This window comes from Cebidichthys violaceus, unplaced genomic scaffold, assembly GCF_023349555.1.
Source record: "Cebidichthys violaceus isolate CVI_PGR_0920_01 unplaced genomic scaffold, fCebVio1.0.p SCAF_7, whole genome shotgun sequence".
In the NCBI taxonomy this organism is placed as follows: domain Eukaryota; kingdom Metazoa; phylum Chordata; class Actinopteri; order Perciformes; family Stichaeidae; genus Cebidichthys; species Cebidichthys violaceus.
Window position 1 is genome coordinate 5,785,476 of NW_027176927.1, and position 60,948 is coordinate 5,846,423.

General features: G+C 40.4%; 7 protein-coding genes across 9 annotated transcripts in view; 6 read left to right on the forward strand and 1 right to left on the reverse strand.

The window, feature by feature from the left end:
• leng8 (leukocyte receptor cluster (LRC) member 8) overlaps window positions 1-1,759 on the forward strand; it is a 10,019-nt gene extending 8,260 nt beyond the window's left edge. The window contains exon 15 of the mRNA XM_068735194.1: window positions 1-1,759. This exon is cut by the window's left edge and continues 2,421 nt beyond it. The gene's annotated coding sequence lies outside the window, so the exon portion shown is untranslated.
• A 1,636-nt stretch (window positions 1,760-3,395) lies between these two features.
• rbfox1l (RNA binding fox-1 homolog 1, like) lies at window positions 3,396-16,213 on the reverse strand. Its single transcript, XM_068735067.1, has 12 exons — window positions 15,826-16,213; window positions 10,278-10,514; window positions 7,112-7,291; window positions 6,931-6,984; window positions 6,758-6,850; window positions 6,597-6,666; window positions 6,445-6,504; window positions 6,217-6,352; window positions 6,085-6,124; window positions 5,933-6,000; window positions 4,844-4,925; window positions 3,396-4,738 (listed from the first exon to the last, which is right to left on the reverse strand). Exons 1-12 carry the CDS (start codon window positions 15,910-15,912, stop codon window positions 4,694-4,696), a joined length of 1,152 nt encoding a protein of 383 aa, XP_068591168.1. The 5' UTR covers window positions 15,913-16,213; the 3' UTR covers window positions 3,396-4,693.
• Window positions 16,214-16,702: 489 nt separating this feature from the next.
• On the forward strand, window positions 16,703-19,010 carry rps9 (ribosomal protein S9). Its single transcript, XM_068735069.1, has 5 exons — window positions 16,703-16,752; window positions 17,547-17,659; window positions 17,767-17,889; window positions 18,071-18,257; window positions 18,753-19,010. The coding sequence occupies exons 2-5, from the start codon at window positions 17,563-17,565 to the stop codon at window positions 18,928-18,930; spliced, it is 585 nt and encodes a 194-aa protein (XP_068591170.1). The 5' UTR covers window positions 16,703-16,752; window positions 17,547-17,562; the 3' UTR covers window positions 18,931-19,010.
• Window positions 19,011-19,325: 315 nt separating this feature from the next.
• mboat7 (membrane bound O-acyltransferase domain containing 7) lies at window positions 19,326-26,865 on the forward strand. Its single transcript, XM_068735066.1, has 9 exons — window positions 19,326-19,442; window positions 20,712-20,791; window positions 21,288-21,417; window positions 21,602-21,728; window positions 21,821-21,977; window positions 22,404-22,599; window positions 23,207-23,359; window positions 23,540-23,716; window positions 24,553-26,865. The coding sequence occupies exons 2-9, from the start codon at window positions 20,716-20,718 to the stop codon at window positions 24,944-24,946; spliced, it is 1,410 nt and encodes a 469-aa protein (XP_068591167.1). The 5' UTR covers window positions 19,326-19,442; window positions 20,712-20,715; the 3' UTR covers window positions 24,947-26,865.
• Window positions 26,866-27,462: 597 nt separating this feature from the next.
• On the forward strand, window positions 27,463-35,845 carry tmc4 (transmembrane channel-like 4). The gene is made up of 17 exons (XM_068735065.1): window positions 27,463-27,539; window positions 27,625-27,661; window positions 27,855-28,041; window positions 29,314-29,462; window positions 29,573-29,722; window positions 30,440-30,525; window positions 31,307-31,455; window positions 31,647-31,794; window positions 31,930-32,088; window positions 32,180-32,337; window positions 32,979-33,105; window positions 33,710-33,807; window positions 34,290-34,473; window positions 34,609-34,739; window positions 34,851-35,006; window positions 35,153-35,231; window positions 35,379-35,845. Exons 1-17 carry the CDS (start codon window positions 27,495-27,497, stop codon window positions 35,469-35,471), a joined length of 2,136 nt encoding a protein of 711 aa, XP_068591166.1. The 5' UTR covers window positions 27,463-27,494; the 3' UTR covers window positions 35,472-35,845.
• Window positions 35,846-35,915: 70 nt separating this feature from the next.
• Window positions 35,916-39,579, forward strand: leng1 (leukocyte receptor cluster (LRC) member 1). The gene is made up of 4 exons (XM_068735068.1): window positions 35,916-36,486; window positions 36,734-36,928; window positions 37,880-38,187; window positions 38,645-39,579. The coding sequence occupies exons 1-4, from the start codon at window positions 36,355-36,357 to the stop codon at window positions 38,862-38,864; spliced, it is 855 nt and encodes a 284-aa protein (XP_068591169.1). The 5' UTR covers window positions 35,916-36,354; the 3' UTR covers window positions 38,865-39,579.
• A 992-nt stretch (window positions 39,580-40,571) lies between these two features.
• On the forward strand, window positions 40,572-60,215 carry lmtk3 (lemur tyrosine kinase 3). 3 transcript variants are annotated; one of them, XM_068735062.1, is made up of 16 exons: window positions 40,572-40,759; window positions 43,194-43,342; window positions 43,719-43,866; window positions 44,827-44,900; window positions 45,137-45,255; window positions 45,870-45,957; window positions 46,723-46,871; window positions 47,008-47,092; window positions 47,293-47,414; window positions 48,204-48,353; window positions 48,462-54,780; window positions 54,881-55,044; window positions 55,692-55,825; window positions 56,286-56,620; window positions 56,723-56,807; window positions 58,706-60,215. In XM_068735062.1, the coding sequence occupies exons 1-16, from the start codon at window positions 40,669-40,671 to the stop codon at window positions 58,837-58,839; spliced, it is 8,346 nt and encodes a 2,781-aa protein (XP_068591163.1). In that variant the 5' UTR covers window positions 40,572-40,668; the 3' UTR covers window positions 58,840-60,215. The 3 variants fall into 3 exon arrangements, with proteins under 3 accessions (XP_068591163.1, XP_068591164.1, XP_068591165.1); XM_068735063.1 differs by having other exon boundaries at window positions 43,194-43,327; XM_068735064.1 differs by lacking the exon at window positions 40,572-40,759 and adding an exon at window positions 40,975-40,993.
• Window positions 60,216-60,948: the final 733 nt, after the last annotated feature.

Genomic DNA, 60,948 nt, shown 5'->3' on the forward strand with positions numbered 1-60,948 from the left:
ACACAGGCGGGGATATCATGCTCAATTTCCAGCGATATAACAAATATGCTTGTTAAATTGTCCCTTCAGACAAAATGTGCCGATTGTCCAACGCAAAGCTGATCTATATACTGGGAGCACTATTGCCAAACATGTAATTTGAACACCTACCACAAAATGATAGCTTTACATCACTTTGACAAAATACCAGTAAACCTGAGTTGTTAATTTGTTGGTAGAACTGTTCCATTGTTGACCATTATTTCAGTAATGAATTACGTTAATTTTGTGCTGACAACGATCTCAACATGTTTTCTTTCTTTCCCCTTCATTTACCTGATCCCCTGTCCTCTTTACTTCCCCCCCCTCCCCCCAGTCCCAAAACCTTTCTCTCACACGCCACCAGACCTCTCATTCTTCAGCTCGTAGCACTGCTGCGTTGCAGGAGCACATGGAGTGATAAGTGGGCGAACCACCTCCAGACGCCAGCCGGAGAGAGTGGATTGTGAGCAATCCCAAGTCTTGGTTTGACTCACGTTGAAGCCTCACAGCTGATGAAATACATGGGAGCCTTTCACAATGAAATATGGAGAATGTTGATGTTGCTGCTAACTTGATTTGCTGCTAACCCAAATATTTGAAATGTTTTTCTGTGCAATGTGATACTTGTTTAGTTTTTAAATCCACATTTGAGGGTTGATGAAGTCTTCTTGTTTTCTGTTTGTTCAGATGCATTTATACTTTTTCGAATAATTTTCCCTTTTTTTTCTCACCCTATTTATTAATATTTGGGATTAATTTGGCTGGAGTTTTATTGGTGGACTGAACAGCTTGAGTTTGTTAGAGATGCAGTAGATCTTATATTTGACAGCGTGATCCTCGTCTAAAATGTGTCTGGACATACAGAATATGTTATCCTCAAAATTCACCAACATCTAGTATCATTAGAAAACAAAATTCCTTAGTATGCAGTCGTCTTTAGGCAAAGTTTCTTATTTGACAAGTGGTGGTGCGTGCTCCCATGCTAAGAAATTACCTTTTGGTTTCTTATGTGAATGAGCTTAATCGATGGTTGTTTGTTGCCTTTGGTTTACGTCATTGTAAGATTTGTTTACACATGGTTAAAGTGTGTACATTTGATGTCTCAGGTCTTCAGCATTGATACAGCCCAGGATGTTTGCTTTATTTTTATTTCTTTTGTTTTAGTAGAAAACTCACCCCAGACAACTAACAATACACATTTTCATTTTGGATGTTTGGTTTTTCTTCTCCGATGCCTGAGTCATGTTTTCAGTATTTTTTGCTCCCATGTTACTGTGTACCTCCCATCAGTCTTTGTAACTCCTTCCTTGATATTTGCTGGTAGAACTCCCCACGTCCCTCACCTCTGCTGTGTTCATCTCCTGTCATTTGAATTAGTCTTCTCTCTGTTCTCACTTTCTCTTATTTACCCTCCCTGCATGCTGTCCTCTCCTGCTCTCTCCTACAAATCTCTAACCAGCAATTCTTCTCTTCTCATTCTTCTCTTTTCCTTTTATGTTGAGTATGTTTGTGGCTGTTTGCCATGTGCAATTAGTCACTCTCTCTAGTAAGTATTATACGGCGTCTGAAATGCTTCAATAGTTTCTGTTGCGGCTCACTAACAACTGAAGCTGAAGGTTTATCTGCAATGCCTCCTCCCCATCTACAGATCTGACATGATAAACTGCCATTTTGTAAATACTGTGTATATATATATATATTTTTGAAAAAAAATCTAATAAACTTCAAGTATAAAGTGCATCAAGTGTCATTGTTTTTAAATCACACAAAGCATTCTGGCAGATTGCATTCACACATTTAGCTGAATGGATAAAACAAAAGCACAAGTTAAAGAAAAGAACTCAGCGGTGAAGTTCTGGACTTTTTATTAAGAAATGAAATAAATATTGAGTGAGAGGCTCCTAATCTAAGAAGAGTTTGGTTAACTTGGCACAATGAAGGTCTTTCTATGTTTACAGCATGATTGACATTTGTATCAAGGTATAAGACAACATCAAAGTGAACTGAATGTAGTTGGAAAAGAAAAGAGTTGGAGTTTCATGATAGGGGCTAAAAACATTTAAAGCGTTGAAATTACAGGAAAAGATAGATAATAGCAGTGATAAAGAATTAGTGTAAAAGAAATGTATACTATGTAAAACTACATGTAAATTGTTAAAAGGGAGGAAACCAGCAAAAGATTGATCTCATGCAATTAAATTTGAAAGGGAAAATTACACAAATGGGAAACAAGAACAGCAGGAAAAATAGTTTGAAAGTTGAGAACTTTAGAAATTGCATTGACAGGAAGACGTTTCTACATAAACCACCAATGAAAGCATGATTATATATTCCTCCAAATACTATAAAGTGTTTGTTTTTGTCTTGATACACTGTTACAAAATTTGTTGAAATACGCTTTTAGCCAACTGGCTGTCTAGATAGAGAAACCGTTTCAAAGAAAGAAAAATAATCTATTTAGAGAAATAAAACAACTGCTGATGAAAGTGAGAGGAGCAAAAGTATGGCAGCAAAACTAGCTAAGAATTGTAAACGTAAATGCAGAAGATAGAGAGAACTAAGCACTAACATGCAGAGAGAGAAAAGCTAATATAATGATAAGAAAATAAAGCCAGACCTACGTAGTATGCAGGAGTAGAAGAGAAAATGAGAAGAGAAGAATTATGAATCATGCAAGTGAGAAAGCTATAGGCAAAGATTACAGTCACTCAGGGAGAAAAGATGAAAGTTAAAAAGCAGAAATAAGATTGAAACATATATCAAGTAGACTGGTACAACTACACCTACTAAATAAAAGAATAAAACAATTAAATTTAGGTCATAAAATGCAGAGAATGGATAAAATAGAAGAGGCTAAGTTTCATGTATACATACGATACATATATATATATATATATATATATATATATATATATATATATAGAGAGAGAGAGAGAGAGAGAGAGAGAGAGAGAGAGAGAGAGAGAGAGAGAGAGAGAGAGAGATGTGTTTTCTATAGTGGTTCAGAGTAGGACAGAGGGAAGAAAATAATAAAAGCTAGAAAAAGAAGGAAGTGGATTCACATTGTAAGAATTGAAATTAGAAAATAAGTACAAGCAGGAAACAAGGTAAATACAAGAGCAAGAAATAGAAAAGAGGAAAGAGGCTGCTTCAGTTTCTGTGTAAGGCCTGATGGACATGATCCAGGCTTGTGATGTGATGAAGTCTTAAAAGCTCATTCAATTATCATTTACTTTAACATTGGAATTTCAATCAATCTCAAGTCAAGGCTTCTTTGGCATCAGAGCAGCAAAGAAACAAAACAACCCAAAGACATGGATGGAAAAAAAAAGATTGGAAAATGTTATGAATCAATAAAGGACAGAAGAGAAAAAGAGAGAAAACAGTTTTATTTAGGGGTAACCATCAAACAGCAGAAAAGACTGCAACAGAAACAAAGAGAAGAAGAAATGATCAATACAAGTCAAGAAGTCATTCAACAGCTCTCAGTGAGGAAAGACAGAGAAAAATACAGGAAAGAAAAAGATGACAGTAAAGAGTGAAATAAGGCAACAAGGGTTTGAATAGAGCAGAATAGGATACTTGAACTCTAACAGTGAGCAGTTATATCTGCAGCATTCAGATGAGAACAGCAGCCTCTGGCCTGAAACATTTAAATACTTCTGCCTTTAAACCTTAGTTTGCCTGGTAAAGCCGACGGCAAAAACGGCATCGTATTGTAATTCCCAGTTGTGCATGTGTATTACTGAATGACAGTGAAACAGAGATTAAAGCAGTTTAGAAAAATACAACTCCCCCGGGTGAGAAGAGGAGAAATAACTCTCGATAGGCATTCGGCTCATTGGGTCGTGAGGTACAGAGCCACGGAAACTAAAACGCTGTTGAATTAGCAGTAATGGACAGAGAATTGAAGAGAGAAGAAAAAGCTCTGCAGAATGACAAGCACAGAAAAACAATACAGAATTAATAATGACAGCTGTATTAAAAGTGAAATATGTTTGAGAGGTAGATTGTTAGAAATGCAAAAAAAAAAAGAAATGAAATTCCAACTACATCCAGACAAACATTAGTTCTGCTGTTTGTGAGACTGATACCAGTGTCACAGCTGTCTCTTGGTTGACCTGCAAACTGAACAATATTGATGTGTAACCTCACTCACATGCTCTCTCTCACACACACACGCACACACACACACACACACACACACACACACACACACACACAGTCAAACAGAGATTTTGTAAATAATCGTCACATAAGTCATTCAACATTGTACAAACTTTTTCTTATACAATTTGACCCGTGAAACTTGAAAAATTCCAGCTGCTGGCTCACAAAATTCATTCTCACAGTATTTATCTCCAACTTTCGTAGTGTTAGCCAACATCAGTACTCTTTAAAATCAGAAAACAATAATCCTTTAAAGGTTTTCAGCAAATGTCTATATATATTACATACACAGCATCCTCTTTCAGGTGCTAAGTATTCATCAGTAGAATGGACGATAGGTCCTACACTATTTACAACTTCAGTCTGTTTAGTCTCTCGAGGAGAGGTTGTGATGGAGGCAGGAAGTAAAATCATTTCCACATTTTCAATGATCTCACGATCGGTCCTGAAGTGTCCATGGATCAGTCAATCCCAGAGTTCAGAAGAGACGTCTTCCCTCTGGTCAGTACGGGGTGAAGCGGTTATATCCTCCTCTGTACAAACTGGCCTGTTGACAGAAGCAGTGTGCCAGGTGTGACCAGGGTCTGCTGTTAACCGCACATGTAACAAGATAGCTCTCAACAGAGGAAGCGTGTGTTTAGACTCAACTCACCATTGTACCAACTCCATATGTCGTCGTTGGTCCAACTGAGTGGTGATAGGGATCCGCAGCTGTCGTGTAAATGCGTCCGTATCTGGTCAAAGACATCAGAAGCAGATGTAAATGTCATATAGCTGTGATTCTAGAAAGGCTAAACCAGCCTCCTAGTTAACCTTCTTTATTTATCAATTTAGCTGCTCTGTTATTATTTGTTTTACTAGTTCTCCCTTCATCGTGGCCTTCTCCACTTGGATTTAATTTAGCCCGGCAAAGTGAAAGACATTTAGTCTAAAAGAAAATCTGAATTAGCCTTAACAAAATCTGACGTGTAGTTGGTGTGTACTAGATTGAAAGATACTTAACTCAAGTTGTACAGCCAGTAAAGAAAAAAGATTTTCAGTGTGAAAAGTTTTGGAAAGGTTTTTGATGTCATTCCAGTTTGTATCTGTTTGTTTTAACTGTATGAGTTGAGGTGTGTGTATCTTTTGTTGAGTATCTTTCTAGACACAAAACCAAGTACCTGACCTCTGAGCCTTGGATGATACGTTTACTGTTAATTTACTGATAAAGGAGAATTTAAAAAGTGTATGATTTATCTTTGTCAAGGAGGTTATGTTTTTGGTTTGGTTTGTTTGTTTGTTGGCACTATTACAGGTAAACTACTGGCCCGATTTTCATGAAACTCCGTAGAAGGGTGGCTCACGGGCCAAAGATGAACTATTATATTTATGGAGCAGATCTGAATCCGGATACACAAATTATTTTTCACTGATCGAGAGGCTCACTGCTTTCATAGTTTTAAGGATCCATAGAGTATACTGTAAGCACTTAAGATAAAGATGTGTTTGTAAATGTTTTAAGTGAGAATCTGCCTCAAAAGTCCAATTTCAGATTGGATGTTTGAGGCATACTTTCACATTCATACCGATATTTGATTGTTCAAAACACCAGATCCAGTTAAAAAATAAACTTGCACTCTGGTGTGCTACGGCTCAATCGTCTGGATCTAGAAAATAAATCCCACTATGTAGAAAAGACATAGACACACCAGCAGTAAAAGCTGATTTGTAATCGTGCTGTGAGTGGTGTTTATCTGCCTACCCATCACTGTAGGTTGCTGTGGCAGCAGATGCTGACTGAGCCATTCTATAAGCTGCAGGATAGCCACCCTGCACAGAAAGAAATAAAATAACATGAATAGAGCTACAGCACTTAAAAATGACTTTAAGGAGGTAACGAGTACAGCTACTTACATAGACTTCTGCTCCATACAGTCCATCCTGATATACCACCCTGATAAAAGTGATTAAAACAATATGAAGATGTTAGAGCAGTGAGTGAAGTGAATGTACACCAGGCTCTGGTACTTGGACACATGGTCTTACCCAGGGTAGCCGGGAACAGCAGCAGGTGTGGCCGCAGCAGAGCGAATCGTGTTGTAGACGGCCCGACCTCGGCCGCGCAGCGCAGAGCCCCGGTAGGCCAAGGTGGGAGCTGCTACGGGATACGGGAAACCGGCAACTAAAGAAAAAAATAAACAGTAGAAAAAGTGAATAGAACAATACTGGTGGTCTCATTACAATAACGGATCGGCCTTATGAAGAAGAAGTTACCTGTATAGAGTTCAGGTGCATACATCGCCCCCATGACAGGGTTGATCTTCCATCCAGAAGCTACCCAGAAAATGAGAATATGTTTAACAGGAGACTCCCAGAATCCATCAGCACACAAAGTGATATGTGTAAAAGTGACTGAGGTGTCTTACTTGAAATGTCACCATTCACAAGAGGCGTCTGGGGCTTTTTGGTAACTACTCTTGCTGTGGCGTTATTAACCTGGAGAGACAGAGAACGGAACAAAGGCAACGATTAAAGATGAGTATGCAGGATATTAACGTGGAAACCTAAATAGGAAATTCTCCCTCACCTCAATCTTTCTCCCCTCCACAATTGTTCCATTCAGCTTTTCTCTTGCTCGATCAGCCTCACCAGCACTCTCGAAGGTGACAAATCCAAAGCCCTGCAAGTCATATTGTTTGTTTAGATTTTGTTTTTGTTCATTAAAAATTAAGTTTCAGCTCTTATGACTGCGGTGCTCACCTTGGAACCCCTCTCGTTGAAGATTATTTCTACATCAAGGATCTTCCCAAATTGCTGAAAATGTCAGAATAAGTATTTTATGTGAATATAATAGAACAGATATAGAAAATGTAATTTATTTAGTATGTACAACAATGGTATGAATGCATTGTGACACTGCATGATATTGAGAAATTCATACCCCAAACATCTGGCGGAGGTCCGGGTCTCTGAAGCGGAACGGGATGTTGGAGACATGGAGGCGTTTCGGTTGGGCCTTATTTGAACCCTCCTCATCACTTCCACTTCCTGCTCCGCCCCCTGATGACACCGACACGCTCAGAGACTGCGGGTCCGAGGTCAAAGGGGCCAAAACGTCCTCCTGACAGTGAGAGTATGAAAATAGGAGGAGGAGGAGGAGAGAAAACGAGCACAGGGATAGATGAAGAATGGACGGTTAGGAAGAGGACGTGAAAGAATAAACAAAAACAGAAAGATGGAAAACAAAAGATGGAAAAAGAAAGAGTATAAATGAGATGAGAGAAAGAAAAACGGGGAGAGGGCATCAGTAGAAAAGCAAAGAAAGAAAGGGGAAAAAATAAAAATAAAGTAAATTCACGGAACAAATCTGGCAACATCTTTCAGAAATATTTGTGTAAATGCGTAAGCATCACATGGCATTAGGCAAAGATCATTTTCATGAAGTGATTCAAACCAACGTTCAAAGAGCATTCAGCAACCAGTGATCCTTCTCAGGCAAATGTGAGGAGGCAGGAAAGGGCACCATTTTAGTGAGGCGTCTTTGAATACATGCCTGTAGAACAGTATAAAACGAATGCACTGTGCAATATCAATAAACATTTTGTATCTGAAACTAAAGCTCCGAATGTTCACTCAAGCTTTGGCAAAGAGAGTTAAATAAAGTTTAAGCTCCCCTAAAAAGCAAGAAAGACTGTAACTTAGTCCTCATATTATCTAAGCAGTTGTAATAATCTGTAATGTACATTTGGTAATATCTAACTAATTGAAATTGCCTCATGCAGAAAAATCCATGATTTTTTGCCAAAACCAAAACATTCATTATCCCACAATGCACCACGATGCTAGTGTGTGCACGTGTATGTGTTGGTCAACCAGCATCATCAACCATTGCAGAAGATAAATGTTAAATACATGTTTTTAAGTCAAATGAATAAGTTCAAACAAGAAAGTGAGAGTGAAAAAGTCTGTAAGAAAATGCAGGAAAAATAAATACAGTGAGCTTCAGCAGTGAGAGCCAGAGAAAGAGCGGAGTGCGTTGGAAAGAAAAAGAAACATTAAAAAGCAAGGAAAAATTACTGGACGAGTATTGATATTGCAGTCCTTTATGCAGAAGTGAGGACTTGAGTATTAGCATTCTAGTACCAAGAGGGAGATAGTAGAAAAGGCCTCAGTGCAGCAGGGAACTATAACATTAAACCAAAGTAAACAAGGCAAAGAAGGTGCGCAGACAGCTTGAGAAGGAAGAGGGTGATGGGGGGGGGGGATCAAAACTGTACGTTCCATAAGGGTCAGTCTGGGGTCACGGTGCTGCTTTTCTGCCAAGGGTTAAAGGTCATTTATCAAGGGGCATAATTAATACGTTGGTGATAGACAGAAAAAGGTACAGAGACACATTCACACACGGGAGCGTTTTACACACACAAACGCACACAGGCCACTGGATTACACTACACTGGCTTGCCATGGCTAACTACTGCAGACTACCACATCCACCCACACACACACACACACACACACACACACACACATACACACACACACACACCACAGACAGGCTACAGAGAAGGGGAGACAGGGAGAGAGGGTTGAGGTGGGTGGTGGTGTCATGTCACGATGCAGAATTGTGTTTCTGGACCTGAGCGATATTTCAGAGGGGGAAAGGGGGTCATCTGGTCAGCCTCCCCCTTTGACCCCCTCCCTCCATGGCGACGTCTCAACTTTCCCCCCGAAAATCAGCACGGACCCGAGTATGTCAGGGGCTCTAGTAATAAAATATATAGATGGGGCCACAAAACACCATTTATGAGAGGAGGTAGAGAGATGTGTTGCAGCAGGACACAGAGCCGACCTACCAAACAGATCAGACTAAACACCTCTGAACTTATCATAGTCGATGTGTTCATGCCTGGGGCAGATTTGATGAGTGTATGCTGCCATATAATAAGTAAAACAAATTTATGTCTAAATGGAGCCCTAAAAAACGTTTTGTCTTCAGGAAAGTGAAAAATCAGCCAAAGAAGTATTTCAACCTGTTTCCAAATGAAATCATATTTTCTAACAATACAATTAATTGTGTTAGCATGCTAACATTTGCACTAAACATGAAGCACAGCTGAGGCTCATATGAATGTTATTAGTTTTGCATGTATTTGGGTTTGAATTAACCAAAATTGTGAGCCGATGATGGCGTTAGAGGAAAACTCACAAGATTAACAAAGTCATTAGAATGTATCCTCTGGGGACCATGAATGACTACAAAGTATCACAGGGATTGTTGCTAAGATATTTATGTGGGGACCAAAGAGTTGGACCAACCAACAGGCCAACATTACCGGTCATAGTGCCACACTAGCACGGTTAAAAAGGCAGGTTGCTGCACTGGAATCAAGAAGAATTTTATGTGATTTTAGTAAACATTTTGAACAAGTTGATTTTTAATGGAAACAGGTTGAATGAATCTTACTGGCAGACGTTGTCACTTAATTTAAGAAAGCAAGACACACAATTACAGGCATCATGGCATGTTGAGAGGATTTCTTTTTTTGCAGTGTGACAAACTGTGTTGAATTTTGTCAACAAAAGAAACATTCTAAAATATCTATTCTTTCACAATTATTTTTGGATTCACTTTTCCTACAGTAATACTTGTGTCCTCTATCACAAATCTGTGTGATTTGCTGGGATAAACCACAAAAACTCAACATAGAATGTTGTGTCGTGTACATCCTCTACACACTTAACTGTTATCTGTCAATATCGTCACAAAATGTCACGGCCATAATCTTGAAAGGTGATCTGTTTCATTGCCTGCTAAATAAGACACAGGGGAGACAGAAAAGTGGGGATTTATTTTCACCAACAAATCCCCACTCAGCTGCCGCCCCTCACTTTGAGTGTGAGTGACATTCCCGTACATGGACACAACAGTGGCAGTGGGTCTCTAAATATAGAAGGAAACTCTATCTGGCCATGTTCCCCTGATAGCACTTATGGATGCTCTACCTGAAGCAGCAGGGTTCCGTGTAACATTCACTTACTGAAGATCACATTTCATTGGGACATGGATTGCTTGTCATGATGTGCTTCCACTCGCAAACTGTTCTCACCGTGTTACTGGATGTTAGAACCTCCGCCCCGTCGAGCTGAGGGCCCTGATATACTCTGAGCTGGGGATGTTCGGGGTACTCTGAACTGAGGTGTGCAGAGGTAAAATCAAGAGGCGGCAGTCTTCCCGCAGATGTTGGTGGACCTTGACCAGGCGGAGGGTAGGAGGGTGGAGGACCGTAGACCTGAGGCAGGGAGGGGTCACCGCTGCCGGGGCCGGCCTCCTGAGAGGGGCCTCCCTGAGGAAGAGAGAGGGAGGCAGGAATGAGCCTCACAGGATACCAGATGTCAGAGGTGTAAACAAACTAACCACCATGTTGTTACTGTTGTTCATGCTTTCACAATAAGGAATTGTTAAAAAGCTTGAATGTAGTTTATGATGCATAAACAAACATCAGATGAACACAAATCTCACAAAAAAGTTGAGAATGAAAGAAAGAACATGTAAAATCCCAACCTCTGAAGCTCTTCATGATTGTTTCAGACAAAATGACTTCTTGATCAAATACAAAAATTAAAAGGATCTCTAACTGCCAGTGGTGGAAACAAAAATGTACTCAAGTACTTTTCCAAAGTACATTTTTCAGGTACTTTTTTCCATTTTCCAATACTTCTATTTCTACTTCTACTCCACTACACTTCAGAGGCAAATATTGTACTTTTTAATCCACCGCATTTATTTGAGAACTTTGGTTACTTTTACAATAAAAAATATAAAAAGGAATACATCTTTATAGTATATATCTATCTGTATTGATCCCTGGAGGGAAATTCAGCAACACAGCATTATATAAATGACTTAAAATTAGTCTCACCTTTACTAGCTGCGAAATAAAATGATGTACACATTAATGTATCAATAGTAATAAACCAATAATTTAACTTAAATTATTCTGCATTGTGTGAACTTTTACTTTTGTTACTTTCAGCATAGTATTTCTGCACTGTTGCTACTTTTACAGAAACTATTTGTTGTTTGATAAATTAATTCAAATTAATTGCCAACAATTGTGATAAATAGTTAACCTTTGTCAGGCAGAATGCCAAATATTTTCTGGGTCAAGTTTGCCAAATTTCAAGATTTGTCTCAGGTTTATAATGTAAAAAAATATTTACATCCTTTTTTTTGTACATCTTTGTTCTTTTTTAGTTTTCGACAAAAAAGAACCTGAAAACAATGAGACAGGAGTTTGTACATTTTTCAGACATAAATTATCAATGCGTTAACTGAGAAAATAATAGTTTAGTTTTGAGTGACTGAAACCTGACTTAGACTCATCTTAAGATCTGGTCACTGCAGCCTAATTTCGGTCAAATCACACAGTAAAACTAAATGTTAGCTGCTTCCAGTCAGAAACAGAAAGAGTTTAGCTGAGAAATGTAAATGAAAACCACTCACAGAAACAGAGGTGAACAACCATCTTATACAGCGTTGATACAAGTGAATTATCCAAGTTAGGAGCTAAAAGCATTGTCTTACCCCGTTACTGCATTCCTCAATCTCTGATGCATTTTCCAACAACTGCTGCATCTTTTAATGCAGCTGACCACCCGCCTACATAAGCTACGCTACTCATCCACCAATCACATCAAATGATCTCCAGAGCATAAGGGACCAGGACGCCACACCAGCTGTGGTCATCTGTAACTGTCAATCACCTCATCCCCCACCCACACTTCACTTTAAACAGACACACACACACACACACACACACACACACACACACACACACACACACACACACACACACACCTTCTCTCTCTCTCTCTCTCTCTCTGCAGATAGAGCTGTTCCCCCAAGATGAGGTATTTATGAAAGTAAATGCTTCTACAGTTGCAAGTCAGTAAATCATGGTAAAGGTTGACTCTAAGAATACCACGTTTGAGATGCCAACATGGTTTTATTACTCTTTAAATCACATTATTTTGAAATAAAATATACCCCCCACCTACTACTCTACTGGAAAAAGCTCTTTCATTCTTCTCCCAGTAATAATTCTGACTTCATGCTCAAATATTGAAGAATTACAAACCATGCTTTTGTGGCAGTAAAGAGTAATACAACGACTCAGATAATCACATTATATCTAAAGATATGGTTAGTACAGAACTAGTTACTACTTATGATACTTTGCAGTTTAGGATTTTACAAACAACATGAAATACCTCATAACAGCTGTTGGCAGGTAAAATCTTGTCAATGTTTTTAGTGATATGAAAAATACGGTAAATACAAAGCTACAGCCAGCAGCTTGCTGGTTAGCTTATTGTAGCATAAAGACAGAGGGAAACAGTTAGCCTGGCTCGCAGTTTTCACAATTTTCTTTTATGACAAGATATAAGTTGATTAGTGAGCTTTAAATGTGCTGGTAGGTGGATTTTGTTTTGGAAAGAGCTGGGCTGTTTCCAGTATTTCTGCTAAGCTACGCTAACTGGATTCTGGCTGCAGCATCATAATGTATGGACAGACAGGAAAGTGGTATCCATCTTCCTCTTGTCAACATATTTCCCTAAAGGTCAAACTTTTCCCTTAATCAAGCATTTTTCTATTGCAGTATTAATACCTTCACCCCATTAAAGGTTTCTAGAAGTCTTTACATCTCTGTATCCAAACATAACTTATATCCACGTGTTGACTTAAATGCAAAGAGCCACAAGTTTGTCAGCCAGCTTTAGGACTTAGAGGGATTTATTTTAATTAAAAAATCTCTCCACTCTCATTTCATAAACTCTAATATATATATCTATCAGCTGTTGCACTCAAGAGTTGTGACAAATTAAAGATATGAAGATACAGTGCAATAAAGAAGGAATTGGAGGAAGAATGGTTGAACATGGGTCAAACACTTGAGCCAAGTTTTCAAACTTCAAACACTAAAGTCTTTAAGCTGGCAGCATTAAAGTTCATCAAGACCCCTTTAATGTTTTCTGTTTTGAAAACTAGCTTTTGCAATCCAACAGAATATTTACAGTTGGTTTACCAGAGATTAGACTGAACACACTATGGAACAATTTTGTTTCTCACTCAGTCTGTTAAATTAGACTTTGGGTTCGCTTTCAATATAAAGACTATAAGACTGTCAGTCACAGCTGTGCTTTGAGCTAAATGCTAACGTCAACATGCTAACATTCTCACAATGACAATGTTAAAATGCTGATGTTTTAGCAGGTATAATGTTTATCATGTTCACAATCTTTGTTGACCCTCGTGTGACTAAAAAAATGGGAGTTAGGGCTGGGCAATACGGAGAAAATCAAATATCACAATATTTTAGAACAAATATATTCTAGTGTTGACTAGGGTTGGTGCTTACACAAAATATTTACACAATGAGATTTTTTATCAGTAATGTGGGTATAATGACTAAGTGGGTAAAGGCAAATAATAGAAGAGCTAGAACAGTTTGGTAAGTTCAGAAGCACTACTGGGATATAAATGAAATAAAATGGACATGTTTTAAAAGCAAACCTTGCTATCACGTTTGTTGTTGTGATTCTCTCTAATTCTGAAAAGTACAGTATAATGAGGGATTCTCCAGATTGTGTTAGATATCCAGATATTTTACAGTATCGTTCCGGAACATGTTTCCAAACATGTCAACACTAACCCGTGTCTGTATTGTGTCCCATTTATCGCAAGAAACAACTAATGTCTAATGTCTAAACCGCCTCGGCCCTCCTCACAGAAAAAGAAAAGACAAATGGTTCAAGATAACACAATCTTTTAGATATCACTACCAGTCTTTGCATTCCAACAGACTGTAACCACCAGCCACTCTGCCTGATTCAGTATCACAGTGTCAGCAGACACCGTGTCCCCCCTTCTCCTCCTTGCAGGCTTTTTTGGATTTCCATTTGTTCCCTCTTTCTCTCGTCTCCCTCCTCAGCTGTCATGTTGTGGTCAGAGGTCAACGGCTCTGAGCCAGGTGCCTGCTGGGACAGCTGCCACAGGATTTACACACAGACGACACTAAACTGCAGATGTGGCCTTTTAGTGCCGGCCAAGTTACAAATGTTAGTGAACATGAAGCGTATTGAGAGAAACTAAATATCTATTTCTCCACCCATTCATTCTTGACATCTTGAAGGTTCCTTTAATACTATTCTAAAATAAATTTTTTTGGCTTTTATCAGATGACAAGAAAGATGGAGGAGAGTCAGAAGGCAAAGACATGTGACAAAAGTCTCTGACCGGATTTTAAACTTAAACTCTTCGTACAGATGTTTCACTTGAATCATGCAAACGTTTCTACAGAAAAAAACTTGGAAATATAACATTTTCAAGCAGTAAAAGTTCAGATTGTTTTGGAGAATTATCTCATCCCTAAGGGCTCGAAACTGTCTTTTTGGTTACAGTCACCTCCAAACAATACTTCTCTTTTCTCAAAGTACCCATTTAAACTGTTCTAAATAAACTAAAAAGAATAGATGTGAATAATATGCTTGAACAGCTAAATACTCACAATGCACTTAAATGCACAACAGGCAAGTTTCCCACCTATTATAAGTAGAGTTGAGTGCAAAAAACAAGAAAGGTGACAGAATCTCCTTCTGTGATTATCTGCTCAGGAGAGGAGGGCTAAAAATACAGCTGGTGTGAAGCACAGAGACAAGGTAGAGAGATACCAGATGCATTGTGACATTAATGGTATGTCAGGGACACTTCGATACACACAAACACACGCACACACACACACACACACACACACACACACACACACACACACACACACACACGTGTACCGCCTGCTGGCATCTCTAAGACCAGTGGACTAAAGATAACCCCTAATGTGTCCTTACTATTAAATAAATAAGATCTTTCGCAATCAGTGAGCTTCGCCCAGCTTCCATCAAGCTTCTAATCTCTCAGCTAATGTTGAGTCACTATAAAGTAATACAACACTAAACTAAATTAGATGCAATATGTGACTGCTTATCTTTATTCTTCTGAAGCACTTTGTGATCTTGTTCTATGAAAGATGCTATAAATAAACGTTACTTGCTTACTGTAATTACTTACTCATTAACTGAAGAAAAAAAAGGTTTCTTCTAGGAAATTAAATGTTTTCCTCTTTACTATTTTCGAGATGGTTTATTAGCTACACTGACATTCATTTAACTTACAATAAAAAACTATGTATATACCGTAAATAACTAGTTGATCAACAGACAAAAAAAGATAATATATATTTGTGTCAATTAATTGTTTCAGTGATTTTTAAAACAAAAATTGCTAAAGATTGATTGGTTTCAGCTTCTTTAATGTGAACATTTGCAAATTTCTTAAAACCCTAGGTATTCTGTGATAGTAAAAAGGATTACCTTTGTATTCCCCACTTTTGATCACATGTCAACTAGAGGTCCAAGAAGTGGTGATTTGTTAATGAGCCCAAACTCATTCAACTATGGATTGTATTCAAATTTGTATTCATATAATGACACATAGTCTCTTTTTTCCAACCTCTGAATCCATAGTCACCTTATAAAGTCTCAACAAACTGGACATTTGATGACGCAGGGTTGTGAAGAGCAAATTAAGGAGAGTTTTACCTGAACTATGCTGGGGTAGCATGAGGCTGTCTGTGGGTAGACGGGGAGTCCATAAGGCTGGAGAATCACAGTGGGTGAGGAGAGCATGGCCCAAAAACCACGCACAAGGAGACAGGGAAAGGTGGAAGATGGGAGGAAAAGGAGAAGGAGAGCTGAGGAAAAGGAAGATTTATTATGCAGACGGGAGAGCAGGCGATCAGGCTGGGAAAAAAAAGAAGAAAAAACCCCAACAGGAGAAAACAAGATCCAAAAGGGCGAGGTAAAGAAGAGTTCAGACTCAATTCAACCTCACAGATGAGTCAAAGACGAAAACACAAAGAAAGTCCACAAAACCGATGTCCTGTCCAGATTAGACAGGATACAGAGCAGTGAAAGAGAAAGCAAGTGAGCCTCTGTGTGTCCATCAGTTGATCATGCAGTCTGACAGACAGAAACACATGCAGAGGGTCCCATTTCAGAGTTATATAAATAGTTCCTCATGTCCTTCTCTTCGTGTTTACCACCTTACCACCCTCACTCTTAAACATGGTGTCATGCAAGATTTCACACCACATGTTACACACTTATAAAACCCTGAAAATGATACAAAGCAGTTCATCTGACTCCTTGTGTAACGTTACACTATAGTTATATGCTGCACCAGCAAAAAATCGGTTATAATCGTAAGGTGGGCCTCTGTGACTTCATGAATTGTACTAATGACAGACATATCTGCAGGAAAGCATGAGCACGCACACTGATTTAAAACTAAAGACATATCGTCAGTGTTTTCAGCTGTTTGACCAACAGAGGGCGGTAAATCCGACATTTCTACTTCCGATCCAGCGCAGAGGTGCATTATGGGATGTGTAGCGCTTTCGTCGGCCTTATAAATAGAGGGGAAATTCCTCCAACGTTCTCTTTCCTGCGCTGGCCTGTGCGAGACAGGTAAGAGACACACGGCCTCGTGCCACTTCACAAACTCCGAACATTAGGACCGTATAGGTTCACAAACTTGCATGGGCATTTGACGGAATCATAGTTTAATGGGTTAATGTGTCATTTAGCTAACCAACGTATGCTTTTGTAATGGATTGTTTAAGTGAAAAGCTAGTTCAGCTAAGCTAACGCTAGCTTGTCACATCAAACAACGTGGTGCGGTGCAGCTGCGGCCTAGTCGTAGGTTTGACTAATGGTTGCTTTATAACTCGTATTTACTTTATTTCTTGTCAAATATATTCAGAGAAGCCTTTCTACTGTAATGTTCGTTTATTTCCACATGCATGTATGTGGAAATAAACTATTTGTATACAAATGAAGAGCAACATGTTAGCTTTTCTGTTCAACTAACGTTATGATTTAGTTGGGATGTTTAACCGTGACTATAACTAACGTTAGTTGTAGTGTGTAACGAAAATATTGCGAATTAGGATTTATTTTGTAAGATGTAATGGAGAAACACAAATGTTTGGAACTGGACTGTTGTATACCTTTTTTTTTTTTCTTTTTTTTTAATTCATAGTTTTATGCAAGTTGTAGCAGTGAACACTAAATTCTAAAAGAATAATTTGACAGCAACTTCAAGGGTGTAACATTAGTCTACTTGGATTGAGTATTTGTCATAGTGGATGTCTGCTAATGGCAAATTTAGGAAGACAATGTAGTTCATATTTACCCACCTCTGTTGTAGAATTTGCTTTTTTAATTACCTAAACTAACCTCATTTCTATCTGATTTTGCAGGCACTAAAAAGCCGCCATGCCCGTTGCCAGGAGTTGGGTTTGTCGCAAGACTTATGTCACCCCCCGTCGTCCCTTCGAGAAGTCCCGTCTCGACCAGGAGTTGAAACTCATTGGTATGCTGTGATTTCATTAACACCAGTTTAGTTTAGATTATACCCAATGTCGTCTTAGACTAGACATCACTTAACTTTGACTAATTACTGGTGCATCTTCTTTAAAGGCGAGTATGGTCTGAGGAACAAGCGTGAGGTTTGGAGGGTCAAATTCACCCTGGCAAAGATTCGCAAAGCTGCCAGAGAGCTGCTCACTCTTGACGAGAAGGACCCCAAGCGTCTGTTTGAAGGTATGCAAAATTAATTAAAACGCAGCTTTAAGTGTTGTATCGGCCGGTGATTTAAACATATATTTTCTCAGACTTTCTGTGGTGTCAAGAATTCCTCGTCAATGAGGCCAATGTTGCCACTTGAAAACATTTTCCACCTGTATGCTTGGGATTGTAATATCACTCCTGTGTGGTTTCCCAGGTAATGCCTTGCTCAGGCGTCTGGTGAGGATCGGTGTACTGGACGAGGGTAAGATGAAGCTGGATTACATCCTGGGTCTGAAAGTTGAAGATTTCTTGGAGAGGAGGCTGCAGACCCAGGTCTTCAAGCTTGGACTTGCCAAAAGCATCCACCATGCTCGTGTCCTTATCCGCCAGAGGCACATTCGGTAAGCTCTAAGGCACCAGGGGCACAAACCTCAAATAATCCATGGGTCACAAGTTTTATGAGGGACTCATCAGAATCTCGATGCTTCCTCTTCCATCAGAGGTCCGCCAACTTGTAACGTTCTCCGCTGAGAACAGTTAAACATTTCAATAAGGTCAATTCGGTATCAAAACCGTATACCTTGTCGGTAGACATTGCCCAGAGCCAATCCTGCCACTGAGGGCTTGGACCGTGCCACTGTTGTGGCTGTCGGGTAAGATATGGGGGATTGCACCTCGGGCAATTGTCGTATTCCCTACAACTTGTATAATGTACTAAATACTCAAACTGATAACTTGTATGTTAAGATTTTCTGTAGTGTAAAGATTCCTCTCGTTAAAGCCTGTAGTAAATAAATGGCACTAGCCCATCTACATTAATGCATTTGGATAAAATGGAAAATCATTTTTTCCTCATTTGAAGTTTCCTTACAGTCTATCTATTTCTGTCTTGGCAGTGTGCGCAAGCAGGTGGTGAACATCCCCTCCTTTGTGGTTCGCCTGGACAGCCAGAAGCATATCGACTTCTCCCTGAGGTCTCCATATGGTGGTGGACGCCCAGGCCGTGTCAAGAGAAAGAACGCCAAGAAGGGCCAGGGTGGAGCTGGAGGAGCTGACGATGAGGAGGAGGACTAAGAAGGATGTCGTCCAGGAAGTGTTCTGATACTACCTGTGCTGTCAAATTTCAATAAAAATTGTTTGGTCTGACCAGAGAACTGAGTTGTGTTTTTATCTCAGACTAGTGGCTCTACTGAAGTCGATTATATAACCTTACAGACATACTGTATATAACAGAGTACAAGTTTAAATTGTTACACAATCATGGACATGAGTAGTTAAACAGTTAAACTATACTGAGAAAAGTAATTTCCTGTTTGATATACCAGAGGTTATAGGGTGCATTAGTTATGAAAGTCTGCGGTTAATCCCATGGACGATATAAAATTAATCCGTGTCATCTCTTGAGGTCGCAATGGTTGATCCTCTCCACTACATTTAGAGTGGTACCGTCCTACGTGACGTCATCGTTCTCGCATCAGGAAGTGAACGTATTGTGATTGCTAGCGGTGTGAATTGGTGGTTCGGTTAAATGTGCGGGCTGTGCCAGAGACCGGAGTTATTGAATCGTAGTGATTCAACAAGTTATTGTAAGTAAAACTTTCAAACTGACGCTTGCTAATTCAACAGTTGGTCGCTGAGGTAGCCATTAGGCTAATGAGCATTGTTTGGACCTTTTTAGTTAATGCTAACGTTTGCACCTCTCTGGAGACTGATGCTGGTAAAAAAAAAAAAAAAAGATTACCGTTGCAGTGGTTGAATCTCCGCCTTTAAACCATGGTCTGTTTTGTATCACAATTTATAAAGCAGTTACTTTCCTTTTCTCAGGCTGTGTTGCTAACTTGACGTTACCGCGTAAGCTCTCCTGGAAGTAGCTTTTAAAGGCTAGGGAGTGATGGTATGTGGTAGACACGTTTTAGTCTAGTTTTGATTTTTCAAGAGCCAAGAAAATGAACCTCTTGTGTAATCTGTTATAACTCCGTGCTGAAAGCGATCAAAGTTGCAGCTATTTGCCCCATTTGTTCTCCTGTGTCCGAATGACAGGTCTACTGTGAACTATGTCACAAACTCAGCTACTTCCTATGTTGGCCTGTGGATGAGTTCTCATGTGTTACTTCCGTGTTATGTAACAATGCAAATTGTGTTGTCCCTTGCACCGAAAATGCAAAATAATAGTACACGGTGCATGCAACATGGTGCGGATCACGGATATATCAGTCACCGGATATATTGTCAAATGTACCCTGAAGATTTTCTCAGTATTGTTCCTGTTCAAATTGAATCAATCTTATCACGACTTCTGGGCACATTTTTCTCACAATTAAGCATTGAAATTCCCAAGATAAATAGTAGACAAATTAGCATATTTAGAACACACTCATTTTTAATTAATTACTATGTTGTGGCTGCAAAAATATGTCCACACATGTCAAAATGGGGGGAAATTATAGGGCATATTCATGATATAAATACTAAATAGACTATGGGGCAACATGTCTTTGTAATTAAACAAATGCAAACCTAGTGACAAACCCTCACTTTTTGTATGTTACTTTTGGATGAAGTATTCCCTCCACTTTGCAATATTATGTGATGAAGCTCTGACAACATCCTCAAAACCTACTGTAGGATTTAATCAATATATCTGTGATGCGTTCTCAATAAAAATAGAAAAGATTAGTTTCACCAAGGTAGTGATTGTTTTGAGGTTTTTGAATGGATTGTGTTGTATTTCCTGCATACATTTGTTCTGTGTGCTGTTCCCTCATAATTATGGATTGTCTATTAATGATGTTTCATTTGTGTGGAGTTATTTATAAATGCAAGTTTAGGGCTGATCTGTGTTTCTGTGCCAGCAGAGCGATGTCTCCTGATGAGCTGGTGTATCTGGGAATACTTGCTGCCTCCATCCCTGTTGGATTCCTCTTCCGATACCTCAGTCAGTATTTTGGAACATAAAATAATTAATAATAATAGTAATACATTTATATTCGTCTTCTGACGAGGAACTAAAGTTTTGCAGTTGTTACAGTTTTGCATTGCGGCACAGAAAATAAACAAGGATTTATAATTTTTCACAAAGATGATAGACAATATTTCTTTAAAATTGTTTTTTCTATAACATAACATAAATACAATGCACAGTTATGGACAGATTGACACAAATATTATGATCAAAATGGATCAGCAGAACCAGAGATATCTTCTTTTTTATTCCACACATTCTTCTTTCCTGTCAAAACCTGGCGCCTATGTTGCCCACAACACAAGTAATCTTTTTCTGGTTTCATTGCTGCTGGAGAGGAGAGTAATATGTGGAAATATACAGGTTTTTAAAGACTTGATGCTGTGTCTCAGGTGCTTTTCCCATCCCATGCAGCTCTGTGATAGAGGGTTGTAGGTGGCTTAATTGTTTATCTTTGCTTTCACTTCAGGTCCTCCTGTGAAGCAGGGGGCGGCTCTTCTTCTGGGCCTCTCTATTGCCATCGCCACTTGTCACATCCACACCCTCCATTCTCTTGTGACGGTGGTTGGAATATGGATTATTATAAAGATCAGCTGGCGGTGAGGGATGAGCAGTAAAAACAAAGAGATACATGAATTAGATAAACAGTAAATGATGATGCACGTGTCACACAACAGGAGTCAATATGTGCAAAGGGGACAAATCTGTCGCCATGACCTGGACTGTAGATACTGTGCAGACAGAACATGTGACTCACTGATAACATTTGTCTCTGTCTACTAGGCATGCGCCAGCATTAAGTCTCACCTGGACCTTTCTCTACCTCCTCTTCTTCCGTCTGGTCACATGGTTCGGTCTGCCATCACCGACACCTTTTGCCAATGCCATCCAGCTACTTCTCACTCTCAAGGTACAGAAACATTGTCAGATCTGTGGACGCAACACCTGGTGACTTTACAGTATGGGCGTCTTTGTTGATGTCATTTTCTGCTTTGAACTCAGATGGTGAGTCTAGCGAACGAGGTTCACAGCTTCCATGTGGAGAAGAAAAGTGAAGTGAGCTCTTTTGCCAAGTCTCCCGTCATTGGTGGTCTGTCTCAGGAGCCCTCCCTCTACGACATTCTGTCCTATAGCTACTGTTATGCCGGTATAATGACCGGTAAGTGTGGAAACACTTCTCAGGATCTCAGTTGTGTCAGTTCTAATTTTATAAGTCAACGTTTAGAAATTAAACATGTTTGTGTGCAAGCGGTTTACATTCATGTGTGTTGTTGTTGCTTTTGCATGCATTTTAACTGTTGTCTCTCTTTGTCTCACTCTCCGCTACATGTCCAATATTGTGAGTCCATATTGTTTTTCATATTATTTAGAATGATTTCTGGTTTTAATATACCTCTACTCTGTTTGTTTTCCTACTCCCCTTTCCTCTACAACACCAACCTCTCTTCTTTTGAACAACACTGTCCTCCACTGTTTCCTTTTGTGTCTTGCATTATCCTTATTATCCTTATTGTCCATTTTTGCCCGTCACTGTCTTCTCAACACCGCCTTTATTCCTTAATCTCCTCCCTCCATCTCCCGAAAGGTCCGTTCTTTCGCTTCCAAACGTACGCTGACTGGCTGAGGCAGCCAAGCCCGCAGGCTCTGCCCGGCTGGGTGCCGTGCCTGCAGCGTTTAAAGATGGTTCCTGTGTACGCCGCTTTGTTCCTGGCTGTCAACTATGTCTTCCCACTGGCCTACGTTCGCACAGAGGAGTTTCTGGACCAAAACATTTTCTTTAGGTATTGTTAGTCTCTTAATAATACTAACAATGTCAGTAACAGGAGTTGTAGATTTATTATATCACAATTTAATGAATGCGTATTAATAATGTGAGCAACTGCATACAATAAAATAATGTAAATGCTAAGAGAAGAACGCACTGAATCAAAGCTACTAATATAAAGAAAGACCTTTAACTAGCTAAACAAACAAGCAAAAATGTACATTTTAAAAGCGTTTTTTACAAGGTTCTTTCATCTAATGGAGAACGTTGAAATGTGGTGAAAACATATCATAATATAACATAGAAATATTTCAGTATATTTTCTAAATTGTTCTGGTAGCCGGTTAACTTAAACTACAGTGTAACGATTGTACAATATGTCTCTACTCATTTCTTTTCAGGAGTGTGGCTGCTGTTTGTCAGAGGAAGGCAAATGAAATGAGACAAATGAATGAAAGCAAAGCACAGAATATCATTCACAGTGAGCTAAATACAACAGTGCTGTGGTTTAGGATTCTAGTGGATGGCCCAGTAGTAATTTAGGGTTGGATGTCTTAGTAAAATCCCTACAGTTGTTTGGTAAGATAGAGATGAATGATGTACTTTTCTCTCTCGGTCACCAGGGTTTTCTACATGGTAGCAGTGTTCTTCGTGTTTAGGATGCGTTTCTATGCAGCGTGGTGTGGAGCTGAGGCTGGTTGTATCAGCGCAGGTCTGGGCTGCTATCCTGAAAAGGCGCTGTCCAAACCTGGAGGAGGACCCACCATCAACTACAGGTACACAATCACAGGACTAACAAGTGTATCGAAAAACGATCATTATTTGTGTATTTTGTCAAATGTAATTGCATTCCTCTCTAACACCTCAGTGTGTATTAAGTTAATGTGAAAGTTTGTTGTGAAAGTTGATATTTATGCCAAGTTGTTTGTTTAATTGTTGTTTTCCCTTGTGGCCAGTCCTGATCCAACCACTGAAGAGAATTATGACTTCAAAACCATCCAGAACATCGACTGCTACAACACAGACTTCTGTGTGAAGGTCCGCCATGGCATGCGTTACTGGAACATGACAGTGCAGTGGTGGCTGCATCACTACATCTACCCGAATGCCCCCTTCAAAGCCTACGCTCTCAGGTATGTGTATCAGTTTCTACTTGTTTCACAGGCATGTGTATCCAAACTCATCCATAAATCTCTGTGTGGTGCGTTTGGGCATTCAAATAACAGACCTGTGCAATGAGATACAATTTTAAAGATGTTAGATGTGAGGTTATGGCAAGCATCTCCAGATTTAAAAAAATGTTTTGTAGTCATGGTTCTCTCTTGTTTCTAATCAGCTTTGATCTTCAAATGTGAAGCTCCCTCTCCTACACAAATATTTTCAAAAATTACTTTTTACCTTTTACTTTTATCTGATAAAGTAGAATATGAAATAGTTATTCTGTAGAACTCCATCCTACTTAATATACAAGTCTTTAAAATAGAGTCACGATTATATGAATCCTTTCTTATTTACATATTCATATAAACAGCTGGGCACTATAGTTTTTATCAAACATTACAAAAATAAATGGTGCATTTTTCATGGATTTAGTTCACCAGTGTGTATTTAAGGCAACAGGATGATGTAAGTCGGAGCGATTAATAGGATGATTGTTGGTTTTGGTCTCCTCACTGTATTTGTTGACAGTAATTCAAATACAGAATATCACCAGATTTATCCCTTAAATCTAATTTTACCAGATACAACTTATGTTATATTTAGTCCCTGAAAGATGGACAACATGTAGTGATTATTTCATATCCTACCACACACCTTGAATAATTCCTTTTTATTTTCTTTTGCCCGTAATCCCTCCTGATCCTGCCCCAGCATCTTCAAATTGTTTTACCTGAAATAAATGAAAGAACCCTCACAGTGGCACATTCGTATGACTTCAACGTCTCTCCTGTTTGTCTGTAACTCTCAGGGCTGGCTGGACCATGTTCATCAGCGCCTACTGGCATGGACTACATGCCGGTTACTACCTCTCCTTCCTCACCATCCCCCTGTGCATCGCAGCCGAGTCTGCCATGGAGGCCTCTGTCCGAACCAAACTGGGTCCTTTTGGTCAGAACATCTTCGACTGGATCCACTGGTTTTTGAAGATGAGGGCCTACGACTACATGTGCATGGGCTTCGTGCTGCTGAAGGCCTCTGACACCATCCACTACTGGACCTCCATCTACTTTATCATGCACATCATCGCCGTTTGCTGTATCATAGTTGGCAAGGTTCTAAAGGGAGGGAAACGGGAAGGAAGGAGAGGGGACAAGGAGGAGAAAAGAGAGGGAGAGAAGATAGAAAACTTGAAAACTGACTGAAAGGAGGAACAGAAAAGAACTGGGTGGGTACTTTTTTGTGACATGGGGAGGAGTCACTTTAAGACTAGAATTTATACACATAAATCGTACCAACTCTCATCTTCCTAGAAACAAACGTCACACAGGTCCAATAAGATTAATTGTGGGAAAATGTGAAAGTTATTAACAATGTGAGATAAATCAGACAAAAGTGCAACAAGAAAAATTTGGTAAAAGAGATTCTATATGTGCACATGTACATAATAGTACTGTGAATACTGGGAGAGGAATTTTTGAGCTTAATGAATGTTACTTTTATAGTGTGAGTGGCAACTGGGGGTAGTTATTAGTTAAACAGCATTTACTGCTTTTATTTCACAATACCATTCCCCGTTTGAAGTCTTTAAGTAAACTATATTACCGGTTGTTGAAATGTCAAGATGCTGTTTTAAAAACCGGCAGTATCGTTTGTCAAACAATAACCAAATCCTCATAATGGTCTTAAAGATATTTAAACGGGAATGTGATTCAATTGAGTTTCCATAACCAACCAAACATTCCAGCAGCACTCAGTATTATGTTACAGTACGTTTATACTGGAGTACAGAATGGATGGATTGTGATTGAAAAAAAACATCATAATGGAGTCATCATCAGTACTCAGATGTCATTTTTGTGTGTTTTCAAATTTCGTAATTTTACGTCACAAAATATCTCTGCTGCCATTTGGCGTCTTAGATCAGATCTTTGACTGTTTTTTGACCACAGTAAATTTAGTAGAATTATGTTTTTGTGATGGTTAAATGCTGAGAAAGTACAACGTAAAACTCACTGTGCACGGCCCAGAGTACATTTGTATTGCTGTCTAATTACATTAGGACTTCTTTAAGTGTTTTTGGTTTGGTTTCCAGCATAATAATGTTCCTCATTTTATTTGCTGAACTTTTCAGTGCTTTGGTTTACTTCCTTGATCCAGTGAATCCCAAATGTCTTTGTTTGTTTATGTTCTGCCTGCAACTGTGAGCATATCAGGAACATCTGCACTGACAGCTCTATAGCACTGTTGTACATGAGTGTGCCACATGTAAGATAGCAACAGTCCGTTCACTGCCAAAATGTCTGTACTGCCATCATGGACCATTCAGGATTGGGACCAAACATTTGATACAAAACATTGCAGGTTTCACGTAACTATAAGCTGCCAATGTAACTCATGAGAAACAGCACAGCTAGGGCCGGGCAATATGGTTGAAGTCACTGTCACAATGTTGATATATGTCATAATATCAAAAAACAAGTATGCATTAATGAAATAATCAAACTGATGTTCAATAAACAGTCCCTATGTGAAGCATTACATGTGACCAAGCTTATAATATCTACAAGACGAAAGGGTTTTAGTTAGAGCTTGCTCTGAAACATTTACTTGGACAGCAGAAATGTCTGCAATGATAACATTATGTGATCATATCAATCATAGGCTTCTGCTGAAAGTTGATGAATGATATTAACCTATTGCCCGGCTCTTAACCGTGATTAACTGTGAACAGTTGGAAAACACGCTGAGTGTTCTTTCACTCACTCCTGTCTGAAATTGTTAATAACTCCACTGAGTCTGTGTTTTATACGAGCATGACTCACAGCAGAATTGAAAGGTCTCGTCTCCCTTTGTGTTTTGTTCTCCACGTGTTACCTATCATTTCAATGACAAACACATTTTGTGTCTTGCTTTCTCCCTCACCATCTCTGTGCCAAAACTCAACCCTTGTAGAAATGATTTTCTTATGTTTTCGTTATTGCACAGGGATGGTTGTGACTTGTGCTCATCTCCACACTATTTATTTTTCAGTCTTTTTAGCTTCACATGCTGCACCGACTGTAACACTCCCTGCTCTGTAACAGTGTTACTTGTGGAATACATATCAGGATTTCCTCATCAATGTTACCGTCTTGCCTATTCTTTCTCTAAAGTATACTTTATATGATTATCTGTGAATTTGTTGTTTATTACATGGAGTCTATAACTACGCAGTAAGATAATGCTTGTAGAAAAAGGCTTTTATACATCATATTTGTTCAGTTGTCAGACTGGGGAATCATTAACTCTCCCGCATTAGTAAACAAAAAACACACCTGCTTAGTTACCTCACAACAGCGTTTCAGTGCTTTCTGTGAGCTACTTTAAACTAAGAGAAACTGCACACCTTTGTTAAGTCAAACATTTTGTAGTCGGTGAGTTCATATTAATGTGTAACATTTAAATTATACATTGCATTTGTTCCCATCACTGCCCACAGTTTAAATTCACCAAAATATTCCCTGAAGTTCACTCTTCTTTGAACTCCACAATAACACAAATTAATTTGAGTACAACCTGTTTTCTTGCTGTATGCTTCTTTTCTTCTGGCTGGTTCTTAGACCGTGCAAATTGTAAATGAATGGCAACTATCTCCATGGAAATAATGGGTTAAATCATACAAGGAAGTACCCGTGTGGTCATTTACAAAGGGAGTGAAGTCCGTGAGAGAAAACAACAGGGGAGGTGTTCCTGGATAGGCAGCATTTCCTCATGACGAGCTGGTTCACCATTTGTTTTGTTCTGGATTTGTTGCTGGTAAAGTATTTGATGTAGTTACAGAGAAAAGTCTTGAAAACTCGTTGTGTTAAACTACATTAGAGAAATGTCTATTGAACCACAGAGACAAGGCTCCAGAGAGGCGTATGACTACAATGAAGGTGTGTCTTTTCTTACCTCTGAACACATTTACCTCTATATTTGTTCATTTTAAACACTTAGACAATATCTCAACTCTCTAAATATCTAAATAATCTCTCTGCTGATATGGAATCATCTTCTAATCTGACTGAATTGTGTTGACTCATATTGCTTTGATCATTTTCTTTGCATTTTTTTCTTAACCACTCACAGGGAATGGTTACCGCAGTGACCAGCAGTCACTAAGGTTAAGACGGGTTTCATCTCAAGTGTCCAATCAAAACTATCCTCAGTACGACTTGAGCTCGACCCCCGCAGAGGAGAATGAAGAGGGCAACAGTGGACCGCCTCGGGACCTCAGGGCCATTCCTCTGCCCATGGCGCTGAAAAGAGCTGTGAGGTATGAAACATACTGCTGAGAGTTTGGTGGTGTACTTCTCAAATGTTTTGGTGAAAGATCCCCTCCAAACATGGTCTGTATTATAAAACACTTAGAAATATAATTTAAAGGGACTGTAATCCATTTTTTTATAATAACAACATATCAAAAGATAAAGTGAAAACAATGTTTCAATGTAAAAGGAGTCACTTGTAGTTCTGAATCTACAGAGAAAGATTTATATGGAGCTTTATAGTGAGTTTCAGATCATTTTTTGGTTTTACGCCCCACAACGTTAATGGTTCAGACACAGTTAGTGGAGCATTCAGCAGCTGAAGAGTCACATATTTCCTTTAAAGCTAGAGTAAATATTGGACTTGCATTCATCAGGTGGCCTGAAATTCCAGTCATTTGTACTTTCCTTTTATTATTTCATAGTATTACATTAGGTATTATTGCCTTTTATGCACAATTTATGTCTTTAAGTGTGTTTATACCTGTATTGAGACTAACTCGTTCACTTCTGCTGGACCTTTGGGTCAACTCCTGTTGTTTAAAACATAGAAATAACTGACTTGACTTGACTTAAAACATGACTCCAAATTAATGATAATGTTTCATTATAACAGCTGGATGTGTAAAAAGCATCTGTTTGCTGCCAAATTCCCATTTCAACTTAAAAGGTGACGATATGTCAGTTCAGATGCCCCCAAGTGGCAAAAAAATCAGTTATTGCAGGTTCAAGTAAAACCCCTATGTTCAGTTCTTAGTGCACTGTATGTGTGCTAGAGTCTTCAAGTTTCAACACTTAAGCTGTATTTCGGACCACAATTAGTTGCCAAAACTAGCTGTGATGTCACAAAATCTTGCTCATACATACACGTCTTAAACTCAGATTTAAGGTGAGCACAGACAAACTTACATCCTTCAAACTCATACACCCTTTGCACATTATTTTGCACAGTTATGGTCCAAGTGAAGTAACACTAAGCAACACACATTGTTTAGTGGAGGGGATCTTTAATTATTGAAGTGGTACACAGCTTAAAACAGGGAATACTAATGTGACAGAATGTCACACCCCTTAATTAATTGCAATAATTCATTAGAAAATGTACCAACTGAACACTTTCCCCATAGTTAAAACTAAATTACATATTTATTTTTGAAGAAAAGTCTGAGAACTTATTTGAGAGTACGGAGCCATAATATAAAGCGTTACCAATAATCATATTATATTATAATACACAGTATTTACTCCAGTGTCATTTAAGTGCAACTTGTCTATTACAGGCAGGTGCAGCAGATGCAGGTACCTGTGGTTTCCAGCAGGCAGTCCTGGAGACGGAAAAGGACCAAATCTCTGCATAAACTCAAAGAAAAAGCCAGAGAATCTCTCTACTTTTTCACACTGTGGAGAAAGTCTTTGCAAAAGATTGGAGGTACACATTTATTGGCTAATTTCAGGACTACAGTTTACTGTATGCTACATGCATAATATTGTCAACTTTTTGCATTTTTAATAAAATCTTTGGCCCTTTCCCCCCCCCAGGGAACTTCGGAGGTGGCGTCCAGTCTTACTTCCTGTTCCTTCGATTCTTGGTGGTGTTCAATTTTGTTTCCTTTTTGCTGATTGCTGGATTTGTCCTCATCCCCAGCATTGTCTTCAGATCTGCCGGGGCCAGCCTTGTTAACAGCACTGGTAATGTCTTGTTCAAGCTGCAAGTTCTTAGCTCACAACATTTCATTGAGGGTAACACATGGCCCTTTGTTTTCATGGTTCTTGATTTCTTCTTCTTTCCTGCATTCTGACGTTTTAGCACAATTGATGCAACAGTTTCCAGGCGACTGGGGCTTAGAGGCATTACAGCAGTACCAGCCGGGGTATTCCCCTCGGAAATATAGTGAAGTCACCGGTGCATGAGCAGAAGATATATTCCCAAAATGATCTCTAAATTAAAATGTAATTACCTGAGGTTCATCTATAAGTTTGTGTAAAATATAGAAGATATAATGTGGAAACATTTTATCATGCACTGCCAAGAACTTAAGCTTCTTTCCTACCGACTTTCCAAAGCTTAAAGTAATTTTATCATTTTTGCCCTCAGTCATTTTCACAAGAGAATGTGTCACAATTTCTCTTTTTATTTGATAAAACCCTTACATTTTGTTAAAGCCGTCTTATGTGCGTTATCAAGATGACAGTTTAGGGATTAAGACTCTCTGCCTCTGCTATCAAGTGAGCTACAGGTCTGCATCTAATCACCACTCAGGCTTTCACTCTTCTTCTTCTTTTCTGTTACTCTTAAAACATTAGGACAACTACATGACCTATATGTTCAGAAAGTTTCAGATATACTGTAATTTATGAGAATGTATGCAGAAATTATAAAGCTTTTTCCTTTGCTACGTTTTCCAGGTCCAGATGATTGCATGGTTTATGACCCTAATCCTCAAGGCTTGATCGAGTTCTATAATTACTTCCTTGATTTACTTTCAGGAACGGTGAGAAACTGCAGCATCGCACTGACCTTCAAAGATAAGAGACGTGCAGAATGTATACAGAGACAGATATAGTGGTTTTCATTATTGGTCATTGTGATTCTTTAAACCTTTGACTTTCTATATATGTCTAAACTGTCTAAAACAAGATTTGTAGCCAGGACATTAGAAGTACATGTGGCTTTTTTGGATAATGCTTCATTTCTAGACATACTTCTTACACGCTAACTTGAGGTCTCATTAGTTGCCAAGAGTTAGATGAGAAGATTGGTGACTCCCATGCCTGTTTATATTAAGTCTAAATGTTAAGCAACAGTCTGCAGTCAGTTAGCTTAGCATAAAAACTGAAAACAGGGGGAAACAGCTAGCCTGGCTCCGTCAAAACAATATCCAACTACTGGCACCTCAAGACTAAAAAACAAAACAACAGGTGTTTTTATAGACGTGGTGCCGAACTCCTTCTTGGATGGGAGCAGACAATTCTTAATATCTCATGAAAAGAAGGGGAAAAAAATTAGACAGTTAAAACGGTCATATACATGACAGAATGTAACATATTGGAGCTGAGGCCCTTATATACAGTCTATGACTGAGGCCTAAAATCAAAATTTTTAGCAAAAGTGAAAGTAACATAAAATAAAGTGGATATGACCTCAGTGATCAATAGTAATGCTTCCACATGCTCCTACTATATTCTGTCCTGATAAAAGTGGATTCAAACCACCACCCATGAACATTGAGTACATCAGACTTGCTTGGTGACTGTCCTCTACTCTCTGTTCAGGGTTTCATGGAGTATTCATACCTGTTTTACGGCTACTACAACAACAACACAATGGTGGAGGACAGGAACTTCTCCTACAACATCCCCCTGGCCTACCTCTTCACTGCCGTCTTCTACTTTATCTTTTGTCTCATTTGTATCATTGCACGGTCAGTCCTAGAACAAACAGACTCAATATTAACAATCAAAGTGCAGCCTGTGTGTATATGTGTTTGTATGTGTGTGTTCAGCCGTCTCAGTGAGGGTTATAAACAGAATGACATTTAAAAGCCTCAATCGAGAGTTCAGTCATCTTGACCTGCGTCTGAATCCTCTTCCCTGTCTGGCTCTTAATGTGCAGCATGGGGACCGCAGCTCGAGTTGCCGTGGCAACAGGAGGCAGCACCGTGGGCAACTACAGTGTGATAGTGTTCACTGGCTGGGACTACGGTTCCCAGGGAGACCAAGCTACCAAACTGAAGCAGAAGAACATCCACTACCAGCTACAGGTCAGAAGGGATCTGTCCCACTTAGCAGGATGAAAGAAAGTCAGGAAAAAGAGTTTTTCTCTGTGCAGCACAACACAGTTTTGCATAATCATGCTTTCAGATGACCCCCTCGTCTCGTTTCTCTTTCTCTGTCAGGTGGATCTGGAGGAGGAGAGCATACAGAAAAGGGCGGCCGCTCTGACTTTGTGTCAAAAAATAGTTTTATACTCTCTACGTGTTTTCATGTGTTTTGTTTCATTTGGGCTCATTATAGCAGCCTTCTATGGCATCTTCATGGCCACCAACTTCAGCCAGGTAAATTATGGAAAAGGTGTGCAATGATGTTGATGTGGTTTTGGGTCTGATAGTCTTCGGTGACCTTTTGTTTCCCATCCCTGACACACAGACAAGGAGTGGTGAGGAAGGGATCCTGGGTTTGATTTTTGAGTATCTACCTTCCATTGTCATCACCACCGGAAACTTTGTGGTGCCGCTGCTATGTGACCAGATCGCCCTGTTAGAGCGATACTCCCCCAGCACTACTGTCATAGTGGCACTATTAAGGTTCGTACTGCTGTTTCTGTGAGAGAGTTGTTATGTCAGAGCATTTGCATTTAGTCATTCATGTTTGTAAAGGGTTAAGGTTTAAGGCTAAAAGAAAATGTGTGTCATCTGAACTCAGTGGTGGAAGAAATACTCTTTACCTAAGCAAGAGCACCAATACTCCATTGCAAGTATCAGTCCATTATCCAAGTGATTCAGTTGTATTATCAATAAAATGCAGTTAAAGTATCAAAAGTAACATGTTAATGATGCAGATGCTTAAGGTGGAGCTACAGTTTATTCCAGAGACATATAGGGGCCCCTCCAGAAGCTAACAGGATTCATTTGAGAGGTCATGAGATTTCATGTAAGAAAAAAAACAAAACTTAATTTGTTAATTTTCCCTCTTTAGGGCTTCAAACTATTATTTGAATGAAAGCATTTAGGTTTAGAGGGTAACTCATCCATCAACCTGTGACAAGGAGCCACATGTTTTGTAATCTATTTAATAAGTTTACCTTTTAAAATGAAAAGTAATGTGTAAATTAAATAATTTCAGTCAATAATCTCTCTTTCATGTTTAACCTCTCAAGCTAAACCATGTAGTCGTTCAGTATCACAGTTGGTTTGATAATGATTTGTCTTGTCTGTTCCATGTTTAGGGCAGTGTTCCTTCGTCTGGTGAGTCTGGGTGTTCTTCTCTTCACCCTGTGGCGTCAAATCACCTGTGAAGGGAACATAAACAGTGAAGATTGCAAACTGTGCCAATACAACTATAAAGTCTACCCGGTAATTATACTTCTTGAGCACATGTGAATCCTTTTTAAATATGCTTCCTCTTTACAAACAGGATTGAAAGAGTCTCCAAGCTGCAAGACAACAGTTTAAGAACAAACTAGAGAGGGATTAACAAAAATGCAAAACATTTCTGCATTTGTTTTTCTAATCTAATTTATATGTTATGTTTACATGAGCAAAGAAGTCTGTTTGCAGTTTGCATCATTGCAGGCGCAGATAAAGCTCCAAGTTAGCTGGAGCAACTGAGGAGATAACGGCAAGAATGAGACACAAACAGATTGATGGCAGTTTTGTTTTGCCAAACACCTGTGAGTCACCCGAATAAAGAGAGAATATGACATGATTCTGCCTGAAGTATGTTTTGAATCTGTCACAAAGTCATAACTGGCAAAGATGAAGCAGCCAACTGCATACTCAATAACATGCAGTATAATCACAGCTTATGGTATAATAAGGAAATAATACGCCTACATTGAGCAACATAGTCCTTATTTATAGATTTGGATTAAACCCAGAAGAAGGTTAATTTAGGATGTTTTCAACATTTAAATACTGTAAGACAGAGTCATCATTTCATGTTTCTGTCATCATGTAGTGCTGGGAAACGCGTGTAGGACAGGAGATGTACAAGCTGACACTGTTCGACCTCCTCGTCAACATTGCTTTGCTCGTCCTGGTGGAGTTTCCCCGCAGGTACAAATCACTGTGTGATTTTGTCTGTATTAAATTAGATGGAAATGTTTTCAAATGAATACAGTACATGAAGATTTTGGTCATACGGCGCAGGCTGAAAACTCACCTCTTCAAGAAGTACTACCCTGAGCCTTCCACTCAGTACTTTGTATTCATACTAGTTTGTTGCACTTATTGTATTCATACTAGTTTGTTGCACTTATTGTATTCATACTAGTTTGTTGCACTTATTGTATTCGTATTGGTTTGCTGCACAATTGTATTTGTTTGTTTCTGCACTGTACTTTTGCTCTGGTTTATGCTCTTAGATGCTTGTGTAAACAAAGAGATGCACTTATGACTTCTGGTGACTAGTAGTTCTCTTGAATACCTATGTTGAATACACTTATTGTAAGTCGCTTTGGATAAAAGCGTCTGCTAAATGACTGTAATGTAAAAATGTAATGTAATGTAATTGTGCTGTGTTTTTGTGTGTGTGTCAGGATGGTGGTGGACAACTGGTCCAGTAAGCTGGCTCACTGGTTGGGTCGACAGGAGTTTGTAGTTTCCGCCAACGTGCTTGGACTGGTTTATGGTCAGACTGTGGTTTGGACTGGAGCTCTTTTTTGCCCTCTGCTGCCGCTCATCAACACCATCAAGTTTGTCCTACTCTTCTACTTCAGGAAGGTGAAGATGTTGCTTCAACACAGCTAACATTTTACTCAATGCCAGTTTGTTGGTTGAGTAAGGAGAAAGTTATTCACCAACACTCTGTTTTGATTTTGTTCCTAACCCTGTCAACATTGACACTTTCCTCCTCAGGTCACACTCTTTTATAACTGTCGGCCAGCACTGAAGACGTTTCGCTCCACCACCTCCACCTTCTTTTTCCTGGTGGTACTCATGTTTGGCTGGGGCCTGGCCACAGTTGTCATGATCTACAGTCTTGCTGAGTGAGTGCTGATTGCTGCCTTCTCCCCAGTAACAATCATAAGGTTTGGATAGTAATGTTTTCAATGTTATATTAGATTGTTGAAGACAAGTGTGTCCCTCTTTCCACCCAGGATAAAACCTTCTATGGGTTGCGGTCCTTTCCGTTCCATCCCAAGCATGTGGTCGATTGTTCCAACATCTTTCCACCGCCTCTCTACAATTACACAGGACTTTCTCTTCTTCATTGGTTCACAGGCATTCTCCATCCCCCTGTTTGCGTTATCTTGGTGAGTGAACTTGTGCTTTCTGTAAGATTTTTATTCTGGCATATACAGTACTGTACTTAAAGCCAAATATGGAAGGCAGCCTATATTGTACCTGCATAGTATGTGGTATTTAACTGTCCGTTTTATCTCCTCTTTCTCCTTGGCAGTGTGGTGATGTGCTATTTTGTGGCCTTAGCCTCTGTTTATGGGAAAAGTGTTGCCCTGCTAAGAGCTCAGCTTAAACTGGTAAGTTGTTGGCATTTACCTGAATAGTGTATTGTAATAGCAAAGACTTACATGGCATTGAATATTGACAATATGTAGGTAGGCCTATATTATTAATACTTACAGGCATTTAGTTTACTAATACAATAGTGGGTGTTTGGCTTACAGGAGGGCCGTGACAAGCAGTTCTTGGTGAAGCAGATTGAGAAGCTGAGTCGACAACATCAGATACTAAAACATACTGCGGGAGCACATGAGTGATCATAGCATAAGGACCATGTTTCAGTTTTACGACCTTCTAAACATGATGCAATATGACGAGGTGCCTGAAAGGACTGTATGCACCTTATATGTATAAGGCTGGGGTTTATCAGATAATCCTGCAACAAGATTATTAAAAAAAAGATGTGGTTCTTGACAGATCAGACAGAGATTGTTTTTCTAGTAACATGTAAACTTCTTAATTATTAACCTACCGAAGTAAGTGGTATGTATTAAATTACATAAATCAGGTATACATTATGCAAATGGAGTCTTTATTATAAATGTATACTTTTGTTTGTCCATGGAAATTGAGATATACTGTATTTTTCCCTTTTACATAACGTTAATAAAATGAGAGGACTTATAGCTCCCCCTAGTGTCCAAATTGTGGTGTTTTTTGTCTAATATTTACTTCCTGTTTGTGACTAGTAGTTCCTGTGGGCTACTGCAGCCGTCAGCAAGAGCGGCTCTTATCCCATCAAGCTAGTGATAGTATTTTAATCATTTTAGTTCCTGTTAAACTCTTGAAAAGATGAGTTTATCGTGAGGGAGCGAGTTAAATGTCTCACTTCGCAGCTGTGTCACTAACGTGTTGTGTTGAGTTAAGTTGGGAAGTAGCAAACCGTGGCTAACGTTAGCTATATTGCAGAAATGGAAGTCAACTGAAAAGCAGCACCAAAACGGTGGCATTTCTCTTTTTTCGGACGTCAAATTCGGCCAATTTTCAGCCCTACTCGTGTTCTCACTTCTTAATTCTACAAGCATTACGGTTTTATTAACAAAGTCAGTGTTTAACCGTGTTTATTCACACTTAAGTCGGAGCTAGCCTGCGCAGCTAGCTGACTGCTAACGTACAGTATCAACAGTCACCAAGGCAACAATGAACATCCTCCCGAAGAAGAGCTGGCATGTCCGCAACAAAGACAACGTCGCTCGCGTGCGGAAGGACGAGGCCCAAGCAGCAGATGAGGAGCGCGAGGCCCAGCGTCGCGTGGAGCGTGCCGAGCAAGAGGTGACCCTTAATTGTGTTGCAGACCTACAGTGTGTCACACTGAGCTGTCCTAAAGTCTGAGTCCACCTCCAACTCCGACCTCCGACTTACTCTTGTGCTGCAGTATTTGTATAGTATTTTTGTAGAATACCAAAATTAAGATGAAGGGCTTCATGGTTGAAGCTTTAGCCTGTGGAATAGCTGTGATATGATGCATTATAAAGAAGTCTTTATACACTTTGGAATAACGACTCTTCCTCCCTCACAGGCTCGTACAGAGTATCTGAGAAGGAAATCCCGAGCTGCTCTCCCTTCAGCAGGAGAAAAGAGGCATGATGAAGATGTTGGTGACGAACGGAGTGGAGGAAGTGGAGTTCTGGAGCATCTTAATCTTTTCCCCCTTGAGGAGTCCTCAGAGAAGAAGGGGAATGAGGAGTATCTCAAAGAAAAGAAAGATGAACAGGTGATGGTGCTACTTCTGTCACTCTCATGCAGTAATTATATATTAATAAAGTGCGTAAAGTGTGAAAACTTACATTAAATTCTGGTCTTGTCTTATAACAAGATACACTTGGTTTTTCCAGAGCTTTCAGCCACATCTTGTTGCCTTTATCAACAGACAGACTTTGCTCACTACACAAGTGGACATTCTTTGTCCAACTAGTATCTTCATGGTCAAGAATGAACCTTTTAGCTCAACTGACATTTGATTGTTGTCATTGTTTTCCTAATTTAATTTCTAGTATATCATCCACTCGTGTTGTAGTGATCATTATGAATGATAACAACATGAAAAGGCCTGTTTAATGTAGAACTACCTCTTCACACAAAGGTCTTTTATTAACTAACATGAGCAGGCATCTGTCAGCTATGAACAATCAGATACATTGAGCTTGTGTTGGGTTTGCCTGTGAAATGAGTATTATTGTACCACAGGAATTGAGCTTGTGATCACATTTTGAATAAACAGTGAGCCTGTTGTGGCTCGTTTAGTCATCCAGATGTTTGGGCAACAGCTACACTTGTGCTCGTAAACCCTTAATCATTCATTCATGTGAAGATGCTGGCATATTGAGTTGGATATTTAAAATCAGGGAAAGCCGTCACTTTCTTGTAGACGAAACGCATTATATATTCTGGACGGAGCCCAGCCACGTTATGCATACAAGCAGTGTAAAGAGATGGAGCGTGAGAGTGGGGGGGGGGACACTAATAATACCACAAGAAAACCAAACTGCAATTCCAGGGCAAAGTGTAAAACACAAGGATGTGATCCAATTTTATAATCCAATCTCAGTCAAGAGATTAGCCAAAAGGAAAAGTGAATACTTTTACTATTATTAGCATCTGTTAGCACTGCTGTCACCACACAACACATTTTAAAGACTGCTGTTTTTCCTTGTGTCTTTTCCAGGAGAAGCAGGAGCGAGCTATCGGCTTGCTGGTGTCTCTCGGACCCCAACCGGGGTCTGAAGTCACTCCGTGGTACATGAGAACTGGCAAAGAAGAAGAAGAAAGGAAAGAAAAAGAAGAGAGAAAAGAAAAAGATAAGAAGAAGGGAATAAGTGAAGAGGAGAGAGAGAAAAGAGATCGCAGATTGAAAGATAGTTTAGACCCGTTGAAAGAAATGAAGAAAGCTCTGGCTGTAAAGGACAGAAAATACAACAGCAGCAAGAAAAGGGAAACGAGATACAAAGGGGAAAAGAGGAGCAGTGGAGAGAGGTAAGAAAGTAAATTCCTCTTGTATTATAATATTATTATAACAACTAAGTGTGAATCATGAAGTATCTGATATGAGATCATTTAGTAGATGGATTTCAGTCCAGTACCTCAACATATTTAGACATGGTTTGCATGATTCTGTTTTTCTGTTTAGTTTACCGGTTTTAAAGTGATACTTCAACATTTTGGGAAATAGTCACTTTATTTTTGAGTTGGATGAGAAAATGATACCACTCTCACGTCCGTACACTAAATGTGTTACTGAAGCTAGCATAGAGTTAGCTTAGCTTAGCTTAGCTTAAAGACCGTAAACAAGGGGAAGAAGCTAGCCAGGGTCTGTCCAGAGAGATAGTTCAAGTCACGTGTCACTTTCCTGATAATTAAGGTATTGAGGGTGTGAATGTCATGGTATGAATAAAATGTGAAGATGTTTTAAAACTCTGTCTTTCTTTTTCAGCTCCATAGAACGGTTGCGTGCTGAGCGCTTACAGAGGGAGGCTGAAGAAAGGAGGAGAACACAGGCCCTGCTCGACCAGAGGAACGGCAAAGGGAAGGAGCCAGGGAAGGACGCAAATGAGAGGGAGAGGCCGTACAACAGCGCTTATTTCCCAGAACTGGCTCGAAAGCGTCAAAGGCGGGATCGAGACAGCTGGAGAGATGAGATATTAAAATCATAAACTATCTTTATTGGTCGAGTGTGATCCATGCTGGGTGGTTAGTGGACAAATACTGACTCCAGTTTTTCCAAAAATGAAGCAAATGTAAAATGTCCAGAGGAAAGAAGGTCAGATGGAAAGTGTGCCAAAGTAGATTTAGAGCCACATTAAGGACATACTTGTAAAGGGGACGGCTCGTAGGACACTTAATTTATTGTTCACCCAGAAGGTCAGTCAGTCATAGTCACCTGCAGCGTTTCGCTCGTGATCACGTCAGCGGGGCAGATGGTCGTCACCACAGGGGGCTTGAGGCTCTCTGTCAGCAAAGAAAACATAAAGAAGTCTTTCAGTAAAGAAAGATAAACTGGAGAGTAGAGCTGAAACAATTAGTCGAGGAATCAATTAGTTAATTGGCAGAAAATGTATAATTTCACTAATTTTTTAAGCTGATTTGCCAACAAATCTCTAGTTCCAGCTCTACTTTGTCATATATTACTTTAAGCTGAATTTATTTTGGTTTTGGACTGTTGGTAGGATAAAACAAAAAAAATCAGGCTATAGGAAATCTTGCACTTTTTCTGCAATATCTGATGTTTTCAAATGCCTATTGCATAATATACCAACACCAATAAGCAACACAAACGATTGATATTAACTTGTTTTTTTTCATCACTGTAAATTATTTTACAAATACATGTGAAAATACACACAGCTGAAATAAATACTTTCATGACTATGTTCAGTTTTTTGTGGTTCTGATAAGTTGTATTGTGCTGCACTAAAATATTTCTTTAATGTTGTCCTGCAGTCTCCAAATTGGCGATCAAGTTAAATCAATACTTTCAACAAAAGCTGAACATTATAACCTCCATGTATGTAGTATTTATTGCAGGGCTGTTGTATTGAACTGCATTAGTTTTGTGTACCTCATAAACTTGCAACTGACTAAATTATCCATGAGAACTTGATCTTTTCTTCTTTCTTTTTTTGTCAAAAGTGAGTCTAAATTTTTTTTTTAATTTAGTGCAGTTATGACCATTCAATGATATACCCAGAGAAGAATTAGTTTCTTTTTGGGGGTTTTGTTTATAAAATGAAGAAGGCTTGCACTCTTTGTAGGCGTGGTCAATTAACACGTATTTTATCATATTTAATATTTTTAATGGTAGTCAAATAATATCACACACCAAAATCCTCATCAATACCGAAGTGATGTTTTGAAAGATTAAAAATCCAATATGAGATCGATATAAACCCACTGCTAAGCACCACATCACACCCTACTACCTCCCTGAGGGAATATTATCACACATCTTTTTGGGCATCATTGTGATGATCAAACTGGACCATGACAATGCGCGCCGTGTGTGTCTGACGTAGGCTGGCGGAGGAGAAAAAAACATAGACAACACCGAGAGATAGAGGGAGGAAGAAATAATGAAATATATACCCTGTATGTGTATATAGAGCGGTTGTTTTCAGCAATGCTCCACACAGATGGAGGTGGAGCAGTGATGTATGTGCAGCGAACGTTGGCCTGAAGACGCACAATAGAGCATCGCGCACACCGTGTTTAATTGCGGATTAGAGCAGGGGGAGCAGGAGGAGGAGGGGAGAGAGCACACCGAGGAAGGCAAGGAGACGCTCTTTATTATTTGGGAGAAAAGCGGACGGACGGGGGGGGGGGGGGGGGGGGCACAGACAGCGTGAGCCCGGAGACGGCACAGACCGTGGCGGGGGTGACGGGAGAGAGGAGGACACCAACACCGACAGTCGGCAGCGTCGCTCGGATGGTGTTGTTGTTGTTGCTCCGGAAGCGGCGACGATGCGGCCACACTGCTGGGTGATGGTAGCGCTGGCGGGGATCATGTCGTACTTCAGCCCGGAGAGAGCCCTCGGAGCCCCGCAGAGGGAAGGTGAGCGGAGTCGGAGGAGGAGGAAGAGGGGGGTTTGAAAAACCTGTCAGTGATGCTGGAGAAAGGAAGAGAGAGAGAGAGAGAGAGGGGGGATGTAGTCAGTTATAAAAAGGCCTCTCTACATGGGGGGAAGTACTGTGTTATCAGCCAGTATGACTGAGAATAATGCGAATTATTGTTGCAGTGGTCGTGGCTGACTTAATCAAAACAGGAGCGAGGCTGATTTGGTGATGGGTAGGGTACCACATTTGCATGCAGTGATGAAAATATTAGGGAAGGGGGGGTCGATTTCGGGCCTCACATCGATGGCATTTAAAAACAGCGTATACTGTATGAATTGCAAGCTAAAACCGTCGGTCAGTGCGAGATATCGTCTATAAATAGCCTCCGCTTTGGCACTGGAGATTATTTAGCCTATTAGCCACTGCTGGCATCTTTATTTTTCCTCAATTTGAATGTGCCTTCTCCCCCCCACCAAGATCTGGCAGTGTTGTGTTTGTGTAATGTGTGCAGTCATTGTATTGTGGTGTATTGTTTTGATAAGAGCTGCTGGCACCGGGGCTGGTGGAAAGGGCCCTGTGTTAGGTTCCCTATTTATATGCAGTGTCTGTCTGGACATCTGTCTAGGGAAAGATGAAAGAATAGCACTGCACAGGAATTGTTCATCAGGATTGAAGCCACCGGTTATATGTTTGTGGTGCATATTTAGGGGAAGGCTTTGCCAAAAGGGTCATTTAGTTTTCATATTTAGCCCCTGTTTGGCAGGTGCAATGATCAAGAATTTTGACCAACAGCTTTATTTCTTTGTTTCACGGACTAAAACTCACAACCGATTATCTACAATTTATTGGAATGCAGAGTACCAATTTTCCTTTAATTAGCAAGACATTGGACAATTCACCAGCTTACAATTTGATACGAAGGTGGATTTATATGCTGAACACATCTGTACTTACCTTTGCGCAGGATGTGTGAAACAAGTGAAATCCTGTCTGTGTCGTAACTTTTTGTAAACACTAGAAATACAAGAAAACACAAGTGATAATCAAAATGAGGCCTACATGTTTATCTTGCAAAGAAAATAAACATCCCTTCATGTGTTATATTTTTAGTAGAATGCTGATCCTCTTTTTACAATATTTATTAAGTTGGTAAATTATAAAATATACTTTGAAATGTATGTATGCAGTGTTTACAGTATCATGACCTTGTGAATGAATGTATTTTTGTATTTGTATGAGGGACACACAGAATGAAATTGGGATATTTTAAGACAGCACAGGCTCATAAAACATAAGCTAAGTCATACATTTCAAGGTATGGTTTCAATATCATTGTTTATATAACCCCCTGGGTTATTGTTATTATTTCCCCAATGCATTTTTTTACTTCACATGCTTATATTTATTTGTGATTGTATAGGTTTTTTTGTGGTGTTGACAACTATTTGAAATGTGCTGTATGTGTTGTAATATCAGTGAACACAGCTTTAAAGGTTTGTTTGGAGAGTACACATAGTAAACTTCCTACTAAATACCTTGTGAATGCTATGTTATACAATCCCTGAGATGCTGCTATATTTACACTGACTTAGACAAGATAGGCTAAGTTATGGTTTGAATATTAATGTTTATATTTAATATATAAGTCCTTCACTTTGTTAAGCATGAGTTGGTCACCTTCTGACTTTTTCAAGGAGTCATTGCTCCTCTCTCTTGTCATCTTTCATAAGTGATATAATGTTTGACTTTTTTGGCTGCAGTATTTAAATGAAACCTAAAGAAAATACCTGAAGGGTATTTAACCACCCTGCCCTGCCCCTTTTCTTTTCTACAGATGGTTCACTTCCCACAATCGACTACGTTGAGGTACAAAAATCAAAATGTCCCGATTCCTCCCTCTCTCACCTGAGTAGTAAACCTTCCTGATTTGAGTAACTCTTTTCCAGTTTCCAACCCTTCCCAATTAGCGCTCCTTTTTACCTAAATGACAACCAGCCACCCCTCCCCTGCTTCTTAACTGTGTTTCCTGAGTGGAATGCCATTTCCAATATTTACCCTTTCCCCGTGCTTTTTTTCTTACTGGAATGGTATATTATCCCACTTTCAAATTTTAATTCAAGTCTCTACTTTCTTTTAATGATTCAGACAATCGTTTTTTTATCTTCGAGTTAGTTTCTTTTCCTGCTTTTTCCCCCCAAATCCCTGATGCAAGCTGTCCATTGGGGTTCTCCACTGTTTCCCCAAAACCTGCTGCTAAGAAAACGCTCCAATGGTTTCCCTCTTAACAAAACACCTGTGTAATAACATTTTACACTTTTCTGATTCAGTGAAGTCTCTCTTGTCCTTCTCACTGACTCAAACCTAACAGTGTGTACCCTTACATGTCTGTGTTAAATCCTTTCCTCCCTTGTATTCTTCTTCTCTGCCTTCAGTTTCTCAGACCAGAGCTGCATCCCTCTCTCCTCCACCCTACGTCGTCATCCTCATCTCTTGCTCTGGGCTCGTCTCTTTTGTCCTGCTGCTCCTGACCTGCCTGTGCTGTAAGAGAGGAGGAGTGGGGTTCAATGTAAGTCTTCAACATGTAAGAGATCTATTCACCTCTCTCTGCTTCCTTTGTTTTGTCACACCTTTTGTGCATGCTGGTATGGCTTTTTTTGAAGCTTGACTTGATAAACTGCAGGATGATTCAGTAGGGAAATGGACTCAATAATTCCAACTTAATGAAGTAGAAGTGGTCAATAATCATCTCTCCGTTTAATCTTGACTTAGCCTCCATCTTTTGACCTGACAATGTTGTTGAGCTTGCAGACAGGGTGTCATTTGTTCAGAGTGGCTGCACTCTCATTGTCTGTCCTTGTTGGTTCCTGCTAAATTCAACCGTACTATTAAGAACGCTTATTTCACATTTTCAATTATACCTGTGATGTGATATTTCTGTGCTGTTGTGACTCAACTAGGAGTTTGACAATGCAGACGGGGAGGAATGCTCTGGAGGCTCCAGTCCCATCCAGGAGGACAGCCTGTCGTCATGTCCCTCCCTCCCTGAGGTCTACACCTTGCCAGTCCGAGAGAGGCCCAACTGCCCCGCCCTGCAGGATGGAGCAGGTAACATTCTGAAACAGCTCTCCTGCTCTCTGACTCTCAAGTGAGCACAAACCCCTCAAGGAAGCTGAAGAACTGTCCTGCACTGAACTCCCTCACGGTCTGTTGCCTGAGTCACTGATGTGGATCCATTAAGGTCTCAAACTGAGTGTTCAACCAGTAAGCGCTGGACTCCCCACTGAAGTTCAGTGGAGTGGAAACTCTGATCTGAGAAAATTCTGCATCAGTACTCCGTATGAGCACGTCAAGTTGGACATCTGGCCACAGACAGGGATAGCATCAGCACACCTTATGAACTTTTGTCTCAGATGAAGTTATTATTGTGTCATTCATTCAAGTCCCCCTCTACTCAGAAACGTGTTTCGCTTATTATTACTTCAGTGTGCAGAGAAATTTGCACTAGAAGCCTCTTTTAACATTCATCTGTTTCTCTGTGCTCAACATAAATCTGAGTTTAAGAGCAGGATCTTGTTACATCACAACCAGTCTGGAAGCCAATCGTGGTTCAATATGCGACTTACACAAAAGTGATGTGGAAACATAAATACCTCAAGAACATTTTCACTAACAAGGACCATTCAGTGAGTTAGAAGCCTCGTTAGAAACTTTTGAAATTTGCAGATTAATAGATTCTGGATTTTTCAATGAAAACTAAGGAGTATATCTTATTTCTAATCATTTAAGGAGGCAATGTAATATGATTTTTGTGGAAAAACAATATCAGACAAATTATTGTTGGGTAATGTTTAGTTATAGTCTTTTTATATGTCTTAAAACATGTCTGGATGGGATCTTTAATGTCTTGGTGATGGCTATGGTAGTTGTGAGCAGCACTGTAATTAAATAATGTATTTTCCCTTTTTTATTTTTTTTACCCTGTTGTAAAATTGAATGTCATAAAATTATCAAATGCAGACATCTGAGACACTCTGATCTTTATTTATTTCTCTTTTTTTTTTACAGACTCCAAGTCTCAGTGGTTCAAAAGACACGCTTTAAACTATCTTCAGGAGATAGGAAATGGCTGGTTCGGAAAGGTAAGATGATCGCCTCTCACAGTCAGACATCACTGTAATTTCATGTTAATTATGACCCACATCATAGATTTTCTTTCTAACAGCAATGACAATTTATGATGTGGGTCATATTTCTCTGTTATATTAAATACTGGCCTCTGAACAGATAAGGAATCTTAACTCAAAATATATTTTTTTACTGCTGTTCTGCTTCTGCTGGGCACCCCTCCATGTTATTGCCCATCGATCTCTCCTAGGTGATCCTGGCTGAAGTGCTGTGTGACTGCAGCTCCTCTCAGGCCGTGGTGAAGGAGCTGCGTGTCAGTGCCAGCCCTCTGGAGCAGAGGAAGTTCTTGGCCGAGTCTGAGCCGTACAGGTGAGAGAAACTGCTGAATCTCGGGTAGCCATTTTGGTAGCAAGACAATGTAACTTTTGCTTAACAACAACTGTGGCCACATTTGATAATAGTCAGTTTAGCATAAAAGTAGCACAAGTAGAAAAGAAAATTTGAGTAATTGAAATGACTGTATGAAGTCCGTTCTAATATCTAACATTAGCAACCATGAGCTGTTCATACCAGACCAATTGAGGCTGTATTTGCATAACCTGAGCATATTTAGACGATGAAATTGGCATTATATTGCTTATTGATTCACTTCAATCATTGATAACAGGAGCAACAATATGTCTAGCTTGAATTGTACCTGTTTACAATATAAAATTGTTATGTTTAGTAGTTTATCTATTTATTTATCTCTATCTATCTATCTATCTATCTATCTATCTATCTATCTCTCTCTCTCTCTCTCTCTCTCTCTCTCTCTCTCTCTCTCTCTCTCTCTCTCTCTCTCTCTCTCTCTCTCTCTGTCTGTCTGTCTGTCTGTCTGTCTGTCTGTCTGTCTCTCTCCGTCTGTCTGTCTGTCTGTCTGTCTGTCTGTCTGTCCTGTGATCTATCTGCTCATCAATCTAGTTTTGTCCTTCTCCCTTCAGGAGCCTTAAACATCCCAACATCCTTCAGTGTTTGGGGCAATGTAGTGAGAGCATTCCCTTTCTCCTGGTTATGGAGTTCTGTCAGCTGGTGAGTACAAAGTGGCCATTTAAATATGGGACAAAAATGATATTGAACATATCAATATCATTAGAGGTGGAACTATTATGTTCCACCTCTGTTGCAGTTTTTCAATCTCATCAAAAGTTAAGGTTATTTTTCATGAGTACTTTGCTTCAGTTAATCCCTATTTCAATGTAATTTTATAGTTCTGCATATTATTTGCTGCAGGAATGATACATTATTGGAATTATAGATGTTCCAGTGTCACTGAAATCTGCTTTGCTTCAGGACAATCGGTTTGTTTTCCTTCCCTCTGCTGGCTTAATCACTGACTGATTAAGAAAGCCATATGGCTCTCAGGCAAAACAGAGACACAAGCAGATCAATTCCAGCAACACAGCGAGAGATGCCAAACAACACTGGGGGCCTCACTGCTATTTGATAAAGTCTCCTATTGTCCTTTCCTTGTGGTATATTTTCCATCCTTTTTTTATAGTCCTCATTTTATTTCCTTGCCCTTCCTGAAGCATAAATGACTAATTCAAAGGCTGCCAGCTCATGACCAATTCCCCTGCAGCTTTTGAGGCTCTGTGATAAAAAACGCCTAAAAAGGCACATATTTACTGCAGAGGTCATATATATTCCTGTATACAGTGTTGCCTGTAAGTTTTATTTCTGTTTTAGGAGATTAAAATACTCCTAAACTTGGCACGCACACTTAATGGCCCAACTGGCATTAATTAAGTCTCCATGCATTTCACTGCTTGTGTTATTATTGTGATGTACAACTAGGGTGACCTGAAGCGGTATCTGAGAGCCCAGCGCAAGTCAGATGGAATGACCCCTGACCTGCCGACCCGGGACCTCTTGACTCTTCAGAGAATGGCTTTTGAGATCACCTCTGGTCTGCTGCATCTCCATGAAAACAACTACATCCACAGGTCAGTCATGACTCTACATAATTAGAACCCACTTCTTTAAACAAGACTTTTTATTTTATCTCTCAGATAGATACAGTGTGTGTCTCTGATCACTCTGTGTCGCTGATGGTTGGAGGGTTTGTTCTACTCTCTGCAGTGACATGGCTTTAAGAAACTGCCTGCTGACCTCAGACCTCACTGTTAGGATAGGTGACTATGGCCTTTCACACAACCATTATAAGGTAAGTAGGTCTTTGCTTGTATTTCTTTATAAAATAAAGCCAAACATAAGTTTGAGATATTTTAATGTATCCGACCAGATTTTCTCATCCTATATTTTGAATTTTACAAACTGTAAAGCCTATGTTTTGTCATGTAAATGATGACATAATACATTTTTTCCTCAGTATAAAAATCATTCTTGTTGTATTTCATTGTAAAGGAGGACTATTACCTAACTCCAGACAAGCTATGGATCCCACTGCGCTGGATTGCTCCTGAGCTGCTGGAGGAGTACAGAGGATCTCTCATTGTTACAGATCAAACCAAGACCAGCAATGTGTGGTATGTTTTAGAGCTGTCACAGCTGTTGATATACAGCGCAAGCCAGACTGGTTATGGCCAGTTCACGTGGGTAAATCTATCTTCAATCTACCTCTGATGTCTGGTAGCCACCTGTTAAATCTAATACAATCAAATACAGAAATAGTTTGTTGTCTCAGTTAGAGCTTTGATTTGGCCCAAAATGTCAAATCTCTTACTTTTTTGAATCTTAAATTTAAACAGAGTTAAAGTAAAGACACAAAGTCAGCTGTTTTCAAATATTTATCTTAAACAAATCAAACCATGAATACTGACATAAGCCTACCTTTAAATATCAGTGTGACCTCAATTTTGCTGAAGCAGATTTTGGAAGTCCACCAGTGTGTCAGCGGGTTTAGTGCCATTGCCAGGCCCAGTAATATCAGAGTGAGTGATGGACGAACAAGAGCACAAGCTGGACTGAACCCTCAGTCTCAGATATTACAACTCCACTTAAATAAGTTTTGTTGAATAAAACAACAAGAAAACATTCTGGCAAAAAAACACCTAATTAGAGGAAGAGTACTTTTTCCTGTCACAGAACAAATGATGGCTTACGATTGAAGAAATATTTTAGATCTTATTACTTACCTCTAATAATATAATTACTCAGCTGTAATGACACATCCAACAGAATAGTTTTTTACCTGTTTTTTCTTGTTATGCCTCTCAGTCGTGTTTTCTTTTAAGTCAGAGCTCTGTATAAAACAATGTGTTGCTATAAAAGCATAACATAATAAGGTCTGTCACTACATCTTATTTTTCCTCCAGGTCCTTGGGGGTGGTTATATGGGAGCTTTTTGAATTTGGCTCTCAGCCCCACAGGCACCTGAGTGATGAAGAGGTGTTGACCTTCGTCATTAGGGAGAGACAGATCACCCTGGCCCAGCCCAGACTCAAACTCTCCCATGCAGACTACTGGTCAGTACTCATCAACTAAGTGGAGCTTTGCAGAAATTATGATTATATTATTGGAAAGTGACAATGCCCTAATTCTGTCTCTTCAAACTTAATTTTGTCTGTCCTCAGGTATGAGATCATGCAGTCCTGCTGGCTACCTCCATCTCAACGCCCCTCTGTAGCAGAGATATTCCTCCTCCTCTCCTCCCTCCTGGCTGCTGAGCGAGGAATGGCGAGGGGGAGTGTCGGGGAAGAAGATGAAGAGGATGAGGAATATGAGGAGGGTAGAGGAAGGAGAGGGGAGAGCGAGGAGTCGTTTGAAAGACGCTGGGACTTACTCCGTCCGCCTGCCTTCCAGACTGCAGCAAACGAGCGGAGAGAGAGAGAGTACGGCAGGGAAGACAACTCCTACCCCCTACTGGACCCTGTAGGGAACTGTATCACCCCGTCCTCATCTGAACTGGATGACATCCTGACAGTTACCGAAACCAGCAAAGGTTTGAACTTTGAGTATTTCTGGGAAAAGGCTCATGCCAGACGAGGCTACAAACCTCTCCCTCCTCCTCAGCCAATCCCCACTGCAAACAATAACCACAGACAGTCTTTGGACACACCCACTGTGGTCCCAGTGATAAGCGCCCGCAGCCCATCCCTCGCCAGCGAATACTACATCAGACTAGAGGAGCACACTCCCCAGGACAAGTCGCCAACTCTTAAAGGGAAGACCCAGTCCTCTTTCCGCTCTAACTCGATCTGCCCGGGAGACATGGAGTTGGTGGAGATTCGCAGTGGGATGCTGGGAAAAGAGCGGGTCCCTTACTGTTCCTCTGACAAGTGTGGAAAAGGCCTCCAGACCATCAGATCAAGCGAGATTCAACTCCAGGTGCCCAACACGGGTGTGGCTGAATTCAGAGACACTTCGAGCAGAGTGACTGACTTTTCAGTAGTTGATTTGGGAGACGATGATGAAGAGGACATGAAAAGGGGTAGTGAGGGAGACAAAAAATCTCATGCCCCGGTCCTTCCTCCCAAGCCTCGCTCTATGTCCATGTCGTCAGCCAACCACCTTTACTCGCGCCCCCTCCCCGCCCCCCCACTTGGTTATAGAGGACTGCCTCACTACACCATCAGTGGAAAAATCGAAACAGACCCCCATCACATGAGCAGCTGTCCACCTTCTACCTTTGACCACCTGGGGCTCCATCGGTCCCGACAGACTCTCCCCCCATCCCCGTCCCTCTCCCCCTCTCTTCCTCCATCAAGCCATCCAATTTACCCCCAACCTCCTCAAATGTGTCCACCGCCCCTCCCTCCCCACTCCAAGCCACAAAGAAGCTGCCCCAGCTACAACACAGCAGAGACTTATTCAAGATACAGTAGGCTGCAGATGCAGAGATCAAGTAGAGACCCATTATCCTGTGACTTGTCTGACAGAGAGGGTGGTAGCAGGCACTTAGTATCATTGCACAACTCCAGGGAGACTTCTCATTCTCGTGCAAAAGACTTTGACTCTCCCGTTCGTCGAGAAAACCCATTGCGTCCCATTTATCGCAATTTACCCCGACCTCAGCCCACAAACACCCAGATTGACGGACAGTCTTCATCCAGTCCCACCTACTCAGATGAGGATGACTCTCCCTTCACGTCCCCTGAGAGACCCAGTGGTAGGACTTCTGTCACTCACTCCAGCCTATCTGAAGATGCAGACCCAGCCTGTGCCGAGCTCTTCTCCAGGGGAATGAAACGGACTCAGTCACGCCTTGACACCATCCTGCCTGCCATTTGGAGGGAAGATGCTGAACTTCATGCAGAACGTGTGGCTGCTGCCAAGAAATCCCCCATGCATTTGTTTCTGACAGAGATATCTAGTGTGACAGAGTCTAGTGAGTCCAAGTCAGAGGATTCATGGGAGGGACAGAAGGAGGAGAAAAGAGATGGAGAGAGATGGGGGAACTTTGTGCTGCCCAACAGAGGGATGCGCCGCTCCCAGTCGCTGATCACAGAGCTGGGGTCAGCAGGACAGTCATGGGGGCCAGAGAAATGCAACAGGACAGGAGCTGAGGAGGATGATACAGTCACTAAAGAATCATTCCAGAGGGATCTTTTCCTCACAGAGATCGACACAGGAAGGATGCACCCGGATCTGAAGGGAGAATCACAAAATGATCCAGTAAAATACCTCTATTCTTCAGGATCCAGATTGCGGCCCTATGTCTGTGCTCCAGGACTTCCCTCATACACCGAGGCTGAGGAAGCCTATTCAAAGGGTATACGGAGATCCCGCTCTCTCCTCTCTGAGATCGGGAAGCAGGAGTCTGAGTTGCAGCAGACTGAGAAGGAGCCACGGAGAACAGAAATGACCAGGGAGGAGTTCCTTAAGGAGATCCAATCAGCAGAGACCTTTCTGACTGAAATCATATCTAGACAAAACACTACTGCAAACAGAATGGAAGCAGACTCATCTTACTCCCCTACTCCACTGTCTCCGGAATACGAGTCCATATGCATTGACCCAAGCTCCGCTCAGACCATCAGATTTCAGTCAGAGAGCTCTTTACGAGCATCCAACAAAGGCAAAGATGAAACACCAACTGAGGCCATCTACGCACAAGTGACCAAGCGTGCTAAAAAGAGTGAGATAAAGGTTTCTATGAAACCTGAGATCCCAGTCCTTCATATAGGATCAAATAAACAACCTGTTCAACTGGACAGCGAAGGAAGCAATGCTGAAAACTGCCAATCTGATGAGTTTGTGTTTTCAGAAATCATGCCCAAAAATGGTCTTCTGCACAACCAAACACTTGCATGTCGGAAAGAAGAGGAGGAGAGTTCAGATGGCCCTGCCTTACCTGCCAGAGGAGAGCAAACAGCTCACTTAGAGCACTCTCCTTCTGAGTCCACTCAGAGTGTTAGAGAATCCAACACGAACAAATCGCTAATCACAAATGAAACAGATGCTCAAAAGGCTGCTGTTATAGGGAATGGTGAGTTAATGAAAGAAGACCTACAGGGCAGCAGCGCAGAGAGCGGAGGTCAAACACCTGGAAAGACCGATACCACGGCATATGATCCTGATAAAGGAAAGTACCAAACTGATAAAGTTTCTGCAGTGGACTCTGAACACATCAAAGCAGCTGATTTGGAGAATTTTGGAGAACATTTAGGTTCTCAAAATAATGATGAGACGAAAAGAGAGAATTTACTTCAACACAAGGACACTGGGCAAGAAAAACACTGTCACACTGCCGAAAAGGCACCCACTCCTGCTGCCACTCCAGACTGGGACCCATCCTCTGATGTCTCACTCATCACCCCAACCGACTCGGGCCTGTCACCCATGACTTCCAACTCAGCCGACTGTCTCACACCTAGTGACTCATGGACAAGCGGTGAAGGAGGAGTTGGAGGAGGCGGGTGGCGAGCTCTAGGAAATGAAACACCACATCGAGACTCTGCCTATTTCTCAGACAGTGAATTGGAGGGGGAGGGGGTGAACAGGAGGAGCAGTGATGGACTTTTTGCCTCCAGGCCGGGCAATGGTCGAGGGGGGGATCGGGGAACACTGACAGGGATAGAGGAAAAAACTGAGGAGGAGGGAGAGATGGGAGAAAAGAGCCCCTTAAGAAAGAGCATACAGCTGTCAGATAACAAATGTGAAATTGGAGAAACCATTGAACTGTGTGAGGAAACGAGGACTCCATATCAACATGCTTCAGGAAATGCTGTCTCTAATTTAGGTGATGATAAAGATATTCTAAACAAAGGGCTAGAGTTAACACAGAGAGACGATTCTGGCATTTTCCAAAATGAAAGCAAAAAGTCAACACTGCTGTGTGATGATCCGCAGGCCAAGGACTGTGTTGACTTAATTGATAAGTTGTTCTCAAAATTAAACAACGAGCCATTGAAAGGACTCCCACACAGCGGTGGGTATCCGATTGACAACCACTTCAGAGAAGGCATCATCTCTCAGATAACAGATTGCAAATACCAGGACTCTGCAGAGAATGATCTAAATCTACATTCCAAGAATCTGGCTGAGACAAATATTTTGATTGAGTCTGTATCTGGCAGCTGGTCAAACGATTGTGTGTTGAGGCCCAGCAATAAAGAATACACAAGTGGTACAGAAACCAATATTGATCTCTCTGCACTGGACTCCCTCACATGTGGAAATGACACTGTTGAATGTGTAACACCATCCCAAGTTGACAACAGAGAGTCGAGATTATGTAAACTTTACGGGATTCAAACCAGTGAGGCCACTCTTAGCGATGACACCCCGTCAGTAGTCGAGCCAAGTGATGATGGTAAGTCTGTCTGTGATAAAGTGAGTGGTCCGACATGTCCTTCTTGGGCCGAGGAGGGTGTTGAAGAGCCTGAGGGACGTGAAGAGAGGCCTGGTCTAGACCACAACGAGTTGGGCCTGAGAAACCTGCGCTGCTCAGACGGAAGCGAGCACAAGAAGGTCACTACGGAGACGGAGAAACAGCTGGCTGCCGCAGAGCTCAGTAATGCCACGAAGGAAAAGTCGCCCTTGAGAGGAGCAGCCAGTCAGATGGACTGTGCTAACAATGCAGATAAAGACTCCTGCGAGGGCCTGGATGTGAAGACTAAAGAGTTATGGAGCGCTCTGGAAGAGGATGAAGAAAAAACAGGATCTGGTGTCGTTAGGGGAGAGTTTGACTGCCATCGTTTTTCACAGTCAACAGACTTACGTTTGTGGCCTGATGAAAATGACCAGTGGGCTTCCCCAGAGAGGAGATGCCAAGACATTGAACTGAGATCAGAATTTTTCTCTGGGTTCAGTAATAAGGCCTGGGAGGTGGGGGAGAGGCTTGTTGTGGGTCAGGAGTTTTGGGAGACTGAAGAAAACGACGAACTTGCAGGAAGCGAACCGCACCCTGCCATCTTGGAAGGCTGCGAAGAAACCTGGAACGATGAAACACAAGGACTTGCTGGTAAACTTGCCATGAAGGAAACATGGGACGATAACGACCAACAGGCTGTCCAAGTGTTAGATGTACAACAGGAGGAAAATATTGAGAACATAGAAGAAATTGGCCATTTTAACAAAGACCTAGAAAAAGAAACCCCAGATATGGAAGTAGAGAATATAGAAATTCCAGAGCAGGAGTCCTTGGAGAAAGGAGAGGGGCAGATTTTGTCATGCACAGAAACAGTCCAGGACAGGGAAGGTCTGCTGGACTCCACAGAAACAGAGGAAAATCTGAATTTTAACAGATGTCCTCAGAATCACCTCTGCATGATCCAAAAAGAGGGACAGACATCAGCTGAGCATATTGACAAAGAAACAGGCTCTAATTTAGAGAACTGCTTCAGTCACACTTTGGAGAGCTCAACTATAACTATTTGCATCACCGAAGCTCCTCGTGAGAACTTTTCAGACCTGGAAAATGTTGAATCAGGCGCAGATTCAGAGGCTGAAATGAGACCATGGCTTGCCAGGGAATATATAGAAGAGAGCGTAAGCATAATGGACGAAGAAGAGGATTACAGAGACATGCCACCTCCACCTAATCCAATCTCTTGTCCAAGTGACCTTGATGTGCAGGAGGAGATAGATCAGTCGTATCCACAGGTAGACAATTTCAGCTCAGTAGATTTTCCTAGTCCTCCAGCAAGCATAGACCTTGATGTGCAAGATGATAAATTGGAGAGTTTAGACGACTCTTTTCCTAGTCCTCCACCATCTGTTATAGAGGCAGAGGAGTTTATTAGTCACATTAATCTAGAAGACTTTATTGCTAGCACTGAGACAGAGTCGTATATTTCCCCAACTCACAACGCAGATGTCTCAGAGCCACCTCTGCAAGAATTACCACCTGCTACAACTCAAAGTAAAGGGATCTCAGCCAATCTGAACCTTCCCTCTGTGCACATAACCCCAGCCGATGAGAGCGACCTTGCATCCAATATAGAAAAACAGGATGAACATAATAATCTGTTCCAGAAAACATCATCTGCCTCCCCATCTTCGCCCCAAGTTCCCCTCAACAATCTCCCAGAATTACTGATTTCTGAGTGGAAAGATTTGGATGAGGAGCCCCTGGAGGACTTTGAAAAACTGGAACAACTGTGTTGCATATCTGGGGATGAGGAGGACTCTCTGGGCAACCTTTTTCTGGGGAACCTAGAGCTCCTGGAGTCTTTGAAGAAAACACCTGAGCAGCAGGGCAGCAGTGTTGGTGATAGAGATACAGGTGAAGAGACATGTTGCTCCTCTACTCCTGAGGGGAGCAGGGTGGATTTGAAGGAAGATCGGATCGCTGATAAATCTGACAAACTAGCAGAATCTGCACCCCAGCTGATCCTGGACTCTGAAGAAGAGAAGAATGACGGACAGAGATTATCAGGCCAAACCCCTGATGTCAAAGATCAGGGCTCTCTCTCTAAGATGACAACAAAGAATGGCCTCATGATGCAGGTGAGCATGTTTTTTTGTGATTTGTTTGTTGTAAAGGTGCTCCTTATATTACCTTCTGAATGTATTCAATCCTCTTTATTGTTTTGTTTTGCTACTTCAGGTGTGTGAGGAGAGGCTGCAGTTTTCCCTCAGTGAAAATGTGAAAACAAATGTGCTCTGGGGGTCGACTGTTAAAGACACAGTGACGCTCCGGCCCTGGGGGGAACAAATCACAGAGAGCAGCAGTGAGCTGGTCACTGTCTTAGAACAACAAGAGGATGAAAGGTATGAAGAAGTCTGAACTTGGAAATCTGAGTTTATGGTAAATGGTCGATTCACATAAATTACAAAAAACATCAGCACATATTTTCTTACTTTCCTCTAGTGGTATTTAATAGAGGGCGCAAAGTATTGAAACGTTTCTTTTATTCAAAAAAAATTATCTTAATTAGTGATCTCATGGGTTCAGTAGTGTGCAGACATACTGATAATTTTGGTTTTATTTGCCCAACTTTTGAGATATTTGTTTGCCTTTATGGTGGGGGTGAATGGATTTTAATTTGCAAAATCCACATCTCTCTTTAGAAGCAGTGTCCCTGTTACTTTGGATACTCTAAAAGACCACACTGCAACATATTTTCAGAGGGACTCTTTTTTTTTTTGTAGAAAGTAGTTCCATTGGAAACTTTTGACAACATCTGTGGATTAAACTAACGGGGATACTACATACAGTACTTTTTAAATGTATTTTCAAAGCTGTGAGCACAAAAATGAAATAAAAAAGGGATGAATAATACAAAACATGGACACATAAAAAACAAAGCTATCTGCATGGCGAGATACCACAAGGGGTAAGTGAAACAAATATGATATTTTGGTGATCTGCCCTTTTAATATTCATGTTTTAATTAATTGTGTTGTTGTTGTTGAAGCCAAGAGAAGCATGAAAGTTCCCCCAGCATTCAACCCCACACCGAGTCTGATGAAACTGAAGCTGAGCCGCTCACTGTGATTGAACAACCTGAGGTCACAACCCCTCAGCTGACTGCAAACCAGGCAATGAAAGGTACCTTCATGTTGTACTTATTGCTAATATTCATGACTGAGATCATTGAATAAAATCTTTTACTTTTTTACTTGTTTTTTTGATAAAGTTTGTTCCACCATGCCTAGCCACACACTAGTTTATGCTGAGGGTGGGAAACGCTATTCGAAGGGGAAACAGACTGCAGCAAAGGAGTTGTAATGACATACAGTGAAGAGAGATTGGAAAAAATCTATTTAAATTCATTTTGTTTTTTGTTTTTTGTTTTAAGACCAGGAAAACAATGCAAACAAAGAAAACTAAAATTAAAAACTTGAGTCCATAATTAAGATAATATCTTCAACCTAAAGAAACTGGTCTTCCTGTAGAGGGTCTGCAAACTTGTATCCAAATCTTTAAAGAGTTTTCTGATTGGAAAGAGGTGAACACTGGTCAGGTACCTCTGATATCTAAAGTCTCTTCCCTATTCTCATTTTCACAGCAAAACTAGCTCGTCTCTCTCTCACCCTCCCTCCTCTCGCTCTGACTCTTCCCCTCACCCCCACTGGTAAAGGAGGTTTTGGGGACGGTGCGATTGGAAATCGGATCGGAAGACGTAGATGTTTGCCCTCAGGAAGCGACCCTGACGATGAAGAGGAGTATGAGCAGGAGGACGAAAGTGCCCAGAGGATGATTGTTGTCACAGAAACAGATGTGGACAAACGTGTCGGGCTGAGGAGTCTGCTGAAATCACCCAAAGAGCCGATGGACAGAGAGAGGGACAGAGGAAGAAATGTGTCCTTTTTTGATGATGTCACGATTTATCTTTTTGATCAGGTATCTCCCGTTCTTTCAATGATTGATTCATAAGAGATTCTTTTTAATATCATAAATGGAGGCCTGACTGACAATACTGACTGTACTGTTTCATTACGACAGGAAACTCCGACCAATGAGTTGAGCAGTTCGGCGCCCACAAGTCCAGCCCCAGTGTCCGTCAAAAGCACCAAGCTAGATTTGCGTGGTAAGATCATAAACATTTTAAACATCTAATCATCTCACTTTCATGATGAGATGCAGAATCAGGAGGTGACATTTTTATGGCACTGACGGTCAATCGTCCACCACTTTTACTATTAAATATTGTACAGGAAGTCATGGTCCCCAGAGGACAAATCCTACTGACTTTGGTGATCTCCTGACTTTTCCTCTAGCACCACCAGCAGGTTAACATTTGTGTTTTTGAGCTAAATGACTCCTCCTCATCTGCCATGATGGTACACACGTTATGGATGGATCATCTCAGGTTGAATTATAATCACTCGACCTGCAAAAAAAAACATGATGTTACCATCGTCCTCAGCTCTGTGTTGTGTTTTGTGCTAATTAACCCGTGTTAGCGTGCTCACATGCTAAACCAAGATCAAGAGCATGGTAAACATTATTCCTGTTTAACATCAGCAGGTTAGCATTGTCAGTGTGCGCCTTTTAGCACGCCAACATTAGCATTTAGCTCAATACAGTGCTGGGCCTGAGTGCAGCATCACAGAACCGCTAGCATGCTATAGACTCCTCTTATCAGACTACAGATAATGTGCATAAGTCTGACATATGATTATTTTTATACTGCTATCACTCAGTCCCCACCTTGAGCCGGAGAAGGACGAAATAAAATCGGACAGCCACTAACTCATCCCCACCCGCCGAAATGGAAAAACCTCAGTTCAACAATCTCTTCTCCAAACATGCAGCCAAAACTAATCTTCTATAATTATCCCCCTCGACACTGTGACATGTAAAACTGAGCAGCGACATAAATCCTGCACTCAACAATGCAAGCCTAAGCTGTGTTTTCCAACACATTTTCATTTGCTCTCTTGACTTTGCTCTCTCCATTTTGGACACTGATTACCTCATTTCAAAGAATAATGAAAGTTAGGGCTGTGTGCACACTTACAGAAATGCAAAAACTCCAGAATTAGATGCTTTCATGATCTTTCGTAGCCTTAAGAGTTGAAACTTCAAAGCCTTGAAAGAAGAGCCTGTGTCCCTTTGAGTTATTTTTAACTAAAAACTGCATCGCTTCAGTGTGATTGTATTAATAGATATAAAACATTAGTTTATTTTCTGACTTGTCATTGGTTTGGTGCAAATGATACTATCTTACTCTGTTTGTATTGAAGAAATGTGCCGCAGTCATTTTTTTGTTTATATTTTGGCCTTTTTGCATTTATTCGATAGATAGAACAGATTGACTGGGAGGGAGGGAGTGAGAGGGGGACAACATGCAGCAAAGGACCACAGGAAGGACTGGTACATGGGGTGCCCGCTTTACCATGTGACCTGGGTGTCCCCATGTGTCTCAGTCATGATGGATTATGAGACAACAGGCCCCTGGGCAGAGACATGTAAAAGGTCCCCCAAAATAACATTTATTTTTACAATCAACACTTGAAATGATGAAGGCACTTACAAATGACACTGTAGTACAAGATGTAAGTCATACTTTTTTTTTTTTTTTTAAACCTGGATATATTCCAGACTTTCTATGGGTGAACCTGAACTCAGGTGCTGCTGTTGGTTTAAAAGCTGCACCAGAACGTGGCTATTTAGTTTATACTGGAGATTTGATTCTCGTCTAAATAACTTTTCTCATTTTACTATATTTTAAATTCATTTTATGCTGTGCAGCTGAAATCTGATGGAAAAAAAAGTAATAGTCGTATTGGATCTGTTTGGCAAAAAGAATGAAAATAATAATGAACATAATAATCATCATAAAAATAATGATTAATATTCTGATGAGGATCTGGAGCAAAGCAAACACAATCAGGACTTTCCCTGCTTTTAACTGAGTTGTAATGAAATGAAACTGACTGGGGGTTCACATAGTGCTTGATTTTGTTTTTTCTTTTCCATCAGGGCCAAACATCAAGAGCAAAGAATCAAAAAGGAAAGAGGATTTATCAATCAAACCGAGGTCGCCTGTGGGGGCCAAAACAGTGACATCATCGCGCTTCACTGTCAGCCCTGCCAACGACCCCCACTTGGTGTGATGTTTCATGTCGTGGGAACCTTTAGAGCTGAACCCTCTTGGACTGGCCAGTGAATTAACCACAACAACCAGCCATTCACCCAGAGGCTATTTTTTTATTGAAGAGGCATCTTAAAGAATGAGACTCCCGTTCTAAAAGCTGGACACATTCCAGGTTTTATCAGCGACAGGATTTTGTATGACAGGGGTTGTTGTGCTCCTGCCTGCCACTATTTACAGAGTTTATTCATAGCCTTCAGCTACAAAAGTCTTTGGAAAAGGCAGCATATGCTAGGAGAAGAGGAGCCCGGAGCTTTGTAAAATCGGAAACAGATTCGACAGCTATGCAGTGGGAGTCTTGCTGTGTACCAGCTTACCTTCTCTTTTTCTTCTTCATTCTGTTGTATTATTCCCCAGATGTGCGGGGAATGCACTTTCTTTGGTCATTCATCTGTCTATGTAAACACTTGGATTCCAGTCCTCTCTTTATTAAAGAAGTTCTTCATTGCAGTCAGTCAGTTGTTCTTGTAGGCAGCTGTTTGAAACAGAAATCGCTTGACTCCTGTATTTGAGAATACTCATTTGCATTTGTACAAATATCATAATACAAGTGAATCCAATATCATTTTAGAGCTGTTTACTTTTAGATGTATCCTTAGACTGCACGAAAAATTAAACAAGCTATGCTTCTTTATACTTTTAGTTCTAAAAAGATTTCTCTTATGTTATTAATTTAAATTATAGATTTTTATTATATTGTTTAAATTATTTATGTAAAGCCAGTTTTTATGCAATATTTTATTTATTTACTTATTTATTTATTTATTTATTAATCTGTTTATTTATTTGCTTTCTGCAATTAACATATATTAACTTAGCTATAATTTGTTTGGGACTGAATGCATCTAGGTTATACCTTCTCTAAGATCTTCATAACAAATAAATCAAAATATTTTCCCAAATGTGTTAATTGCTAAAAAGGTATTTTGTATAATTTTACTTGTTAATATATGCCGATCTGTATCGAACTTTGTCATGTAATGTGTCATTATTTTCCAATGTCTAGGAATTTTTAGCTGTCTTGTCATTATTTTACCTTGTTTAAAGACCGTTAATGTAGCTTAGCATGAAAAATCAAAGCCTTTCAACAGTAAATAACTCCATTTGTTTGTGTATCTGTTAATTTACCCCATTTTCTACTAATAACAGTTCATCCTGCAGTCGAGGGCCAACTAGTCCATTTGTTTAGTCTGATTAAATGTTGGTTTAAAACCTGTATTGTTTAAAGAACGGTTTTCAAGGGGTAATGTATAAACAAGGGGAAATAAAAACTACAAAATGTGAACCTCTTATTGAACTGTTTCATGAAAATAAATCGTATTGTTTTGTAATTGTAAAGAGCTCTATTTATAACTCAGAAGACTCATGTATCACCTGCTGAAATACCTATTTGTGCAGCTTATTGACTTTGAGCTGTCTGGGTTGGGGAGTGAATATAGCATCATTGAAATATATTTATGCATTGCTGATCTCTGCAAGAATTGGTTATGGCTGTGTGGTGTATGGTTCAGCGGCTAAACGTGCGTTGTCAGATCTGGATGTTATTCAGGCTGGTGCTCTGAGGATTTGCTTAGGGTCAGTGAAAATGGCACCAGTGTTCCTCAAGTTTAGCAAGGGGAATGCCGCTGTAGCTCTGCAGGAAACAGCTGATGGCCAATAACTGGATAAATCTAAGGGCTCACAAAGATGTCATCCATCTAAGAGGTCCTTTGGGGCCTGTTGGGAGAGGAGGAAAGTACAAAAACATGTTTTGGGTGGGTAGGCAGGGACATAGCAGAACAAATGAAAGTTAATGAAATAGAATTTTGTCTAATGTCAACCTGTGAGACCGGATTGAATGCTGCAAAATACTTGTGTGGATATGGAGCTACAGAATATCAAGCACAGAAATAAATCAGCAGATCAACTTCAGGAATATAACAGTTATACTGATAGACTGTACAGTGATTACATGCAGCTTTTTACAGACATCCACTCCAGGATCTACTTACAGAGGAAAAGAGGCCGCAGTAGACATAATGTCATAGGAAAACTAATCATTTCAGTGTCAAGAAACGACAGAAGAACACGT

What these genes read in the sequence shown, in the direction of transcription:
- rbfox1l (XM_068735067.1), bottom strand. Translation starts at nt 15,912, where the DNA reads ATGCTCTCCTCACCCACTGTGATTCTCCAGCCTTATGGACTCCCCGTC. An exon ending in TGCACCTGAACTCTATACAG is followed by an intron (nt 6,353 to 6,444) that starts GTAACTTCTTCT and finishes TTTTTTCTTTAG; the next exon opens with TTGCCGGTTTCCCGTATCCC. An exon ending in CATATGGAGTTGGTACAATG is followed by an intron (nt 4,739 to 4,843) that starts GTGAGTTGAGTC and finishes TTCTGTCAACAG; the next exon opens with GCCAGTTTGTACAGAGGAGG.
- rps9 (XM_068735069.1), top strand. Translation starts at nt 17,563, where the DNA reads ATGCCCGTTGCCAGGAGTTGGGTTTGTCGCAAGACTTATGTCACCCCC. An exon ending in CCCCAAGCGTCTGTTTGAAG is followed by an intron (nt 17,890 to 18,070) that starts GTATGCAAAATT and finishes GTGGTTTCCCAG; the next exon opens with GTAATGCCTTGCTCAGGCGT. An exon ending in ATCCGCCAGAGGCACATTCG is followed by an intron (nt 18,258 to 18,752) that starts GTAAGCTCTAAG and finishes CTGTCTTGGCAG; the next exon opens with TGTGCGCAAGCAGGTGGTGA.
- mboat7 (XM_068735066.1), top strand. Translation starts at nt 20,716, where the DNA reads ATGTCTCCTGATGAGCTGGTGTATCTGGGAATACTTGCTGCCTCCATC. An exon ending in ATTCCTCTTCCGATACCTCA is followed by an intron (nt 20,792 to 21,287) that starts GTCAGTATTTTG and finishes CTTTCACTTCAG; the next exon opens with GTCCTCCTGTGAAGCAGGGG. An exon ending in TTCAAAGCCTACGCTCTCAG is followed by an intron (nt 23,717 to 24,552) that starts GTATGTGTATCA and finishes TGTAACTCTCAG; the next exon opens with GGCTGGCTGGACCATGTTCA.
- tmc4 (XM_068735065.1), top strand. Translation starts at nt 27,495, where the DNA reads ATGACGAGCTGGTTCACCATTTGTTTTGTTCTGGATTTGTTGCTG. An exon ending in CTGGTGGAGTTTCCCCGCAG is followed by an intron (nt 33,808 to 34,289) that starts GTACAAATCACT and finishes TGTGTGTGTCAG; the next exon opens with GATGGTGGTGGACAACTGGT. An exon ending in CCCCTGTTTGCGTTATCTTG is followed by an intron (nt 35,007 to 35,152) that starts GTGAGTGAACTT and finishes TCTCCTTGGCAG; the next exon opens with TGTGGTGATGTGCTATTTTG.
- leng1 (XM_068735068.1), top strand. Translation starts at nt 36,355, where the DNA reads ATGAACATCCTCCCGAAGAAGAGCTGGCATGTCCGCAACAAAGACAAC. An exon ending in AAGAAAAGAAAGATGAACAG is followed by an intron (nt 36,929 to 37,879) that starts GTGATGGTGCTA and finishes TGTCTTTTCCAG; the next exon opens with GAGAAGCAGGAGCGAGCTAT. An exon ending in AAGAGGAGCAGTGGAGAGAG is followed by an intron (nt 38,188 to 38,644) that starts GTAAGAAAGTAA and finishes TTTCTTTTTCAG; the next exon opens with CTCCATAGAACGGTTGCGTG.
- lmtk3 (XM_068735062.1), top strand. Translation starts at nt 40,669, where the DNA reads ATGCGGCCACACTGCTGGGTGATGGTAGCGCTGGCGGGGATCATGTCG. An exon ending in CGCCCTGCAGGATGGAGCAG is followed by an intron (nt 43,867 to 44,826) that starts GTAACATTCTGA and finishes TTTTTTTTACAG; the next exon opens with ACTCCAAGTCTCAGTGGTTC. An exon ending in GAACAACAAGAGGATGAAAG is followed by an intron (nt 55,045 to 55,691) that starts GTATGAAGAAGT and finishes TTGTTGTTGAAG; the next exon opens with CCAAGAGAAGCATGAAAGTT.